The sequence below is a fragment of the Chlorocebus sabaeus genome, chromosome 1 (genome assembly GCF_047675955.1).
Source record: "Chlorocebus sabaeus isolate Y175 chromosome 1, mChlSab1.0.hap1, whole genome shotgun sequence".
NCBI classification, from domain to species: domain Eukaryota; kingdom Metazoa; phylum Chordata; class Mammalia; order Primates; family Cercopithecidae; genus Chlorocebus; species Chlorocebus sabaeus.
Window position 1 is genome coordinate 16,141,757 of NC_132904.1, and position 72,089 is coordinate 16,213,845.

The 72,089-nt window shown below is 38.7% G+C and overlaps 1 protein-coding gene across 1 annotated transcript; it reads right to left on the bottom strand.

Moving 5' to 3' along the window:
* Nucleotides 1-10,805: 10,805 nt before the first annotated feature.
* Nucleotides 10,806-49,334, bottom strand: LOC103235562 (putative fatty acid desaturase 2-like protein FADS2B). The gene is made up of 12 exons (XM_037997358.2): nt 48,694-49,334; nt 37,015-37,125; nt 34,091-34,288; nt 32,654-32,755; nt 25,861-25,986; nt 22,735-22,795; nt 16,900-16,976; nt 16,607-16,704; nt 15,181-15,277; nt 14,360-14,439; nt 12,230-12,355; nt 10,806-10,857 (listed from the first exon to the last, which is right to left on the bottom strand). The coding sequence occupies exons 1-12, from the start codon at nt 49,018-49,020 to the stop codon at nt 10,806-10,808; spliced, it is 1,455 nt and encodes a 484-aa protein (XP_037853286.1). The 5' UTR covers nt 49,021-49,334.
* Between the last annotated feature and the right edge of the window lie 22,755 nt (nt 49,335-72,089).

Consider the following 72,089-nt stretch of genomic DNA (forward strand, 5'->3'; position numbering starts at 1 on the left):
TGACCATATGACTGATCTTTAAGATTCAAGGTACTCTTGGAGGTTCAGAATGATATCTCAGTCTCCAGTGCCTCTGGAGGTTTAAATCCAGAATATCCTAAAGACCCCATCACAAATCACATTGTTAGACTGTCCAGTGGCCAAAGCCTCCAAGCAAATAAAGACATTCTTATTAGGCAGTACATTCCAGTGATTTAGAGATTGTCTTCCAGTAGCTGAGGGCAAAGGTGAGATTTGTCTTTAGGTAAGCTTCATTCTTCGCTACATTTTCTCCCACGGTACGTAACCTTTACTCACAGCCATATCTCAGGAATGCAAACTAAGACAAGCGCCACCATAGCTACAATGGAAGTTTAGAACTAAGGTCTTTATTTATGTGGCTGCATTACCTTCCACACAAAATAATAGTCCTTTCAGGAAGAAATAAAGGTGAATGAGTAGTGGATAGAAAATCAATTATATTTTACTACAACAATGGAATACACATACAGAATAATAAATAAATTCTTTGTCTTTCAGCTTGTGTAGTATTCTCTTCCCCATATTATTTCTGTCCAAAAATGCTCTCTGTATGATGCCATATTTCTTCCATCAGAGTCTAGACTAATATTAAAAAAAAAATAAAGTTAGCTGAGGCTAGGCACTGTGGCTCATGCCTGTAATCCCAGCATTGTGGGAGGCCAAGGTGGGTGGATCTCCTGAGGTCAGGAGTTCGAGACCAGCCTGGTCAACATGGTGAAACCCTGTCTCTACTGAAAATACAAAAATTAGCCAGATGCGGTGGTGCATGCCTGTAATCTCAGCTACCTGGGAGGCTAAGGCTGAAGAATTGCTTGAACCTGTGAGAGAGAGGTTGCAGTGAGCCGAGATCACACCATTGCACTCCAGCCTGGGTGACAGGGCAAGATTCCGTCTCAAAAAATAAAATACAATGAATAAAATAAATAAATAAATAAATAAATAAAGTTAGCAATCTTTGCTAATCACTGACTTCAAGTTTTGGTTGGAGATTTGAGCTTCTGTTGTAATGTTTTGGATACAGTTACTGGACCCAGGAAGTCCTTATAAAACGTGGACTACTAAACAGTTTGCTGTAATGAAATGTAGCTAGTAAGTTTTGTCATTAGTAGATACATTCGAATTTTCTATGTGTAGTCCTCATTCATGAATTAAACAGCTATTTTAATTACCACCGAATACATTCCTGACACTTAACAGATGCTGGAAATATAATAATTAGCAGAAAAGTCATCCTTCTCTTAACAGAGATTTCATTTGAGTGTTTTTCATTTACACAGCTATGGTAGAATGAATTATTTCCTGATCTGGGTGTCAGTTGAAAAACAGTTTACTCTGAGTAGAAATCTACTATGGTGTGGTAGATTATAAAAATGACCACAGATTGTTTTCTTTATTGCATTCACAGCATTAGGATGCGATGTACAACCTGCATACTAAAGCTTTTCTGCAAACAATTTCTCTTCTTGACTCAAAGATTTCATGACCTCCCTTTGAATTCCCATTGAGCTTCTGTAGTTTAAAGTATTCATCTGAACAAAACGAATAATATGTCTTTTGTAAATAAATGATCACTGGCTAGGCTTTTAGGTCCACTTATTGCTAGATTATCTTTATTGAAGACAGAAATAGAAAATAATTGCAAAGTTCCCTTTTTCCTAGGCAAAAAGGAGTTAGATGCAGTATAAAGAGGGTAGCCAATGATAGAAATAAGTGTTTTTTTTTAAGTGCCATAAAATGTAACAAATATGGGAATACAGGGTAGAAAAAATAGCCTGAGTCGTAAGAGGCTTTTTAAGGCAGTGCATTTATTTATTTTACGTTCATATTTTTGCGATAATTTGGATATTCAGATTTTTGCAGTAATTTGGACAGAATGTATAAAGGGCCTCATATGTATTGTTTTTGTCACGATGTTGTGACATATTGTGGCTTTGATTGTTTTTCTTAATTGGGAGGTTTAAAATAGGCCATGTTGAGGTAGTCAAGCTGAACTCATTTGAAGCCTGGAGTTTGAATTTTGTTTTGGACAACATATTTATCTTCTGTGAATAAGCTTTTTTCTTACTTTGTAAATAAGCTATTTCTTTCTTTGTAAATAAGCCTTTCAACTACCACCCACTCCCATTTGGTCGCAGGCTGGGGTGAGGGTCAGGGCCTCTTGGCAAAAGGAGTAGGTTGGCAGGAATTGTAGGATTTAGCATAGTGGCTATTTACTGGCTAACATGATAGTGTCTTATATTTTAATATAAAGATAAATACTATCTTTATATTTTAGTGAATATATTATCTTTATGTATTTAGTAAAATATTAGTATTATTTTAACAACTGATGCAGGTTAACTGGCTGAATATTATCTGTGCCTGTAGAATTAGTAGGAAATTCTGGACATGTGCCCTTTCAGTGGTATAGACCAGAACTTTCCAACCTGCATGCTGGGACATCTTAATTTGCTGAAATATTGATCCCCTCCTCTCTCAGTTTAGTCAGGTGGGGACTGGGCCAGCCATAGTTTCCAGGTGGCCATTAGGGAGAATGAGGATCCTATTCCACTTACTCTTAATGTTGCACATAAACTTTACAATTTTATGTTTGTGGTATTTCAGAAAACTTGTTTTTCGCAGTATGCAAATATAAGATCTCTCTCTTGTGTTTTTAAAAATGATGAGAAGCTTTCAAACATTAGCAAAATAATCCTTTTAGGATACAGTGGCAACATATCCACTATACATTCATCAGCCTGGATGTTTAGTTTCTTTTTGGTATGAACCCAACTCAATTTTTTCAAACTGAACGAAGTTGGTCAAACATGAAATTAAATGGGCTTGCATCTATAATGCCTTCTCTCAGGATATGTCTTTGTTTATTAGCCATACCTCTAAACCTTCTCCTCTCCCACCATCTGCATCATACACTGTCTTATGCTTCCCGCTAGGTCTCAGCTAATCCTTTTTTATCACTCCTGATCCCACTTTCTTATCTCTCTTCTGCAGTGAAAACAGCTTTAAGATTCTCTGTCAAATCAAGTCTCCTTCTCTACTATTTTCCTCAGTGAACTCTCTGGGGAGTATGCTCAAGTTGGTATCTTTTGTCCTTATTTTTCTTTTAAGATCCAGAAGGACATTTTCTCCAATTGTCTGCTATGCGTCTTCATTTAGGTTTTCTTTTCATACCACAGACTCAAGATGCTGAAAAGCACCCCTTCGATTTTGCTTCACCTTCTACTTTTCTTCATCCTCTACTTTGCTGCCACCTACAATCCAAACTTTGGGGTGTCTTTGGGTTCCCCTGAATGTTTAATTCCTTACCGTGTTCTATGGATTCAGTATCCACAATGTGTCTCTATGTATCCCCTTACATTGCATATTTTTACCATCAGCCAAGCTCCTTCTCTCTCACCCAGGTTTCACAATAGCAACTTCGTTGATCTTCCCACCTCCACGCTATTCACTCTTCCAATCTTTCCTTTGTGTGGTTTTAAGTTAGGTTTTCCCAGAGCTCAATTCCAATTAAACTATGCCCTGGCTCACACGCCTTTGCGCTTGCCTCTCATGATCTTGCCCATCAGGATCTCATGGCAGGTTTCTTTGTATTCTTCTCTATGGAACCTTCTGGTCTACCAAGCCAAGCACAAACTTTTCAGCTAGAATTTTAGATATTCCCCCCCCCCCCCCCCCCACTATGAGCTCAATTCAATTCTAGGCTTATCTATCATTGCTTTAATTAACTAACAAACTAATTATTACTAAAATATTCATTGAACACCCACTCTATGTCTCTGTGCCAAACAATGGACCTCAGTTCATTGTTAGGATAAAATACTAAGGATTTGATTGCTAGGGGTACATTGCTAGGGATAAAATGGTGAATAGTCACTGTTCTCTTGGAGTTTTCAGTCTCGTGAGTGGCACAGGCAGAGATCATTTGTATCAGTGAGGTGCACAGGGCATGACAGCTTATAAAGGGAATATTAATTGGTAATTTAAATCTGGGACGAGTGTCCAGAGACAACTATGCTTGTATAAGTAATAGAAAATTATTTCAAATGCTGTCAAAAAGCCAAGGCCAACCATACTTACGGAGGAATGAAATTTAAGTAATAGTGAGGAAACCACCTTGCAAACAGTTCTACAGTCACGCAGGCCTCCCACTCTGCTGTCTGAACACAAATTTGTTCCTGCCTCAGGGCCTTTGCACTCGCCTTTGATGATTCTGCTTCTCAGGATGTCATGACAGTCTCCTTCAATATTCTCAGATTCCCCTCTCCCTGACCTCCAGAACTAATCTAGTCCCCTGCTTATCATTCTCTCTCACATCATCCTATTTATTTTCTTCAAATGTAATCATCTTGGTTTTTCTTCCATTTACTTGTTTATTGACTGCCTTCTGCACTAGACTATAAACTCCTAGAGGTGTGGCTTCTGACTCTTCATTCATATCACCTAGGTCAATGCCTGGTATATGGTAAGTGCTCAATTAATGTTACAAATGAAAGAGAATAATAAAGATATATATGCAGGATCATGAAGATATCTATATGTCTCTCTCGTATATATCTGTTATACCTATATATATTTATATATAGACATCTATTTATCTATTTATCTATCTCTCTAGATAGCTACATAGATATTTCTCTCTAGATATCTCTCTGATATGAGAGATAAGTAGATATATATGAGAATATAGGTATCTACATATATCTGTATATGATATCTATATATGAGAAGGTTTAATCTGTGGGGAGTTAATAATTGATTTTTCAGAAATGATAACTACAGTGTTTTCTTAGAGATGTGACTGCTACACAATTTTTACCAATTTGTTTTTCAACTTTTATTTTAGACTCTGGGGTACATGTACAGGTTTGTTATAAAGGTATATTGCGTGATGCTGTGGTTGTTGGGTGGAGTATTCTGTAGATGTCTATGAGGTCCCGTTGGTCAAGTGTCAAGTCTAAGTCTAGAATTTCCTTGTTAGTTTTCTGAATTTGTACCAATTCTTTATTGAAGAGGAAAAAGATACTTTGTTGTCTTATTTGACGTTTAGTTTTAAAAGCACCCTCAGGAAATTTACTTGAAGTACATACAAAATAAAATGGATTAATGGATATATTGAGAGATGAATAGATGAATAGACATGGGATGGAGGAAATTTAATGAAATAGTAATGTTGAAATCAAGTGATGGCCATATAGATATTCACTATAAAATTATTTCAACATTGCTGTATTTTCAAACTTTCTTTTTTTTTTCTTTTTTTTCTTTTTTTTTTTTTGAGACGGAGTCTTTGCTCTGTCACCCAGGCTGGAGTTCAGTGGCACGATCTTGGCTCACTATAAGCTCCGCCTCCTGGGTTCACACCATTCTTCTGCCTCAGCCTCCCTAGTAGCTGGGACTACAGGCGCCCGCTACCACGCCCGGCTAATTTTTTTGTATTTTTAGTAGAGATGGGGTTTCACCGTGTTAGCCAGGATGGTCTCGATCTCCTGACCTTGTGATCCGCCCATCTCAGCCTCCCAAAGTGCTGGGATTACAAGCGTGAGCCACCGCACCCGGCCTCAAACTTTCATAAACAGTTCTGGGAAAGAAAACATAACTAAGTGTATCTCTGCCTTCAATAGAGCTCGAGTTTAATTTCCTATGCATTGTGCACTTTTAGGATTGTACCAGAAGTGTCTCTGACTAGCAAGAAAGCAGACAAGATCATCCTTTATTTACACCGACTAGGCAACAAATATTATATTATACACCATTGGTAAGATTTCCAACAATAAGAATTGTACACTCACATGGTTAATCAGAAGTTCGGATAACCAGAATCTCGGCTTTCTACTACCTGCCCCACAGCCTCTGAGATGTGCAGGCGGGTACCAGGGGATTAATTACAGTCAAAGGTGCAAGATGACTCATGGATGTTACTTGTTGCAACAGGAGAAATCATTTTTTCATTTGTGACTCATACGCCTCTCATAAGCCTCTGGGGAAAGGTACTCTGTCATTGTTAAAATGATTCAGTGTCTTTCCATCCTGTAGGTCTCGGTGACTCTGTGGCCTTTCATGCTTTTTGTGGATTTAGGATGGGAAGAACTCTCATTATAGAACATCAGTAACTATAATGTGAATGGGTGTTGCTAGCTTATAAAACCATTCCATTTGTCTTACTTCACATAATTGTCACAATCATCCTATGATGCACATATGCCAGGAAATATTGTGCATCACACCTATACAAATGTGGGGATTGAGGTACGGAGCGTGTAAGTGACATGGCCAAGTTCACTGTAGGATACTAAGTTAATAAACTGAAATTAGAGTCTAGACTTCTGACTTCAAATCCGGGCACTCTTACTTGATGTCCAACTAAAAATGCCGGCAAATTCTCACTACCTAATTCTGTCAAGAAGAGTAAAGTTTTAGAGAAAACAGGATCAGGGAAAGCCATATGAAGATAGCTGTAAAGAAGATGAATTTTTCCTGGCTTGAATTTATGCCACTTCCTTGTGATAGCTGTAAAGAAGATGAATTTTCCCTGGCTTGAATATATGCCACTTTCTTATCTTTTACTTTGGATTTCCTGGCATGGGAATTAAAGAGCATTGACTTGGAGTCAGATATTCCTGGGTCTGAAACTCTACCAATTTCTACCTGCAACATCAGGCAAATTGCTTGGCCTCCTTAAGCCTCAGGTTTTATATCTAAAAAAATGAGGTTAATTACAGTACCTATGCCCAATGGGCCTGTTTTGAGGATTAAATGGAATAATGCCCATGAAGATGTATATATCAGTACTTATTGATCATAGATCCTTATAAATATTGGTGAGAATTTTATCTAGCAATCCTACTTCTGGATATTTATCAAAAAAATTGAAATCAGAATCTCAGAGATATATTAGCATTCTTATGTTCATTGCAACATCATTCACGATAGGCACAGTGAGGAAAGAATCTAAATGTCCATCAATGGGTAAATAAATTAAAGATGTGGTGTATACATACAATGGGATATTATTCAGCTTTAAGAAAAAAGGAAATCCTATAATAGCAACAACATAAATTAACCTCAAAGACTGTATATGGCTCTATTTACATGAGGTATCTAAAATAGTCAAACTCACAGAAAGAAAAAATAGAATGGTGGTTGCTAGGGACTGGAGGAAGGGGAAATGGGAAGTGCCAATCAACAGGTATAAAATTTCAGTTATGCAAGAGGAATAATTTCTAGAGATCGACTTTGCAATATTGTGCCTATAGAAAACAATACTGTATTGTACACATAAAAATGTTAATAGGATAGATGTCATAATAAGTGTTTTTACCATGATAAAATTAAAAAAAATTCAAAATTAGAATATGGAATTATTCTCATATATTTAATTCAACTTATCTAATTGGAAGAAATTACATAAACATATTTTTGGAATCAGAAAATTCTTGCAATAAGAAAACGTTAAATAGTTTTCTAGGTAAACAGTATAAGGTTAAGGTACAGACATAAAAACGAAGGAGCAGGAGAAGTTTCTTTTGGTAAGTTGTTAAACAAAAGGATAAATTTCCATGAGAAGGCCAGGGAGGACTTTTTTTTGCTGTAGCCCCTTAGAATTAGCATCCATCCATTCATTTCTTCCTCCATTTAGCATATCTTTACTGAGTGTCTCTAACATGTCAAGAAATCCTTGCTTCATGGATATTGCAGGCTAAAGAGGGAGACAAACAAATTAACACACCACATAAATTAATATAAAATTATACCCATGGTAATTGCTACTGAGTATGTCACAGGAAGCCTTTACTTAGTGAGGAAGCACTCTGGGATAGTGGGTAAAACTATACTGAGATGTGATAATAGTCCTGAGATCTGAAATTGAGTGGCAGATTGACCAGGTGAGATGGAGTGAGGGCAGACAGTTGACAAAATGGTTCAGCCATTGGGATCAGGAGCAAGCCTGTGGCAGAAAAGAACGTGAAGACTTGAAGAGAGCCAGTGGGCTGAAACAGAGATAGCAAGTGCCAGAGTGGTACAAGGTGGGGTAGTGGCCATGGGGCAGTCTTGGGGTTTGGACTTTATTCCAAGAGTCATGTGAATCTATTGAAGAGTTTCAGATAGGGCTATAACATAACTGCCAGGAGTCATTTAGTAAAAAGAGACATGAGCCTGGTTGATGAAGCCACTTTCATTCCTATGCCCATTAAGTGGAGCCCTATAGCCTGAAGGTTAGAAATAAAATGACCTGCAGGATCAGTCATCTGAATTTAACTCAGTGCTCAGTGGTATTCAAAGCTGTGAAAGCAGTAGGCTTTGGTTCTCCTCCTCTGGAAAGTGTATTGAACAAGCAATAAAAATATGGCTAATGCTTCACCAAGTGTAAATGCCAGTCACCACAGGGTGAGAGAGAGACAACAGTTGAGATAATGAATTCAGAAAAATGATGATTTTAATTAACTAACAACCTACTAAGCAAATTAAAATTTACCTTACTGATACATTTTCATTCTTACCTAGCACCTTTCCCTCACTATGATCCTCATTTTTGTGTGTACTATTCTCTTGCTTCTCTTTATCACGTTACTACATATTTATGAATCCTTAAATGACACATGGTTCAGTTTCCATATTTTTGTAAACCATAGAAATACAAAGGATCATAAGAGCCTACTGTGAACAACTATGCACAAACGAATTGAGTAACCTAGAATATATGGATAAATTCCTAGAAACATAAAACCCACCAAGACTGAATCATGAAGAAAGAAAATCTGAACAGGTCAATAATGATTATGGAGAGTAAAGCAGTAATCAAAAACCTCCCAGCAAAGAAGAGCCCAGAATCAGATGGTCTAGCACCTTTCTGGAATTTTGAATTTTATTTATTTATTTATTTACTTAAGAGACAGAATCTCTAAAAAATAAAAATAAATAAAAACAAAACAAAACAAAACTCTAGTTGCTCAAAAATTCTCTGTGTTGCCCAGGCTGGTATTGAACATCTGGACTCAAGAGATCCTCCTGCCTTGGCCTCCCAAATGTTGAGATTACAGATGCGAGCCTGACCCAAGCACCTTTTTTGATTTCATGTTTCCTTGTATAATCTGTTTAAATATCCCAACTTTCTTCAAATTACACAGTAATCAAGTCTGTTTGGAGATTTACAAAGTGGGCTATTTTTAACACTGAGTGGGGAACAAGTTTGAGATAGTAAATTTGCCCAAGGAGAGTCGGGTTGCTATTTCTAAGTAATCAGGAGAACAAGCAGTGCTTGAGAGTCTCTGGTTTGGACCAGGGGAGACGGAAAAAGCCAACCATTGAGCCCACTCCCACTTGTAACCCTGAACTGAGGCAGGAGAAATCATCTGAAATCCACCAGCAGGAGGAATATGGGCACTTGCCTGCCTATTATAAAGAGCCATGAAGTCGAAATAGCTTTTTATTCTTTTCATCTCCTCCCCAACATTCCTATTTGATATTAGCCATTATCATTTCAATAATGCCTCTTCCTCCCAGACAACCAGTTTTTGTTTTCCTGACTTTGACATGTGTGGCTAAGTTCCCAGGAGCTATGAGTGATTTAATGTGTTATTTTCTAGTAGGGGTTTAATTGAGAAACAAACAAAGCTAAAAGAGTATTTTGCAGAGCTTGGAGTAAGGGAATGAATGTATACTGGTAGAATTTCAGGCAACAGCTAATCCAGTAGCACCGACTTGTTTGGAGCTGGGGAAGCAAGCTTGCACTATTGTGCTTTCTGCAGCTAAGGTAACCTTTAATAAAAGTTTAGACACTAGAGATCAGCATGTTACTAAGAGTGTCCACTTATCCTTCTAGCACTAAAACCCTCTCTTGTGAGAGAGAAAGCCCTCTTGTTCTAAGACATGCTTACTTTGGTGTCAAACTTGAAAACTGCCTTGTCAATGCTTGGAGTTTCCATTAGAGAAAACAGAACTCTTTCTTTCATCCGGGTAACTCAATTACAAAGTACAGTAGTTCTGCATGGTGGGTAGGGAGTAGGCAACAAAATCTTATACTTAAAACACAGTCTATTCTTTAGTGAAACACAACACATCTTTAAATACAGAACATTAACCTGCTTGATCTGTTGCTATTAGGACTAGATGTAGGAAGTTCTTTTAAGATATTTCATAGATATTTTGTCTACTTGGAAAGAAAATGTATATATACATTAATGACACATATGCAGTTACAATAATGAAGATGTGAAGTCAATATTGAAATATTTGAAGAAATTTTAATGTTAATTATATTCAGTTTTTAAAGAAAAAGAGTTCACACATATGAAAAGAAATAAGTAAAAAACGTTTGTGCTTCAAGAGGAACTTCTTACACATATGATTCTTTTCTAAGCGCAACTGCACTAATTTCCAAAGTACCCTGTTAGATGGCTCTCTTTTGGCCAACTTCTCCTTTGTCCACTTCATCCATAAAACTTTCGCCTGGTTCTTGTACTTCTGACCCTTGACTGAGATGATCTGACTAAGGTCTATTGGGTGGACTGAGTTTAAGGTTCTAGTGAAAAAACAAAAATTTTGGGCTCTATTTCCCTTTTATAACCCTGGTCAATGCCATCTTGTGTTTCCTAGGTTGTTACTTGCAAAGAAGACTTTTAGGGAAGGGCTTATCACATGTGCTTGGGATTCATATTCCCAGAACAGCACAGTCAGGTATACCAATGGTGATAACTAATTCCCAGTTAAGCAAGGAAGAGCTCCTGCACATGCACCAGCCCTCATCAGAGATGCAATTACATGTGTATCAAGGCTGACATTTGGCATCATGTTTCATAGTAAGCATCCACCCAGAGGGCTGCAGATTTCTTCAAGGCTCTGTGGAAGGAATAAACAAGATCATCAGGAGGTGAGACTGTAATGTTAAGAAAGCTCTTACATGGAATTTGCTCCTCTGCCTGGTTCAGAACAATGTTGTCATTTCCAGCTACATCTGATAAATGTCATCCTCTGTTGACCAATTCTGTTGACTGAATTGTTTTTAGCAGGTGAATTCACCTTTCCTTTATGGAGAACATTGAGATTTTCTTTCATTTTATTCTTTTCTGAGCCTATATACCTGTAAATCCACCCATCCTATATTTATCTATCAACCCTATTTTATAATATGGAGGACATTCTTCTAGGCTCTGGTAGTACAGCAATGAGTAGGGTAGATGTGAGTCCTGTCCACATGAAATTCCTGGTCTAGCTTGGGAGACACATATTAAATAATTTATTACCCAATATGTTATTTGAATACAATTGTGATAAACTTCACAAATGAAGAGAACCAGGTGCTGCAAGAGCAGGCGACTAATTTAGTTTTGGGGTCAGAGGAGATAGACATGAGGAAAAGGCATTTGAATTGAGCCTTGGAGAAAGAATGGCAATTGACAAGATGATGTCAAGGGAGGTAGAGGTTTGGGGGAACATTCCAGGCAGAAGAAAAAGTGGCAAAAGGATAAGACAACTAGGGAAGGGAGTTTCACGGCAACTTAAGGTAGGCCAATTGCACTAATTTCTGGAGGAAATTATCTGGGGGACAGAGAAAGAGGAGTGTGGTGGAGAGTCTGAAGCTGGAGCACTGGTCAGGGATCAGATCAGATCAGGCCTGGCCTTGTTGACCTCATTTGAGATTTTTTTTTTTTTTTTCAATCCTAAACTAAAGAGAAAGTTATTAAACCCAGATTATTGGTTGTTCATTTAACCAGCACAACATTCTTTAGGAAATTGTATGTGAATGCCTAAGGATAAGTATGGATTTTCAGTTTCTGCATGCCTCACTACTCTTAATTAATCACCCCAGCCTGAGCTGCACATTTATACCCCACTGGACCCTGCAGGCTTCTAAATTTGCAACACTGGACCAGATGATCTGACAGTTCCTCCCACTACTTAAATTCTAACACATGTAGGAAGCTCTGTGGGGGATAGAAAGGCAAATAATATACAGCCTTGATTTTAAGAAATTTGAAATTTAGTAGGACAGTAAAGCATTTTTACTAAGCTGTACCTATAGGTAAAAGGTCAGTATTATCATTATTTTGTTGTTGATACGGTTCCCTATGGTGCCGCGTAGCCACGCTGAGCACACAGGTGACCCTTAATAAATGGTTGTTAAATGAATGATTCATAAGCCACTGAATAGTCTGGGGAGTGGCAGTAAAGACAAATGAGAACTGTGAGCCAAGAGAAATTATGTTATTACCTGACAATATCTCCAAACGCCCTCAACATGGGTTTATTCACATACTGCAATCCATGCTTGGCACACAGTGACCTCACCAGAGGCGCCACTTTGTGATAATTATGGCGTGGCATTGTGGGGAACAGACTGGAGAAAGATACAAGAGATATAAAATTTAGACCTAAAGAAAAACTCTGAGTTTTCTTCCTTCTGTTACCAAATAAAACTATATCAGCAATGCAGACCCAACCTTGACCTTGCACAATACGGCTGTTCTGGGAAGTTAAAAACCTCCTGCCAAAATATCCTTATCTCTTAACACCTCTGCAAGCCAAGTGGGTGGTGAATGTTTGGGAAATGCTAACAAAGTAAATGTTATCTTCATTGAATATGTTTATATTTTGCCATGTTAAATGAAGGTATGGATTGTCTATCACTTTGAATTACCTAGGGGAGCTGAAGATATCCCTGTCCCCCATCTCTGTCTCTGTCTTTGTCTCTCTCTTTTTCTCTATCCATCTGATATGGTTTGACTGTACCCCCACCCAAATCTCAACTTGAATTGTATCTCCCATATTCCCACGTGTTGTGGGAGGGACCCAGGGGAAGGTAATTGAGTCATGGGGACCAGTCTTTCCCCTGCTATTCTCATGATAGTGAATAAGTCTCATGAGACATGATGGGTTTATCAGGGGTTCCTGCTTTTCTTCTTCCTCATTTTCTCCTGCTTCTTCCTCATTTTCTCTTGCCACTGCCATGTAAGAAGTGCCTTTTGCCTCCCGCCATGATTCTGAGTCCTCCCCAGCCATTTGGAACTGTAATTCCAATTAAACGTCATTTTCTTCCCAGTCTCGGGTATGACTTTATCAGCAGTGTGAAAACAGACTAATATAGTAAATGGGAACCGGAAGTGGGATGTTGCTGAAAAGATACCTCAAAATGTGGAAATGACTTTGGAACTGGGTAACAGGCAGAGGTTGGAACGGTTTGGATGGCTCAGAATAAGACAGGAAAATGTGGGAAAGTTTGGAACCTCCCAGAGACTTATCGAATGGCTTTGCCCAAAATGCTGACAATGATATGGACAATAAGGTCCAGGCTGAGGTGGTCTCAGATGAAGATGAGGAACTTATTGGGAACTCGAGTAAAGGTGACTCTTGTTAGGTTTTAGCAAAGAGACTAGGCGGAGGTTCCCAAACACCATCTAACTCCTATCCCATGAATAGATGAATATTCAGTAAGTTCTAGTTATGGCATATAGCAAAAAGTCCTGGGATAGGAATAAGGAGTGAGGAGATACGGATTTTTATTTAAGATTTTCCAGTAATCACCTAGGTGACTTTCCTGGGTTTTAACTTAATCTTTGATAAAATGTGAATAATAGTCCTTCCTTGTTTTGCTGAGACTTTTAAGAACTAACATGAAGGAAAGGATGAGAAAATTAAATGAGCAGGTGTAAGAGCTCTTTCCTTCTCTGACTATCCAAAATATGGCTTAGGTAAAGAGGATGTGGACAGTCTCTCCCTTGAATATTCTGGAGATCAACTCTCCAACTGTTACGATTTTCTCTTTATTTTATGGCCACCTAACTGACTCATTGGCAAAGTATTGCCAATACCATTTGAATATTGCGTCAGGGAATGGGTTTTATCATTGATTATTTTATAACTTCAGATCTAAAGAGATAGATATTTAAATTTCAACACAACTTGGTTACCCACTTCTCAAGCCTGCAGGTGTCTGAAAATGGAATCACAGGCACTTTTCCAAGATTTCACTCTATTTACTCACAATCTTTCCTTCCTTCCTTCCTTCCTTTCTTCCTTTCTTTTTCTTTTCTTTCCTTTCTTTCCTTCCTTCCTTTCTTTCTCTCTCTCTTTCTTGTTTTCTCTCTCTCTCTTTCTGTCCTTCCTTCCTTCCTTCCTTCCTTCCTTCCTTCCTTCCTTCCTTCCTTCCTTCCTTCCTTCCTTCCTTCCTTCCATCCTTCCATCCTTCCTTCCCTTTCTTCCCCATCATTGCTAGTAGAAAGATAGCAGCTTGTAGAAAATGCTGGTTCTCTGAGACTTTGAGCCTAGGGCCTGATCTGGATTATATATGGGGATGTTATAAGTGACTGCACTTGCCCTACTAAGGACTATTCTTGTTACTCACTGGTGCTCAATTTGGAAGTTCAGGTGCCCAGTGAACCAGTCATTGAAAAAGGACTGTTCAATATTACAGGTGGCCAAGACCTGCAAAGAAAAAGCTTATATTAGTTATAAATGAGCCCAAGTGTCAAACAAAGAAAATATTTGAGACCACCTTTGCAAAATTATGACAGTAAGATAAATCTGACATAGTTGACTACATCTTGCTTCTGATCTCCAAGCTGTCCTTTGTAATTCCTGGGTGTAGGCTAAGCTGACTTTGGGAGGAACTTATTTTGTAGTTTAACCTTAAAGCAAGGATGATAGTAGCCCTTCCCAAAACTAAACTGCTTTTGTATAACTAATAAAAGGCCATAACGTTAGGATTGTGAGAGGGGCCTGAATTCTGCTAAGATGGAGGCATAGTTTCTATAATTCTTTACTGCTCAGGAGTCATGCGGCCAGAGGTGACAGGATTTGTGACTTTCCCAATTGTGCTTGTAGATAACATCACTATTATAGAACCTAAGATTAATTTTTTGAGATGTTTTTCAGACTGTCCCCACTTGGACCCATGCATGACTCATGACTTGATGGGTTCTGTGGCCCCACCCAAAGGTGGACTGGGAACATTTTCCACACCCCTATAATTTCTTCCCCAACTGTCAACTAGCACCCATTTCCTAGCCCTCTTCCCATCAAATTGTCCATTGATACAGTTTTCCTGTGTCCGCACTCAAATCTCATCTTGAATTGTAATCCCCATAATCCCCGTGTGTCAAGGGAGGGACTGGGTTCTAAATCAGTGTGGTTAGAAAGATTCTCCCCGAGGAACTCCATCATTACCTGAGTGCTGAGCCAGTCTCGGTTCTCCTCTGTGCTCATTCTCATTGGTATGTGGCTCATCTGGGTAACATATGCAATCCAAGGACTTTCAAGAAACCTTTTGGAGGAATAAGAGGAGGAAGTGATGACTGTTTAGGGTGTTTCAGTAGCAAGCACTGGGCTTGCATAACCCCTGGTAGAGCTGGTTGAGCACTGGAGGAAATGAAAGAGACTCAAAGTTTCCAGTAAAATGGTGATCTTTCTTTTTCTTCTCTGAAAGACCTTTATATCAAGAGATGACACACTAAGCATTCAGCCACATGACTGCCAAATGTATGGGAGCAGAACCTCTAAAGTTTTCTTTTTTTTTTTTTTTTTGAGACGGAGTCTTGCTCTGTAGCCCGGGCTGGAGTGCAGTGGCCGGATCTCAGCTCACTGCAAGCTCCGCCTCCTGGGTTCACGCCATTCTCCTGCCTCAGCCTCCGGAGTAGCTGGGACTACAGGCGCCCGCCACCTCGCCCGGCTAGTTTTTTTTTTTTGTATTTTTAGTAGAGACGGGGTTTCACCGTGTTAGCCAGGATGGTCTCGATCTCCTGACCTCGTGATCCGCCCGTCTCGGCCTCCCAAAGTGCTGGGATTACAGGCTTGAGCCACCGCGCCCGGCCAGCAGAACCTCTAAAGTTTTCTGTAGCTCTAGTGCAAAGATCAAAACCACTAGGGAAATTTAAGGGCACATGCAAACTGGTTGACAGCCTGGGCTTTGTCGTCAGATAAGAGGTGGATTCAAGTTCTGTTTCGGCACTGGCCTTGGCTCTTACTTGCTCTTACATGCCCTTGGGCCTATGATTTAATCTCCTTAAACTTCAGTTCCTTTAGCAGAAAAATGAGCATGATACTATCTACACTGCCGAGTTGTGTGAGGATTACATCAAATAAGATAAAGCATGTAAAGCCTTTAACAAAGTGTCTGATGCATAGTAGCTATCATTATTCTTATAATTATTTAGGACTTAGAATAACTTGACAACAGAATGAGGGAGGATTACATTGGAAAATTGGAGAGGACTATTCAAACAAAAATGCATTGGGAAAACCTCTAGTCATAAAATAACTTAAAAAAAAAATTCCTTCCCTGTCATTCTTTGGTAGGGATTACTATGTCTACCTAGATTACAGTTTTAAGGATTTAGGATTCAATTGAAATGCTTCCTTTAAGAATCCAGGATGTGGGTAAAAATGGGGATTGGGCAAATTTTTTTTGCAAAGGGCTTGTCTTATTCAACTATTTGAACTATTTTTTTTCACATTTGCTTAAAAACACCTCAGCTGCAAGAAATGGGGCATGATGTCATAATCTCATCTGTTTTAAAACTGATGACAAATAGCTCTGATGGGGAAGGATCTGACGAGGATCATTTGGATTACCGAAATAAAATAGTATTCTTACTTGACCAAATAGATGAGCAACACGGTCCCAAAGATTCCATAGTATGGGCCAAATGTGATGAAATATCGGATGTAAAAGCTGCTAACCCAGGCAATGTCCTGCAGAGAAAAGCACTTGAAAGTTATACACCCTGAACATGATTTCATTTCTGCTTCATTGGCTTGGGGTCCCTTCACGTTCTGGCTGAATCTTATGCCTTGTTATTCAAGGAAGCTGTATCTGGAGAGGACACAGCATTTTCATCTTCCCTCTTCTACTTGGTCTAGTTTCAGAGAATGAGTCACATTACTCACCACCCAATATCTTCGAAGGTACATCACTTGCATAGATTGCAGGTTGAAATATACTGGCATAAGGAGTGGGAGCCCAACTGAAATAGAACAAAAAATGATGCTGAATAAATAAACAGAATGTGTTCATGTGTATTTAATGTTTAGCTCCCATGTAGAAGTGAGAACATGCAGTGTTGGGTTTTCTGTTCCTGCGTTAGTTCACCTAGGATAATGGCCTCCATCTCCATCCATATTGCTGCAAAGGACATTATCTTATTCTTTTGAATGGATGTGTAGTATTCCATGGTGTATACATACCACATTTTATTTAAGCAGTCTACCATTGATGTGCATTTAGGCTGATTCCGTGTCTTAGCTATTGTGAGTAGTGATGCCTCCCGAGACACACAATTTATGTGTATAACAAACGTGCACATGTACCCTTGAAACTAAAATAAAAGTAAAAAGAGGAAAATCACCTGTAATCTTACTACCCAAATATTACCATAAACATTTTGAATATAGATATATTAATATATGTTCTAAAAATTGCTATTATGCTACCTATAGTACTGTTTGCTACACTACCTTTAAAAATAAAGCATATCCTGACCATCTTCCCATTTCTCTAAATATTTTCCAGCATCCTTTTTTTAAAATTATACTTTAAGTTCTGGAATACATGTGCAGAACGTGCAGGTTTGTTACATAGGTCTACACGTGCCTTGGTGGTTTGCTGCACCCATCAACCCATCATCTATCTACATTAGGTTGTTCTCCTAATGTTATCCCTCCTCTAACCCCCAACCCACCAACAGCCCCTGGTGTGTGATGTTCCCCTTCCTGTGTCCGTGTGTTCTCATTGTTTAACTCCCACTTATGAGTGAGAACATGCGGTGTTTGGTTTTCTGTTCCTGTGTTAGTTTGCTGAGAATGATGGTTTCCTGCTTCATCCATGTCCCTGCAAAGGACATGAACTCATCCATTTTTATGACTGCATAGCTTTCCATGGTATATATGTGCCACATTTTCTTTATTCAGTCTAACATTAATGGGCATTTGGGTTGGTTCCAAGTCTTTGCTATTGTGAATAGTGTTGCAATAAACATATGTGTGCATGTGTCTTTATAGCAGAATGATTTATAATTCTTTAGATATATCCCCAGTAATGGGATTGCTGGGTCAAATGGTATTTCTGGTTTTACATCCTTGAGGAATCACCACACTGTCTTCCACAATGATTGAGCTAATTTACACTCCCACCAACAGTATAAAAGCATTTCTATTTTTCCACATCCTCTCCAGCATCTGTTTTTTCCTGCCTTTTTAATGATCACCATTCTAACTGGCATGAGATGGTATCATATTGTGGTTTTCATTTACATTTCTCTAATGACCAGTGATTATGAGTTTTTTTTTCATATGTTTGTTGGCTGCATAAATGTCTTCTTTTGAGAAGTGTCTGTTCATATCCTTTGCCCACTTTTTGATGGGGTTGCTTGTTTTTTTCTTGTAAATTTGTTTAAGTTCCTTATAGATTCTGGATATTAGCCCCTTGTCAGATGGCTAGATTAAATAAATTTTCTCCCATTCTGTAGGTTGCCTGTTCACTCTGATGATAGTTTCTTTTGCTCTGCAGATGCTCTTTACTTTAATTAGATCCCATTTGTCTATTTTGGCTTTTGTTGCCATAGCTTTTGGTGTTTTAGTCATGAAGTCTTTGCCCATGCCTATGTCCTGAATTGTTTTGCCTAGGTTTTCTTCTAGGGTATTTATGGTTTTAGGTCTTATGTTTAAGTCTTTAATCCATCTTGACTTAATTTTTTATAAGGTATAAGGAAGGGGTCTAGTTTCAGTTTTCTGCATATGGCTAGTCAGTTTTCCCAACACCATTTATCAAATAGGGAATCCTTTCCCCACTGCTTGTTTTTGTCAGGTTTGCCAAAGATCAGAAGGTTGTAGATGTGTGGCATTATTTCTGAGGCCTCTGTTCTGTTCCATTGGTCTATATATCTGTTTTGGTACCAGTACCATGCTGTTTTGGTTACTGTAGTATAGTTTGGTATACTTGTAGTATAGTTTGAAGTCAGGTAGCATGATACCTTCAGTTTTGTTCTTTTTGCTTAGCATTGTCTTGGCTATATGGGCTTTTTTTGGGTTCCGTATGAAATTTAAAGTAGTTTTTTCTAATTCTGTGAAGAAAGTCAATGGTACCTTGATGGGGATAGCATTGAATCTACACATTACTTTGGGCAATATGGCCATTTTCATGATATTGATTCTTCCTATTCTTGAGCATGGTATATTTTTACATTTGTTTGTGTCCTTCTTTATTTCCTTGAGCAGTGCTTTGTAGTTCTACTTGAAATGATCCTTTATGTTCCTTGTAAGTTGTATTCCTAGGTATTTTCTTATCTTTGTAACAGTTGTGAATGAGAGTTCACTCATGATTTGGCTTTCTGTTTGTCTATTATTGGTGTACAGGAATGCCTGTGGTTTTTGTATATTGATTTTGTATCCTGAGACTTTGCTGAAGTTGCTTATCAGTTTAAGGAGATTTTGGGCTGAGATGATGGGGTTTTCTAAATATACAATCATGTCATCTGCAAACAGACAATTTGACTTCCTCTGTTCCTATCTGAATATGCTTTATTTCTTTCTCTTGCTTGAATGCCCTGGCCAGAAACTTCCAATACTATGTTAAATAGGAGTGGTGAGAGAGGTTGTCTTGTGCCAGTTTTCAAAGGGAATGCTTCCAGCTTTTGCCCATTCGGTATGATATTGGCTGTGTGTTTGTCATTAATATCTCTTATTATTTTGAGATACTTTCCATTAATACCTAGATTATTGAGAGGTTTTTTTTAGCATAAAGGGGTGTTGAATTTTATTGAAGACCTTTTCTGCATCAATTGAGACAGTCATGTGGTTTTTGTCATTGGTTCTGCTTATGTGATGGATTACATTTATTTATTTGTGTATGTTGAACCAGCCTTGAATTCCAACTTAATTGTGGTGAATAAACTTTTTGATGTGCTGCTGGATTTGGTTTGCCAGTATTTTAGTAAGGATTTTCACATTGATGTTCATCAGGGGTACTTGCCTAAAATCTCATTTTGTTGTTCTGTCTCTCCCTGTTTTTGGTATTAGGATGATCCAGCATCTGTTTTGTGATTACTGTGTTGTATTTTTATAATGTACTTAATACATTTATTTAATAAATCCAGTAAATGTATTTAATTAAAAAATGTGACCCCAATGCAAGTGAGCAGGAGTCTATCTCCTTAATGCAGCATTCCTGGAATGCTGGCCCCAAGGAAAGATGCAAGTGGAGATCCACAGCCCCATCCTGGACTGCAGTGGGCATTTCAAGTCTAAAAGACGAGGCTAAGAATTAGATCAGTAGCTCCAGGTTCAAGCTGCCTCAAAGAAGCTAGGAAAGCTTGGGAGATTTGAGTCATTTTTGATGAAGGCATCCCTGAACAGCTTCTGCTACCAGCTTTCAAGTGTTTTCAAGGTCCTTGGAGTCCTTCAGTCTCCCTGGATCTTTGGGATTTAGCCCCATTATAGTGTGTTGAGGTATCAGAGATGAAGAAGGTATACTCGTTTCCTGGTCAGAGTTATTTACCTGCCTTTCCCCCAGCATCACTGAGGCTTCCCAGGCACAGAGGATCCTTAAGGAGATCCTCTGGCTTTTGACAAAGGCTGTCTCCCTGGTCAAACTTTAGTTAGGATCCTTTGAGCCCTCTTCTCAACTAGGCCTCATCCTTGGCCTACGAGAATTGCAGACTCTCAGCACAAATGATTTCATCCACTCTCCACACTAAGAAACTTGAACAAACACTAGCATAGTTCCTCAAAGCTCAAGGCTATCTCTCTGGGATAATCCCAGCATCCTTGAAGTTTTTACCTGAGAAAGCTCAGGGCTGCCAAAATAATTTACTGTTTATTCTGGCCAGTGTCTGACTATAGGCACCTGACACCCCTTTTTAGAGAGCATTTACTTTAGGACACTGACAATTATAAATCCTTTGTGTCTTCTTTTGAGATGTAGCTTCTACACTCCAGAAATGTATTTCTCAAGGGCCTGGTAACAATCCCTTTGAAATGTAGTCATCAAGAAGGATGGGGCTCTTATCTGTCAGTCTGTTTGGGAGGATAGGAGCCTAACTTTGCTGAGTACCAGTTAGCAGACACAGACAGCCTGGACAAATCTCACCAACCAGCTCCTCCACCCCCACCCCATCTCCCAGTGTCTTTCAGTACTTTTCCTTTAGCATGCTCCAGCATTTAAAAAGCCTCTCTCTCACTTTTGCGTCAGGAGAATTAAGCTTGGTTTATGGTGAAGTCTCTCTCCCCTAGTGCGATAGCCTGAACATGATTGGTCTTGCTACCTTTAACAACTGTCTGGTTTTGTTTCTTTTTGACAGTTTGAGTACGACTCATTTGTACCCGAGATGTGAAGCTAGCATTTGCCGGGAAGGGCCACAATAAAGCAGCTCTTGGTGGTGGTAGTGTGGTTTGTGAAGTGGGCATTTTGCAGTGAATTCACACCATTCCCTCATTTCTCATAAGGTAAGGGCATATTGTCCCACTTCAGACAGGGGAGGTAAACACATGTTTCTCAGGAGAGTTCAGAGAAGAAACTCCAACAGGGTTTTCTTTTGCAGACACACCTAGTCAGACTGGGAATCAGCTACCTTTTAAAAATGGGGCACCAATGTCCTCATTCCTCTTTTAGGTTTTGCAAGAGCAGTGGGGCAGGTGACGAGTGCAGGATGGGGAAGGCTGAATTCCCACTGTAGAGGATCCAGCAGTGATGGTCGACCTCACACTTCAAAAAATTTGCCCCCTGCTATCTTCCTCTGGCATGATAGGGGTGGCCATTTGTGGCCTACACGTGGGCAAATCAGATCATCTGCAACTATGTTTCTCAAGCCCAGCACTGCTGACAATTTGGGTGAGATGATTATTTTTATGAGGGGCTTCCTTTGCATCGCAGAATGTTTAGCAGCATCCCTGGCTTCTATCCACTGACTGCCAATACCTTCCCTCCTCCTCTGTTGCGATAACCAAAAAAATATCTTTTGACATTGCCCCTGGGAGGCAAAATTGCTCTGGTTGAGAACAACTGGACTACAGGAAATGTTTGGTTCTTTCCCTGATTTTGGTTTATGCCCCAGATATATGTTTTAGTTGGGCAGATTTGGGGGTTTCTTGAAAGCTTATTTTGTGAGCTGCTATGAGTTTGATATTGGTTAAGAGCAGTCTTTGCTTATGATGTTCTTTTACTGGTATCAAATTTACGCAGCTACCTGTATTTTCCTTCAAACTTGACCCACATGCCCACACTCAGGTATGTATGTCTCATGCCTTCCCACAGCTATATGCAGGTCATGGGAGCAGACAGCTTTCTTCCACACAAAAGCGCTGCAGGTGCCCTTTGTTCCCCGGCCTCTCCATTTCTGGTGTCACACTGTCAATGCTTCAGATTTATCTCCGCATCTCTACTTCCTCCCTACCCAAACACCATTATTCTTTTCTCTTGATAGATGTTTGGTCTTTCCAGAATGACAGTCCTAGATGCAGGTCCCTTGACTGGCAGCCTGCCTTCCCTCCCTCGTTGGGTATCTCCCACCTCATCAGAGTGATGAGGTGCTGTTTAAAAAGGCTGTTTACTTTTCCATCTCCCTTTGCAGATTTCCACTCTGGGGAGTCTGAAATAAGACATGCTGCTTTGCTCAATAGCAATAGGACGTGGGCTGGTCTCTGTGAGAGCATTCCAATTATGACTTCTGCCTTGACAAGTACTTGCTTCAAGGAAATGGGATATAAGGAATGTGGCTCTGGGAGACTCACCCATGTAGAAGTACAGGTGCTGCTTTTCATAGTTGATGTATTTGATTTTCTTCTTGCCGTACTGAATGAAGAGAGAATAAAACAAAAATAAGAGACCATACTTCTGGTCATCACACTCAAGGATGCCTGTGTGTGTGTGTGTGTGTATGTGTGTGTGTGTGCACATGATTGTGTGTGTGTGTCTAAAATCTTTATGGAAAGAGCCATCTGATCAGTGTTCATTAGCTTTCAAGTCTGAGGCACTAGAAGAACCAGAACCAGGATGGGAGGAAGAAATACTGTGTCGTCGTCTTGCTTTAATTATATGTGGATAATTCTATCACAAATGGAATATTCCATTGGACTGTAGGAATTGTATCATTTTTTTGTTCCTGTGGGAATCATTTTGAATTTTTTTTTCTCTTTATGTGAGGTGGAATGGTCACTGAAATGGGACATTTCTGAGTTTTTCTTGTGCTTCTTCAACTATGGCATTTAGGATTCTGCTCCATATTCATTCATTCATCCAACAGATGTGTGATTCATTCATCACAGTCAAGAATTTTCTTTTAAATTCATTCATCCAAAAGATACTAAATGGTAATATGATAAAATATATAGTCATGGGCCCTCCTGTCTGTCTCATCTTTCTTCTTTTATGTTCTCATCATGGAAATCACACTATCATTTATTTTAGCCCATGATGATAGTACATATAATATTTATTATACATTATATAATTACTATATAATAATATAATTATAATATTACATTCACTACTGAGAATTTGATTCATTTTCTAGGATTTTCCTTAGTTAATCTGGCATATATTCAGGGCACAAAGGCAGCAAATGCTTTGAAAGGAGGAGAGAAGTAATGGTTATATCTCTAGTATCTAGCAGACACTCAGTAAATGTTTATTGAAGGAATTACTGAATAAATGATAATTCACACTCACTCTGTATTTTTGCCTATGTTCATTCAGTTAAAACTCTGGGCAGTGTTTGACTCTTGCTTTCTCCTTTCCTTTGATATCTTTCCTCCTATGTATAGATTTCTTGTATTTGGATTGTGTAGTTGGTCCTTCCTTCTCTTATTGTCAAAAATTACAAGAAATATCATAGTGATAAGGTAATAATAGCTATTTGCAGTTATTCCTAAACCTTTAAACATTTTAGTAGCAGGAAACATGGTAAAGGGACTAGTTGGAAGTGTGTGGGAGTGAACAAACCATAATGGACAGATTTTGAGTATCACCTCAAAGGAGGATTCTGTCTTCCAGGATATAAGCACAGGACATAGAAGTATTAATAAATGCTTGCTGAAGAAACTTAACATTTGAATAAAGTATTAGAAAGGCAGACAGTAAAGAAGGAAGAAAGGAAAAGCCCAGGGCTGATTAGAAATGTTTTTGATGTGAAACTACTGAATTTTAGAGTTTAAATAAATAATTTTAAATAACGTCTTGTGCAGTAGCTTTGAAATTATATTACATAGAACTCTAAGGTTTTAGGGATATCCCAGGAGCAGCTTGAGAACTTGGAGAGGTAACCTCTATTGTTTGTGAAGAGGTAGCATGTGTACTGAAAATACCTCTACAGAGGGCATGTCTGAACTCAAGCTGCTTCACGAACTTCCCTGAGACAAACTCCCTTGCTCTCTAGGAGGAAGGGGAGATACGAGGGGACAATTGGAGAAATCAATACTTTACAATTCCAATGATGATCATAGAAACCCACAAACATCAGGGTAGTCCAATGTGTTTGCGGAATCATTGTCAAAAGCGACTGATTTGTGATCACATCACCAAGAATTTTTTCAAAGCAAGAGACCTTATTTTCTCTTTCAGCTAGGGAAAAGGGTGAGTCTCCCAAAGATGAAAAAAACTACTTTCAAAAAGTTGCACAATATTTGGTTAATGGACCAGACAGGCAACAACTGAGGAGGCTACACCGTTTTATTTTTATAAAACTTCTAGTTTTTCTAGGAGATAGCAACCTCTTCCCAAGTATCTGACTCTCAGGTACTTCACTTGAACGGAGGCACTTTTCTTTGGTTATCCTTATACCTCCTTTGCTTAAGAAAGACTCCCTCCTCACTTTGGGAGGCTGAGGCGGGCGGATCACAAGGTCAGGAGATCAAGACCATCCTGGCTAACACGGTGAAATCTCGCCTCTACTAAAAAAGAATATAAAAAATTAGCTGGGAGTGGTGGCGGGCGCCTGTAGTCCCAGTTACTCGGGAGGCTGAGGTAGGAGAATGGCATGAACTCAGGAGGTGGAGCTTGCAGTGAGCTGAGATTATGCCACTGTACTCCAGCCTGGGTGACAGAGCGAAACTCTGTCTCAAAAAAAAAAAAAAAAAAAAAGAAAAAAAAAAGAAAAAGAAAGACTCCCTCCTAAAAATCTTGGTAATTGATGTTGTGCTTTACATGATGGTTTCAAGTTGAAGTTTTAAAAAGTAATCATTAACTGAGAAATTCTGAAGATGACTTTCCCCCTCCTTTTTCTGTTGTTTAATAAGCTCAAATTAGAGGTGAGACCTCTAGCTCTCTTCTATGGCATTTGGGCTGTAGTTCATGTATAAATGCACTAAAATGAACATGAACGAAATATAACAGCATAGAGTCTTCTAACTGGGCTAGAATTAGTTGAGATAACTAGGTATGTGAATGTACGTGACCTAGTGCTTGTTGAATATATTGACCTATATTCTCTCAGTGAATGTTTCTCCACGCCCTGTTTAAACCTCAGACAGTCATTGCAACCCCAGTCATCTGGTTCCACGATCTAACACTGGCTTGTATTGCCTCAGAGAAAATGACAGGCACTGGGCAGGGACCCATCTGTCACTGAGATTGCTCAAACAGAGTAATGTGGATTCCCATATTTCCTGCTGTGGGAGGTTGGACTGGATGATCTTTAAGGTCATAGACTTAAAGGTTATGACTCTAAATGCCCTTGTATTCTTACAGCCCCAGATTCAGTTATTTCAAATCTATATTTTGAGCCTAAAAGAAGGAGAAATGTTCTCAGATTGTGTGTGAAGCCAGAATTTCTGGCTTGATTTTTCCAAGGCAAGGCTGTAAGCCTTTCCAGGAACCACTTCCAGGAACATGTCCCCAGTGCTCAAGATTTCTAAGTGTACCTTGACAGGTTGTGAATCTCCGAGCAGAAAAAGTGGGCCCATGTCAATATCCGGGTCTTTGGGGTAGATGTTCGGCTTTACGTGATGTTGAAAGTGCCGGTAATTCCACCAGTTTGCTGACAGGCCCTGAGGAGAAGAGAGGGCTCGTTACTTGAAATAATTCTTTCCTGAAATACCCTTCACTCTCAGAGCTTTCTGCGTGCATCCCCAAAGTCAAAATAAGATATCCGAGTTTCTCTAGCTTGCCTCCACTGCTGAGCCACAGCAAGACTCATCGGACAGAGGCACTCTTAGCTTACAAAGAAAGAAATCTCTGATCCAGAAACACAACTTTAGGCTGAAAGTCTTGGTAATGAAAATCATAAAAGCTGGTTGAAAAGAAATGTTCTCCCATCCTTCTCTTATTTGATCTTCATTAAAAAAAATCTGAAGTTAGGTGGGGCAGAGAGAATTGTTTCTATTTTATATATAAAGAAGACTTAGCTCCGAGACTTTAATTAGTTCTGGGGAAAAAGAAGCAGCCCCAGGTATCTTACTTCAATGAGTGTTTCAAAGAATCATGGATCTGAAGTGATCTCCTTGGGGGGCTTGGCTCAGATCCTTGCATGTCTCGGTTTCAATGCTCTCATACAAAAATAAATGAGAATAAAAAGATTTTAGCTGATGCCAAGCTTGAATCACCTCTGATTAGGTCGTTGGTGAATTTTTTTTTTTTTTTTTTTTACCATAGAAAGTCTGAAATTTTAATAGAGCAAATAATTTGGAGGCACATCAACCTAGTTACATAAACTGGATGTATAAATACTGCTGCATGTTTTGGGCAAGTCACCCAACCTCTTTGAGGCTCACTTCTGTCTCCAGTAAATAACATAAGCACATTTACCTCCGTGGGTGGTCTGGGGAGTTATGAGATGACGTATGTAAAATGTTGGCATGCTGGGATATTCAGTTTCCCTCCTTTATGTTAATCATTTACAGAAGAATGAGCAACAGTAGTAGTTTTTTATTGCTTATTTGACATAGCTTAGCAAGCAGTCTATGCATGTTCTAGTCCGCTCTGTCCAATGCAATAGCCATTAGCACATGTGGCTATTGAGCAACTGAGCACTTGAAAAGCGACCGAATAAAGACAAGCCGTAAGTATAAAACACCTACTGGATTTTGAAGATTCAGTATGAAAAAAGGAATGTAAAATAGTTCATCAATAATTTTTACATTGATTACATGTTGAAATAATACTATTTTGAATATATGTGGAGTAATAAAGTTACTCCATTTTAAATATGACTATTGGAAAATTTGAAATGCAAGTGTCATTTTAATGTGGTGCATTGTATTTCTGTAGGAGCATGCAGGTCTGGACACCAAACATCTGTAGTAGAAGGGGATGGCTCTTTATTTGAAAATCTGTGAGCATTAGCATTGTGTTTCCATAGTCTTCTTTGCAGTTGTTTCTTAGCAACCCCCATCTCATTCCCCATTAACATTCCCTAACCTTCTTGCAACCCTCCAGCCTGAGTCTCTATCCTGAATCTTATGCCTGAATGGGGACTCTCCAGATATATATATATATGTGTGTGTGTGTGTGTGTGTGTGTGTATATGTGTGTGCGTGTGTGTGTGTATATATATATGGATCTCTCTCTCTCCTCCCCACCCAGAAGGGGAGGAGGGGACAGAAATTGTTAAGTATAGTTTGTGACACGTTGAGCTTGAGTATCATGAAATATCATATATACATGATATATATGTGATATATATATATATTTTATATATATATATATGGATAGTTCATGATGCTTAAGCCTCAACATGTCACAAACTATACTTAACAATTTCTGTCCCCCCTTCTAGGGCCCCATCAGTGCTCTGTGTTTCTTCCATCAAATTGCATATGATGGGTACAAAGTTACAGCTAGACAGGAAAAATGAGTTTGGCATTCTATTACACATTAGGGCCAGGGTCCTCAACCCCCGGGCCACGGACCGGTACCAGTCTGTGGCCTGTTAGAAACTGGGCTGCATAGCAGAAGGTGAGTGGCAGGCAAGCAAGGGAAGCTTCATCTGTATTTACAGCTGCTCCCCGTCGTTCTCATTACAGCCTGAGCTCTGCCTTCTGTGGGATCAGCTGCAGCATTAGATTCTCACAGGAGCACGAATCCTGTTGTAAACTGCACATGTGAGGGATCTAGGTTACATGCTCCTTATGAGAATCTAATTCCTGATGATCTGTCCTTGTCTCCCATCACCCCAGATGGCACCCAGTAGTTGCAGAAAAACAAGCTCAGGGCTCCCGCTGATTCTACATTAGGGTAAATTGTATAATTATTTCATTATTACAATCTAATAATAATAGAAATAAAGTGCACAATAAATGTAATGTGCTTGAATCGTCCTGAAACCACCCCTCACCCACTGGTCCATGGGAAAATTGTCTTCCATGAAACCGGTCCCTGGTGCCAGAAAGATTGAGGCCCACTGCAGTAGGGTGACTGTAGCTAACAATTAGGTATTATATATTTCAAGATAGCTAGAAGAGAGGATATTGAATGTTACAACAAAGAAATGATAAATGTTTAAAGTGATGAATATGCTAACAACCTTGACTTGATCATTATACAACGTACATATGCATTGAAACATCACACTGTACCTCATAAATACATACAATTACTATGTGTCGATTATAAATAAAAATAAAATGATAAAAGATTTTTTAAATTGCATATGAGCCACTTACTCTTATAATTATGTATTTATTCACACATTCATTATTTATTTTGAATTATGTCCTAGGTGTCAGTTACTGAGCTAGGCATTTGGAACATAAAGATAAACATGATAAAATGAGGTTTCCACACTTAGGAAACATATAATCCAATGGAAGTAGTAGATAACTGAACAAGGACAATGTGATGAGATATTCTCCTTTTCAACTAAGTCCCCTGAGAGCCAATGTTTGGTCTCTTCCACCCGCTGACTGTACTCTTTTAGCCAATGACTATCTGTGGTGGTGAGCAGTAATGTGGGAGACTGGCTTTGATTCATAATACTACGGGGAGCAGATCTTAACAGGTAAAGCTTAGAATAATGGTCAAGTAATTATAGGTGTGATCCAAATAAGCGCCTTCTCTTGGCCCCTCTTTCTGGAAGCCACTATTGCCAGAGACAAGGGAAACAAAGTACTCCACAGGCAAGAGAGGATTATCAGCTGCCCACCAAATAGGCTGCCCCTTCGCCAAATTCTAGGCAGGAACAACCCTGTCATTCCACATTTCCACGTTAGGTCTATTCTCAGTGCAGTAGAAAAAGGGCAGGGAACATCGCACACCAGGGCCTGTCTGGGGCGGGCGGCTCGGGGAGGGATAGCATTCGGAGAAATACCTACTGTAAATGATGAGTTGATGGTGCAGTAAACCAACATGGCACATGTACACCTGTGTAACAAACCTGCAGGTTGTGCACATGTACCCTAGAGCTTAAAGTATAATACTACTACTAATAATAAAAAGAACAAACCCAGGCTTTGGAATGAGACGAACCTGAATTTAATCCCTACTTGGCTATCTATTTAGGTGTGTGACTTTGGGCAATTTCCTCATCTATAAAATGGATGAGGCCTCTGAGGGGATTGCAGAAAATAACATGCTTGACACTTTCCTTTTCCTTACCAAAATAAAATGTTTTAGGATGTCATCATGGAATCAGTATAGGCCAGCTTTTCTAGGAAGATCTTAATTTCAAATGTTCTGTCCCACTATCCCTGTAATGAGACTTGATTCTTAGTTTTTTTATATGTGCATACTGATGAATATGAAAAATATGCTACAAGGAGTCCATTTTGATTTTAGTATTTCACAGTAGTCCAAAATGTATGCAAACATTTCATGGTTTATTTTGGGAAGTGCTCTTTTATTGTGCAAACACTGGAAAGACCAGAGCATATATATTTTTTCTCAGTTGGTGAATGAAAATTCTAAAGAATCTCCATATTGGTGCCTTTTGCAGGAGGTGGTGGGGGGAGGTAATTGACATGAAGTTAAGTTTTAAACTTTAAAATTGTGATGCATGTCTAAGGCGGGGATGTTGCTATTTACATTATAATTTTCTTTGTTACATCCTCCCTGCCCACCTTCCTCTCCACAGGTAGTTTTCTCTCCTGCACATAGTTGAAGCCAATGTTCATTTTGCTCATGAGTCACTGTTTTTGCCTGCAAAAAAGGCAGAGTACACTTGATTTGCTTTTAGAGCCATTTCCCATTTTCTTACTCAGTTCACAAGTCAGCAAGGTTATATTCATTTCGACTAGTGCAAAATTGTGTCTGGAGACACAGCTTAGGTAGAAATAGCTGTGTACAAATCTGGATCAATGGGAAAGCAGTGATTTATTTTTTAAAGTGCCAGCATGGGTGGGGCTGATCCGAAATATTTCACATACTGGCACTGAATCCACTGCCAGCTACCTCTAGGGCAGATGAGTCTTACCTTTCCTCTGACTCCTCAGAACAGAGGAGGAAAAATGGGCTGGCCTATTACCTGAAACTCACAATAGCGTAAGAAACCGCCTCTGCTTTTATTCTGTGGTAAATATCTCTGAGTGAATCCAGAAACAGCCTCATCTATCTTACGATAGTGAAGAGAGGGTGGAATAGAATGCCCCTAGGAATTTTCTGGTCAAATGTGACCTGTCACATGAAATAACAACCTATTATTCATTCTAACTATTTTGGAGGACATGTCTCAAAATCCAACTCTGTGTTACCCGATTGACTTAAGGCTCAAACTGATCAGTGGGAGAGAGGGTAGGTAAAAGTAGGTGATTCCAGGTACCTTGCAACTCAGTGATGATATGATTTATCTCCATCTTCTTAATACTTCAATGATTAAACATTTTTCTTATTGATACTGAGTCTTCATTTTGATTATGGAAAGGCTATTCCTAGGTTAGTAACAACTAACCATTATTAAGCATTTCCTGTATGCCAGACACTTGGTTGAGCATGCCATATGAGCATTGAGTATAATCCTAACAACATCCTAATCAGGTTGAAGCCATCATCCATCCTCATTTTTCGGTTGAAGAAACTGAGGTTCAAAATCAGTAAGTAATTTGTTCAAAGTGACGCAGCTCATGAGTGCATGAATTCCCACAGAAGGCGGGTTCGTTTTTGCAGGTTCGAATCACCTGGGGAACTTTCAAAAAATACTGATGTCTAGACTCTACCGGAGATGAATTTAGAATATCTAGAGATGGTGCTTAGGCATCAGGGCTTTAAAAAATAAGTTCTTGAGGTGGCTCCACATGATAGCCAGCATTGAGCAGCTCTGCTCCAGTGCCTGCAATATTTAGTGCTGTGCTATGAATTCTCCAGTGACCAGTTTATGGCCATTGGCTTGAATACTTAACCCCTCTGAACATGAATTTCAACTGAAAACTAGGAGTGCTATGTCCTCACGTCGTTAGAATTGCTTGAGAAAATAGCCTAACGGGACTAGTTCTGAACCCGGCACTTGTCAGGCTCACACAATGTGAGTCCCCATCTGTGTTTCCTTATCATTTGCTGTGAGTAGTTACTGCTCACTACTCTCTGTGGGCCTGACTCCAGCATTGTCTTCACTCTTTCATTAGTTGGCTACTTCCAAGCCACTACGGGCTGGGGAAGCAGATAACCAGAATGAGATATATGTATAAAATCACTGTGTTAGGGAAGAACTAACAGGCTCTGAGTCAGTGCCCGTGGGTTTTTCCTAAGGGGTCCTGGTTTGAACACAAGGATTTGGTTTAGTGGAAGGCTCAGAGACATTTGCTTCCCTTCTAGGCCAGAGTACATAGTGACCAAAACCTAAAAAGTTCTAGAAAAGCAGAGATCTAGTTTAACTCCTGATGGGAACTGATGGGAACACTGAGGGCCAGAGATAGAATGTGATTTCCTAAAGATCACACAATGAGTACAGTCAGAGCCAGGGCTGGAAGCCATGCTTGGAAGTCCTGCACTGTTAACTGGTTCATTCATTCATTCATTCATTCATTCATTCACTCATTCTTTCTTTCTTTTTTTCATTCCTTCATTCAACAAATGCTTACTGAGGCGCTCCGTGCGTCAGGCACTCTCCTAGGTGCTGCATTGCAGTGGTGCATAGGACAGTGTACCTGCTCCCTGGAGCCCAAGTAAGGGGGGATAAGACCAGCTGTCATATCACTACCTGCTTTTTCCAGCAGTCTGGATTTTGCAATCCTCCGCTCTTGAACAGAGCCACCTGGCTTTTCCTGACTAGTCTTTCTGTTCACTAGTATCTGTTTTGCATCTTTTCCTTTATTTCTTCATAGCTGCCCCCTCCTTGCCCCCACCCCTAGGACTAATCAGGCTTGCTGGTTTCCCCTAGCTTCCCTACAATAAATCTTCATATCCCTTCTAAGAATATTCCCACTTATGATTCCACAATGCACATCGTCATTTTTCGAGGCACACACTTTCTTCTATGAGGTGATTCCGTAGGGCAGGGGGATGCCAGGGATTCAGCCAAAGAGTCTACCAGGGCAATACAAAACGCAACAGTTTCTTAAACAGAACTAAATGAATCCTCACAAAAAATTTAAAATTCTCATTTCAACACATATTTTATAATGTTGTATTATATATATGAGTATATATTATCTACCTTGTCAGTACACTTACATTTATTTGTGGGGTATCATAAACATTTTTTACTGATATCCATGCACAAACATGGGAACCACTCCTTAGGGACTCATGTTCAGGAATCCCCCTCATGCTCCCTGATGTGTCCCATACCTTGAGATGGCACATCACAAATTTATGCATCACGTGATTCCACTTGGACTTCTTAAATATGGAAAGGTGCCCCACGTCATGCTGCAAAAATGAGCTCTGGGCCTAGGAGAGATGAAGTTACTGTTAGAGAAATTGGGACCCTAACAAGAAATCAATCAATGAGTCCCATATTAGATTCACAACCTTATTTGAGAACAGTGGGTGATCTTGTTTGACCTCCAGCCAAAATTAGTTTCTATCTCCCATACATATCCTGCCTGATCTTTCCAACTTTTATGCCTTTGTTGTCTCAGCCTGCAATGCTCTCCTTGTCACTTTCAAAGGTTTCCAGGATGGAGTGCAAAGACCATGGTCTTTGGTGTCAGACAGATTTGAATTCTAAACTGTTCTTCACCACTAACGAACTTCACGACTCTGGGCAAGTTACTCGGTAGCTCTCACCTTCAGTTCTTCATCTGATAAAAGGGGCCACTAATACCTGACTCAGGGGTTGTTGTACTACTTACGTGTATGTAAAGTGTCCAGCTTATGCTACGCACTAAACAAATATTTGTTTCCTTTCTTATTCCCAAAAGTCACTTTTCAAGAAATAAAACAAGATGATTTAAGAAAAAGAATTAACATCCAGAATTCTGGAACCTGGAAACACATTGCAGTTAATTCTCTACGAAACCTTTTCCAATGATTCTAATGAGAATTAAATGATGCTCTTTTCTGCTCCAACAGTACATGCTTGTTCCTTTCCTTGGGATTAATAACATTGAATTGTGCCAGGCAGTGTGTTTAGCTGTTTATGAAGGACTATTTCCTCCACTAGATGAGTTCTCTCAGGAGCAGGGAGCATGTTGACTTTTCCTTTGTATCGACAACATGGTATCATGCTCATAGAAGGCTATGTTCAGAGATTCATACTTTATTCAACAAAGATTTATCAAATGCCCTGCTAAGTGTCAGTTGCTATTTGTCATTTATGGAGAAACTCACACGTTCTTATTCTCTATAGGATATAACCTCTGCCCTTGAAGAATTCGTGGTCTGATGCATTGATAAATGTTGATTGGTTAAAGAATGAAAGATAAATATGCATGTTGCATGGCTAAGGACAGAACTTAAATCACTGAGATGGTGGGGATAAAACAGGGCAAAAAGCAGCAATTGTCATTAATTAAACATTTACCATAGGCCAGACACTGTGCTTTATATTTTACACATTTGCCTGATCAGTCCTTCTTAGAATAATTCCACATTCATTATTATCCTCACTTTAGAGAGGAGAGAACCAAAGCCCAGTGAAGCTTGGTCACTTGCTGGTAAGTGCCTGACATTGATGAGTACCTTGCCAAGAAGTGTCAGGTAGCAGCTGGCACCAATCTAAAGAGAGAAGAAATTCTGAGCCTTTTTATGACGACGCTGCCTGGGCTTAGTATACCTGCTTACCTGAGAAATTGTGAGAAGAAAGGAAATGAATATAGTAACAGGCCAGCCACTGCCAAAATGATACAGTATTAGCCACGCCAGCACTTCCAAAATTAAGATCTGGGCAAAGTGAAGAAAGAAGAACCCCAGGTTGGCGTGGAACATGTTCAAAGACTCTATGATCCTCCGCAATTCTTGGAAATCTTTCACCAACTGTGACTATGAAACAAATATTTAAAGAGTAAATTAGCTCCTTCAGGGGAAAGGGAATACAGATGAACATAATTAATAATTTATTTTATTAATTTTGTATACATCTCTTTTATTAATAGAATTTTATTAATACATTTAATTGTCCAGAATTAAAACCCCAAAACAATGAACCAGCAAATAGAATCTTCAAAAAGATTTATGAAAAATTTTTGTTGCTTTCTGCAGAAGTGAAAGATGAATAATGACTTGTAAACTGTCCTAAACCCTGTTGTGGAATTCAGAATTAGATTTTTTCAGGGGAGGGGGAAGGAGAGGAGAGTGCGGTAAAGAGATACGTACGCCTAACAGTCACCTTTTAAACCACCAGGATTATTTCAGGTGTTGAGTGAGCTCTGGTTCTGTTTGGGGGAACCTGGTCATCTATATGGATCTGTGTTACCATAGTTACTGGTATAGTTTACAAAGTACTTTCCAAGCCATCAGTTGCTTAATGTGTAGAAAGGGTTATTTCATGGAAGATGGAGATCGTAGAACAATGTAGTTCACTTAGGTTAGCTCTCAGGATGAATTTTCTGAGAGCTGCTTAGAGGATCCCCCAAAACAAGGCAGGGCTTATTAGTGTGTGTGTACTCAGTTGGAGAGGTCTCGTTTAAGGGCCCTGTGTGTATGTGCATGTGTGAGTGTGCATGCACAACATCAGCATTGGTTTACAAACTTGCACAACATATTGGGGGGCACACAAGGTTGGAAAGAAATATCTCTTGGCTTATTGACTATTATGGACTCGAAACTAGGACAGCTGGGAAAGTGACCAGGTTATGAGAAAGATAACAGCGTTGTACAGATGTAAGAAAGGAGAAACATTAGAAACAAAATAGAAAGAGCTATGAAAAGAATTCTAGAAGCCAAAAGTTTCAAAATTCACAGACACAACTTTTAAAAGATGCATTGCCTGGCAAAAGTTCTGGATAGGCTCATCTCCCAAGTCCCATCAATCTTACAATTCTTGTGGCCACAGATTATTTTAATAATTAATATTAACTTGTTATCTCTAGGGTGCCTCCAGCCTTGTCATCTTTTGCAAAACATTTATTGCAGAGTTGAGGGAGATCAGCAAACCCCAGAAGAGTGACTGACTTGAAGTTATCACAAGTCAGTGACAGGTGGTAAACTTAAACCTACGCCTGACACCGAATTTTATGCTCAAATACTAATTTTCTATATACAGCAACTAAAATATTCCCACAAATGTATTAAAGAAAATTTATGGTAGACCTTTATCTCTGGAGACCAACACTCTTTCAGATAATGATTATCTGATAGGTCTCAGTCCTTAGTGGGATTTTATTTTTCTTAACAGAAAAAATTTAGGAAAAACAATAAAGATTTGCATCACCTTCAATTTTTAACCTAGAACTACCTGACCCAAATGATGGGGACATATCTGAAAGTTTTAAAATTACTAGTACCATCATCAGTTCATGATTATGATAATAAGTAAAATTTATTGAGCATTTACTGTGTTCCAGGTGCTGTTCTAAGCACTTTCAATGATGACTTTAATTCTTTCAATTGTTTTCCCAATAACTCTCATAAGGTTGGTGCCATTGTTTTTGGTATCTTATAGGGGGAGAAACTGAGCCAAAAGAGGTTTGAGAACTTGCCTAGACTCACACAATTTGAGAATGGCAGGGTTGGGGCGTGAGTGCAGGCTGTCCATCCTACCAACCCACTCTTCGGAACAGAGCTGTGCTGTGGGATGAACATAGGCCTAAAGAGTGAGCTTAAGTATTAGTCTCAGATTTGCCCGTAACCAGGTCTGTGTCCTCAGATTAGTCCTGCTCCCTTTGTGAGTCTGTTTCTTCATTTTTCAAAGAGGGAAAAATCCTTGCTCCCTCTGCTTCACAGTGGTTTATGGATTCACACATTGTACAAATTATTTCAAAGGGCTTAAGAGTCAGGCAAATGTAAGCTATTACAAAAAATAAATTTCAGAAAATGGAATTAATCAATATTAAGTAAAATTCCTCTCAGCGTTATGTAAAACCATCCCAATGAATTTTTAGTCCTATGGAGACTCTGTCCTTTAGAAGACAGTATTCGTGTAGTCAAAATATTAAAGAAAGAATGGCATTTATCCTTGGGAATACCTAAGGGATTGGAGCCAGAGAGAAGTGATTTGGAGTCTCAGCTCTTTGATACACCAGCTGTCAGACTTTTAGAAAGTAATTTATTTTCCCTGAATGATAATCTCCCCAGATTTACAAAGGCTGTGGTTAGGATACAGCGACATCTTTCAATCAGTAGTTGTTTTTGGAGTTTCTACTACATGTTGATCCTGTGAAAGGAGGTCTTCAGGACACAGGGATAAGAAAAGTGGACATAGTTTCAGCTCTCATGCAACTTAGTTGGGCTGGGAATATAGACATAGACATAAAGCATAATTGCAAGCAGTCAATGAAAAGGAAATTATATCCATAAGTTCCCTGGCATGAAGTAGGTGCTTAGAGACATGAAATTACTCTTTGATGAAGGGCCAACAATTTCCTTCTTTTGCTTCACAAAGGTTTAAGAGTTCTGATGATCTAAAGAAAAAGGCATTGTTTGGAAATACGTGGACTGCACCCATTGACTCTACTGTGGTCCCAGGCTTCACAGAAAACTGTTAACTGGCTTTAAAATATGCCTTGTCTCCATCCTTCTACACCCCTGGATCCTGACATCTCACTCACATTTTTGTGTCTTTCCTGGCTATGCTCTCCTGGAGCAAGTTCTCCAATGAGCAGTGGCTTCAGGTACAACTGCACAATGTCAGGCTCTGGATGCATGGCCCTGAAGACATCCTGTAAATCAGAGATACCTGTTAGAGGCTTCGAAGAGACATGCTTATCCACAGATTAGTTCCTTTACTTATCTTGTCCTGTGCTCAATCTGGGAATCAGCACAGATCTCATTGCAGAGGATTTGCTTGTAACTCCAAGGTGATGTTTCAAGTTGATTGATCAAAATTATCCCTGAAAACCACCTCTGCGAAAGCTTCCTGCTGGAGACCCACCTACTACATGTACTGCTTCTCTAGGTATGACCCACACAGTCAGGGGATCCTGGAACATTGATGAGATCACTATTTTATTTATCACCAGAAGAAATAATCGAGTTTATGGGTTGGGATAAATCTTTACAAAAGTCCAGCATCAGTCTAAATGTGAAATCTGCTCACACTATCTGAGACACTGCAGCAACTAAGATTGGCTATGCAAATTATATCTTCCATTGAGGGCTCTCTCTGGGTTCTTGGCCATAGCCCAGGGGAATAAGGCCCCTTGAATTAGTTAATTCTAGAGGACAGGTTAAAGTTGATGATGGCTTAAGGCAAAGGCATAAGAGATTATAAGAGCACAGCCCTAGAGCCCTGGGTGGTCTAAAATAGTACATCTTTGGCTATGCTTGTCACTGAAGGAGTCTCCTCACTGTCTATTAAAAAGATGCTGTGTTGGCCTGTGCAGAGACTCGGTGACAGCCAGAAACAGAATAGAAGTGACAAACTGTATTTTTCTATCTCAGGTGCGTGTTAAGTAGCAATTCCATATGGCTATGAGAAGCAGTGATGATGCCTATATCCTACTTATGTTTGGAAGAAAGAGAGTCTTCTCTTCCAGGGATTTAAATTGTTTTCGGAAAGAAGAAAGATTTTCCAAGAGGGAGATGCTAGACTTGTTGCTATTATGGTTTGGAGATGGCAGCAATTAAAAATGAAGAAATATAACCAAAGTTGTAAATTGTATACATGGAAGCCATACAAATTACTCTGCAGTGGTGGTGTTGCAGCATACTGATTACGAAAGTGGACCCTGGAGCCAGCTTTCCTACATGCAAATTCTGGCATTGCTACTTACTAGTTAAGTAATTGTAGGCAAGTCTCTTGAATTGCCTGTGATGCTTCTATATTCTCTTCCCTAAATGGGGGCGATGATAATAGCCGGCCAATTCATAAAGTTATTATGAGGATTAAGTAAATTAATAATAATGCCAATGGCATTTACTATGTGTTAAATACACATCAGATATATTTCTTATGTGTATACCTCCACTGATAAGAACCCACTACCGACCTTCTCTTCAATATTCAGAGGTTTCCTCCCTTTACCTCAATGCCTAATGTGGAGTGAGCTTTGAATTATATTAGTGAATATAATGAGTGCTACATTTTCAAATACTGAATCAACTTTAGATATATCCAAGAATTACATAGGAGCCTACTTATTATTGTAGTATTATAATAATGCTGTACTATAATTACTTATGGAAGTAAGAAGTTATTTTCATAATTAATAAGGTTAATTAGAAGGATACAATATCAACTCTTTAGACTCATTTCACCTATGGGTCTCCAGATGCAATGATGTAAAATGGGCTTTTATCTGTTAGAATCAGTCCAGGCCGTGAGGTTCCATTGCTTCTTTTGTACAGATAATGCCGCCAGTGCCCGTTTTGCTTCTGTACACTCCTCCTGAGTGCCTTGGGAAATGCTGGACTAAATAATTTCAAAGGTGTTTAAATTTTTCACATTTATGATACTAAAGCTTAGGTTCCCTAACCAGGAAGAGTGATTCAGTGATTAAGAGGGTGATTAAAATATCTCATTGTGACCCATACTGAAAAATCAAGTGCTGCTTGCTGTTTCAGAGCAGGTTAGAATGGAAGACATCCTGATGGATCAAGATCAAAGTGTAGAATGTCATCTATCGCAATTTCATTGGACTCTGAGCAGCTATCTAGAGTCCCGGAACAGTGTGCTGACAACAGTATTCTTCTGGGTTCACTGTTTCTTCAAAGGTTTGTAGGGGACAAACCATATGGGACAAACTGTGACAAAACATATGGGAACGCCGCAGAGATTTTCAGAATAATAGATACTGGCCTGCTCTGTGGAACTCTTTCCTGCATCAGGGGGGCAGTACAACAAAGGAGTTTAGGTAGCCTTAGACTATTCTATTTGAAAGAATTTTCAAACAGAATCTAGATACTAAGTTGTGAAATTCCCTTCGTGAAAAGTCTGCAATAATGCAAGTCCTGTTACCAACATTCTTGGGCCAAATGTGTTCCAGGTGAAAGAAGGAGAGGGGATAAAATTAAGAGGAGAAGTCAGTGTTTATGAAGTGTGTCCTGTGTACAAGGTATTCTATGGCCCAACTCATAGTCACCATTTTATTTCTGTGAGGTTTTATCACTTTCATTGTACAGATCAAGACACTAAGTTTCAGAGGGGAGACATATCTTGCCCCAAATGCCACACTCAATAGCAGAGCCAGGATTTGAATTCAGGGTTATGCAATTCTAAAGCCTTAAAGCCCTAAAGGTCCATTCCAGCCTTAACACATACAGTTTGTTTTCTTAAAGTCCTCCCAAGAAAGGAGTGATGCCAGATTGCGGATGATGCTAAAATCAGTATGTATCTGCTTGGCAGATGGTAATGTCATGTCCCCACCATAGGTTTGAGTCATATAAAACACTTTGCCTCTGGCTCCAACCTGCCTCCCTAGACTCACCTTCTCTATACCCTTCATGCATCATCTTCTCTACTGGAGCCTCCCCATTCAGTATGCATTCCATGGCTTTCTGTAGTTCTGAGGCTTTACACTTACTGCTCTCTTGGCCTTGACTACCTCCTTCGTTTTCTCTAAAAGCTCCTCTCACTCTTCAAGGCCCAGATTAAACATTGCTTCCCCTAGTCACTCAGGAAAATGATTCACGATTGCTCCTGGGTTCACAGGACACTTTGTTCCTAGAACTTTTCAAATTTATACTATACTATACTATACTATACTATACTATACTATACTATACTATACTACACTACACTACATTGTACTGTACTATACTATACTATACTATGCTATACTGTACTGTACTATACTATACTCCACTACACTGTACCGTACTATACTATACTATACTCTACTATACTATACTGTACTTTTATACTATAATGAATCTTTGTATTCACCCCTTTTTTTTAGTGGTTTGTGAGTTTTTTAAAGACTGGGACCATGTACTATTATTGGTCAATGTATACCTAAAGTTGATCACTGTGCCTGAAGCATATCATGTGATCAATAGACACCTGACAAATAAGGGAAAGAGTGAATGAATGAATGGATATAGCATTTCTATGACAAGGTATTAGGATAATCAAAATGTGGCACTCAAAGTATGCAGGTGTTAAGCACAATCAAAGTGTGGCACTCAAAGTATACAGATGTTAAGCACTGTTGTCTCTTTCTATCCATGGTATCTCTATTTTCTGACATTTTTGTGACTTCAGCATCTCACATTTTCATCTGTTAGCCTTTTGACTTCCTTCTCAATCACCATCTTTACTATTTAAATTATTCATAAATTTATACCATAGCTCATCTCATAACTGATTATTTTCAAAATAGTAACAGCATGGAGACGTGATTACTACTTTGCTTTCACAAATACCTTGGATAAACTGCTAATATTTTTGCTGTTATTTGGTGGGAGATGGAGTCTGTGCTTTCCTGTAAAAACAGCCTGATCCCTAGAGGAAGAGAAAAGTATATAAAGTCAGAGGGTGTGAGATAAAATTCTGTTTTTACAGCTTAAATACTGTATACAGGCTGTGCCCTGTACAAAGGCACTTGGCCTAGATGGCAAGTGTGGCCTGACTTCCAGTGGACACTCCATTTGCTGAACCTTCTGCTTACAGGGCTGCAATCACCCAAAGAGTGTGCCTTTCCTAATTCACACTAAGGCATGGTATAGGGTAGCAGAAGTGTAGGCTGTTTCACACACAGAAATTACTTAATTTCTCCTAAATGTAGGTAATACTACCTAATCTTCTCTATGAGCTCATTAATTCCTTCATTCATTTATTCAGTCATTCTAAAACCCATGGAGGAGCCAGCCTAGAGGTTAAGAGCTTAGATTTTGGAGTCAGACATCAAGAAGTGGCCATGATTCTATATGATTATGACTTAGTTCATGGGAGGTGGGTTGAAATTTCCCAAAAGAAATTCACTAAGGAACAAGCATAAGTTTAGAAACCATCCATGGAGAATGTTGTATGTGTAGTCATAAAACCAGATAACTAGAATATAGACCTTGGTGTACTCACTGCAAAAAAAGCTCATGAGACTGTTCTATATCCAGCCACAGATGAAGACCCCTGTTCCTGCACCTTTGGGTAATTCCTCTTCTGCTTCCTTCTCAGATTTCACCTGCCCTAAGGCAATGGCTAGAATAAGTCTCTACAAATTTCAGATGGACAGTGAGTTCTGAACAGGCCAGTTTTGTATGGAGAAAGCATCTTTGCCCTTGTCCTGGGAGACAGCTGCTTTGGAGTGGGAATGATCACAGAAAGTCACCAGATTCCTCTTCACCCTTAGGGATAAGCAGAGGGTTATTTTCCCACTGCAACTCATACTATCGTTTGAACACTTTCGTTTCTTGAAAACCCTTCCTTATATTGATATTTTTTTTTCTGTAATGCTTTCAACTGAGCTCCAGCCCAAAGGAACTCAACTCTCCCCTCCCCTTCCTCTTCCTTTCAAACCTGTGCATTCTCCTGGGTTTCCTTGTAATAGATATCACCACTTAGTTGCCTAAGCCAGATATCTTAAGTCAGCTTAGACTCCTCCATCCTGTTAGTTTATCAAGTCACTCATCAAATACTATAAATTACGTCTTTTAAATATCCTTCCCACCCATCTCCTTTTCTCCATTCCTGCAGCCAACACCTTGGTTGGGCCTTCAACATGTTCCCTCGACTCCACCCTGGTCTTCCTTCATTTTAGGAGGCTTTTCTGGATTTCATCCTTCACTTAACTGCCAGACTCACCTTCCAGAAAGGCAGTGTCTCCTCATGGCCTATTTTCATCTCTTAGCACTTGAACTTCTTTCTCTCTCCTCTCCTCCATCTATTTTACAACTAGAACTATCATTTCCATGAGAATCAGATAATTTTAATAATTGCAGGAAAGATGCAATTATCACTGATTATTACTTTTCTTTTACCAACAGCTTCGAAATGCCAGGGAGTTGTGAGAATGAAGGTGGGAGGGATGCTGTGCTAGGGATACATTCTCACATATAGTAGGAGGAGAGGCAGGTGTGCAGTAAGGGTAAAATGCAAACTCCTTAGCTTGGCACACAAGATCCTTTCCCTCCCTCTTCTTTCTCTTTTCTCTTCCCCTATCTCTTCTCTCTCTTCATCTTCTCTCTGTCTTCTCCTCTTCTCATAGCCAGTGAATTCCTCTGTGATAACCACTAACATTAGTTAGCATGTAGTTTCGGCCAATATTATGCTAAGTAAAGGAAGTGTCCAGGCTGGGATGCCCATTCTGGTGGGGTGCTTACTCACGCCATGAATCATGTTTGTACTCCATTTCTGTATATACGTTCCCTTTCCCCTGCCCCAGACTTGCCTCTGCTGGCTCTACTCATCTGAAACCATTCAGAATGCCCTCTTTTGGTGCCACACACAACTCTTCCTTCTTCCACATACCAGTCCTCCAAATAGTTGAAATGGACCCTGCCATATTTCCTGTAAGCTTTTGTTATTCTTTCCCATCCTGTTGGACTCTGACTCTCATGAGAAAGAACTTTAGTTTCTTAGTCTCTCTGCTAGAGTGTTGTGTCCAGAAATAAGGAGTGTGCTAATCAGCACACAAGATAATAAAACTGCTTTCTTCATTCTGATTATGCTGTCTTTCTGAATGCATCATAAGATTGCAATTATGTTTTTCGTGGAGCTCAGAACACACTGTTGTTTTATACAAAATTTGTGGCCAGATATTTATTCATGTATATTTACCATCACCAAAGTGTTTTATAGGCCAGGTGCAGTGGTTCACACTTATAATCCCAGCACTTTGGGAGGCCGAGGCAGGAGGATGTTTTGAGGCTAGGCATTTGAAACCAGCCTGGGCAACACAGTGATATCCTATCTCTACAAAAAAATTTAAAAACCTGGCTGTGATGGCATACACTTCTGGTCTCAGCTATTTGGAAAGCTGAGGCTGAAGGATCGCTTGAACCCAAGCGTTGGAGGCTGTAGTGGGCTATGATCATGCCACTGCACTCCATCCTAGGCAACAGAGTGAGACCCTTCTCTAAGAAGAAAAATATGTTAACTGCTTTAAAGTTCATATGGAACCAAAAAAGACCCCGCATCTCCAAGACAATCCTAAGCCAAAAGAACAAAGCTGGAGGCATCACGCTACTTGACTTCAAACTATACTACAAGGCTACAGTAACCAAAACAGCATGGTACTGGTACCAAAACAGAGATATAGACCAATGGAACAGAACAGAGCCCTCAGAAATAATACCACACATCTACAGCCATCTGATCTTTGACACACCTGACAAAAACAAGAAATGCAGAAAGGATTCCCTATTTAATAAATGGTGCTGGGAAAATTGGCTAGCCATAAGTAGAAAGCTGAAACTGGATCCTTTCCTTACTCCTTATATGAAAATTAATTCAAGATGGATTAGAGCCTTAAATGTTAGATTTAAAACCATAAAAACCCTAGAAGAAAACTTAAGTAATACCATTCAGGACATAGGCATGGGCAAAGACTTCATGTCTAAAACACCAAAAGCAACAGCAACAAAAACCAAAATTGACAAATGGGATCTAATTGAACTAAAGAGCTTCTGCACAGCAAAAGAAACTACTATCAGAGTGAACAGGCGACCTACAGAATGGGAGAACATTCTTGCAATCTACTCATCTGACAAAGGGCTAATACCCAGAACCTATAAAGAACTCAAACAAATTTACAAGAAAAAAACAAACAACCCCATCAAAAAGTAGGCAAAGGATATGAACAGACACTTCTCAAAAGACGACATTCATACAGCCAATAGACACATGAAAAAATGCTCATCATCACTTGCCATCAGAGAAATGCAAATCAAAACCACAATGAGATACCATCTCACACCTGTTAGAATGGCAATCATTAAAAAATCAGGAAACAACAGGTGCTGGAGAGGATGTGGAGAAATAGGAACACTTTTACACTGTTGGTGGGACCGTAAACTAGTTCAACCATTGTGGAAAACAGTATGGCAATTCCGCAAGGATCTAGAACTAGAAATACCATTTGATCCAGCCATCCCATTACTGGGGATATACCCAAAGGATTATAAGTCATGCTGCTATAAAGACACATGTACACATATGTTTATTGCGGCACTATTCACAATAACAAAGACTTGGAATCAACCCAAATGTCCATCAGTGACAGACTGTATTAAGAAAATGTGGCACATATACACCATGGAATACTATGCAGTCATAAAAACGGATGCGTTCATGTCCTTTGTAGGGACATGGATGCAGCTGGAAACCATCATTCTCAGCAAACTATTGCAAGAACAGAAAACCAAATACTGCATGTTCTCACTCACAGGTGGGAACTGAACAATGAGATCACTTGGACACAGGAAGGGGAGCATCACACACCAGGTCCTATTGTAGGGAGGGGGTGGGAGGAGGGATAGCATTAGGAGATAATACATAACATAAATGTTAATGGGTGCAGCACACCAACATGGCACATGTATACATAAGTAACAAACCTGCACGTTGTGCACATGTACCCTAGACCTTAAAGTATAATAAAAAACAACAACAAAAAAGAAAAATGTTTTATAATCCTCATGTTATTGCAAAATAGCTTATTGTATTATAATTATAATCTACAGAATCAATCCTCCTTGTTGTACTTACAGGTTGTTTCTGGATTTTCCTAGGTGAGCTCTTACAGATAAAAAGACTGTGGCCATAACTCTAGTTATTAGCATAGTGACATTAGTTTTAAATCATATCATTTGAAAATACCAGATACCTCATATGTGCAATAACAGGAGCTTATGTACCAATTTTGTTTTATAGATTTATTTTTCTTAGTAAAGTTCCTTGGAGAAAATGGAAACCCATCTCAGAAGAGTGAAGTAATAACAAAATGCAAGAGCTGCTATTTTTTGAGTGTCTAATCTGTACCAAGCACCACGGTAAGCACTTCATTTTGATCTCTGCTGACTTTTATGACAATGCTAAGGTGAAGGTATTATTATCCTCATTTTCCTAGATAAGGGAGCTGAGACTTCAATAGCCTCAGGACATTCCTAGTCAATGTAGAGCCCAGATGCAAAGCAGACATGTTTCATTCCCATGAGGGTGGAACCCTAACAAGAGTTTTGGAACAACTGACTGCATGAATGAATGAATGAATGACGCTGTGGGATAGATTACGTAGATACCATCATTCACCTTTTATGAGGGCGATGGAGACCTAGAGAAGAGTTACTATGTATATAAGAAAAGGGTGCTTTCTCTGGGCAGGTGCAGCCATGGGCCCGGGGTTGGCACACAGTGAGAGTACTTTGGCTCACCCTTGCCACTCAAGAGGTTTGACCTGCAAACGACTCTTAAGTTATGGGGTAAGCATTTGATATCAGGCCTTCTGACTTTATGATCTTCCCTCCTTCACTGGGAGGCCGAATCACCAGGTCAGGAGATCGAGACCATCCTGGCTAACACAGTGAAATCCCTTCTCTTCTGAAAATACAAAGACATTCAAAAAATTAGCCAGACGTGGTGGCGGGAGCTTGTAGTTCCAACTACTCGGGAGGCTGAGTCAGGAGAATGGCGTAAACCCGGAAGGCGGAGCTTGCAGTGAGCTGACACTGTGCAGCTGCACTCCAGCCTGGGGGACAGAACAAGACTCCGTCTCAAAAAAAAAAAAAAAAAAAAAAAAAAAAAAGAAAGCATGATGCTTCATTACATAGCCCTCTGTTCCCAATCAGATGACACAAAATATAAACAGGATTTCTAAGCTGGTGGTGAACAAACAGGAAATAATAATTATATTTCTGAGGATAAAGATGCTGGTGATAAGACTGATAATGGCTATGATTGAATGAACTTTTACTAAGTATCTGGCACTAATGCCAAACACTTTACGTGTGTTGGTTCTATTTGCCATAAATCACTCAGATGGGTAATGTCAGCCTCATTTTGCAGATGAGGAAGCTGAGACTCAGAACATCCTAATAACATTCCTAGGTTCACATAACCTATTCCAAAGCTCAGGCTCCCTGTACTCTGAGTCATGGAGTACTGTGGATTGTTCTGGCACTCCGCGTTTCTTCTTAAGCCATTTTCTCTAGGAGAATCTTTTCTCTGGACATTTTTTATTTATTTTCCTGAAGTCTAAGGTACATGACTGACCAACTTATGATTTTCTTCTTTGACATACGTAAATCCTAAGGTGGCATGGGTATTTTCCCCCAAGATTCTGATGGTTTCTGTTATATTAATTAATTCCTCCTTGTTGGCTATAATTGGACACGAACTCAGGGTCTTTTCCTGACTTCCAGGAGATAAAAATCATTAGCCAATTAAAACTTTATCATCTATCTTGGCTGCCTCCAGCTGAGTGAGGCTATCAGTTATTTTTAAGGTGGTTGAACGCTCATGTCTTTGCGAACACATCCTCTGAGCCAATTCTGTGACTTGTGTTAGCAAAGCCTCATCTGTATTTTCTATGAGTTGTGGAAATGAGGGGATGGGATAGATAGGCATCTGTAGTATGTTTTACATTTTCTTCTTCTTTTTTTTTTTTTTTCCTCCTGTTGTTCTTACACAAATGCTCTTCTTCTTGCTGCTTCTACCCTCTGCTCTCTGATTTCTGGGCACTGTGTATAAGCTCATGCTTATTTTCCAAGGAAAGTGTGAAATTTGTTTAAAAAAATATATCTGAGAGAAGCGGTGGGGCTGTAGCAGGGCATACTCAGAAAGGTATTATTCTAACTGTAGAAATAAGATAGGAAGGTGGTAGAAGAACAAGAGCCTACACAGAGAACAGGGATGAGAAATTGGGGGAAGAATAAGAATTGAGGAAGAGATGTTGACGGCATCAAAAGATGAAATCTTGCAGGTATTTGTGAATTTTGTTATGATTAGTACGGTACCATTTATAGACTGGTACTTAGCAAAATAATGTTTTCAATCCAATCTTTAAAACCAGTTAAGTACGGCCGGGCGCGGTGGCTCAAGCCTGTAATCCCAGCACTTTGGGAGGGGGAGACGGGTGGATCACGAGGTCAGGAGATCGAGACCATCCTGGCTAACACGGTGAAACCCCGTCTCTACTAAATATTACAAAAAACTAGCCGGGCGAGGTGGCGGGCGCCTGTAGTCCCAGCTACTCGGGAGGCTGAGGCAGGAGAATGGCGTGAACCCGGGAGGCGGAGCTTGCAGTGAGCCGAGATCTGGCCACTGCACTCCAGCCTGGGCGACAGAGCAAGACTCCGTCTCAAAAAAAAAAAAAAAAATACCAGTTAAGTTATATGCTAAACTGTAAAACCAACAGGAGCCACACAATTTTTAAAAGCATTTACATTTCTATTCTGTCATATATTAGTTTCTGACCTTGAGTTAGTTGTTTAGTTTCTCTAATTCTGCTTCTTCGTCTGTACAGTGTGGGAAATGAAAGTCCCAATTGAGAGAAAACTGACTTCTTTATGGAATATTTTAAAAGAGATTCCTTAAGGCATTTAAGATTTTGAGACACCATTTTATCAAATAAGTAGAAATTTTATTTTATTATTTTACAATCCAGATATTTAGGGCTTTAGGATCAAACCGACCTGATTTCAAAATTTGGCACCATTACTTGCTGGCTGTGTGACATGTTTTTTACATCTTTGAATGTCAACTTTCTCATCTGTAATACGGAAATAATAGTCACCTTCCTTGTAGGTTTAAATGAGGTGATGCATTTCAATGTGTCAATAAAAGTGGGGTTGCATTACCTGTATGATACTGAATGAACTACAGGAAGCCAAAGAGCTCTTCAAGCTCTTAAAGCCTAGGTAATTAATTGTAGGCTTTCATCATTATTCACAACGTTTTCATGCCCGCTGCGTGACTTTCTTTCTTTCTTTTATGCACTCCAATTATTATAGAAATTTATAAGAGTCTTATAAATTTCTATTTGGGTTCAGATGTTCTTTTTTTTTTTTTTTCCCCAGATTTTACTCACATATTTGTCATTTTCTTCTTGTAAGACAGTGACTCAGCTTCAAAACAAAGCAAAACAAACCACCATGAACAAAAGAAAACTCAGAATATGCAAACATAGTATTCAATGGCAGTATCTGAACTCATCCCAAACTAGGTACAGCTCATAGTTAGACCTTGAGGCTTAATTTATTACTAAAATTTTGCTAGAGAGGAATCCTGAAAAGTTGGTTTGGGAAGAGATGAATGATTGTGCAATGCTTTTGGGAAGACAGCCAAGATCTCAGTCACCCGACAGCTGGGGGAAAGACGGAGAGGGTTGTGGGGAAAGCTTGGGGTTTCTTACCGTGGCATCTTCCCCAGCATAGTGGTTGAGGACCCGGCGCCCACCTGGATGCCTGTCTGCCCAGCTGGAGACATTGTAAACCTTGCGATTGATGACCAGCCATTGGTCGGCCTCCTGATTATGCCTCTGGATCTCCTGCCAGGTGTACATGTTGAGGCTTTTCCTGGGCACGCTGCATTTCCTATTTGCCTCCTGCTTTGCATAAAACTCAGCTTCCCCATTTGTTATGGGTTTTCCTTTTGGCTGATGCTTCTCACCTGGGTATGACTGATTCCTTCCTACAAGGCTCCCATTGTCCCCACACTTTTCTTCAAGTTTCATTGTCATTGAATCCCTAGGATTTCTGGGTTAATGCTTGAAATTTCTAATCCTCACCTCTGATTGAACCATAAAATGACTGCCTTTCTCCCTTTTCATTCCACTGCAGTATGACACCTACACTGAAAACTTCTGAGCCTAGTTGTCTTTTCACAAACCTGATAGTGAGCACCTTCCCAGCTTCTCACTTCTTTGCCTGTCCTGAATCTTTTCTGCCTTGATGAAGGCTAGGCCACCTTCCTTCCTTCTTTCTCTCTTCGCTTCTCCTCTCTCTGCTGTCTAGCCTCTTGGAAGCATCCTCCTTCATCATTAAATGCTCTTTAGTAAAGAGCCTAGGCCAATCACACTCTGGCTTCATGTTGTGGCCCTCCCTTAGGGAGGAGGGACTAAGCTGTGGTCCTGGTGATTCTCCTGCACAGCATCAAGGCGTGTTGGGTTCATTAACTCTCGGACGTGCCTGTGATCAGAGACTTTTAGATGTGCTAATCCAACATATGAGCAAAAGCTTTCAAAATCTCCAGGATGACACGAATTGGACTTGGGAAATGTTCTTTTGACAGCTGTTATTTATCCTGAGGGCCTTTCAATTCTTTCAAACTTTTGTAAAAGAAAGGTTTGAATTACAATACATTAAATAAGCCAGGAACAGAAAGGGAAACATCGCATGTTCTCCCTTATTTGTGGGATCTAAAAACCAAAACAATTGAACTCATGGACATAGATTGTAGAAGGTTGGTTACCAGAGGGTGGGAGGCGGAGTGGGGGTTTGGGGGAGTGAAGTGGAATGGTTAATAGGTACAAAAAAAAAATAGAAAGAATGATTAAGACCTACTATTTGATAGCACAACAGGGTAACTATAGTCAATAATAACTTAATTGTACATTTTAAAATAACTTAAAGAGGATAACTAGATGGTTTGTAACTCAAAGGATAAATGCTTGCAGGGATGGATACCCCATTCTCCGTGATGTGCTTATTTCATATTGCATGCCTGTATGAAAATATCTCATGTACCCATAAATATACACACCTACTATGTACCCAAAAGCATTACAAATACAAAAATAAAATAAAGAAAAGTTTGAGTTTCATTCTACCAAAAAGCACATCAACATAAACTGGTTTTCTCTCTTGTGATTTCCCTTTGAAAGCTGTTTAAATCTGTCAGCACACATAAAGGTAATCACAACTGATGTTTGCAAGACCACATGATGGTTTACAAAGCCGTTGTCACATGTTTGATCTGATTTAAGCCTCAGTTCAATCTTTTGAGGGAGGTGCTATTACTGCCCCATTTTCCAGGTGAGAAAACATGGACGGAAGGCCTCTCAGGTAACATTCCAGGATCACCTTGTGAGTGAGAAGTGAACTGGTGCATTGATCTAGATTTTCTGATTCCAAATCTCCAGCTCTTTCACTCTGTTTCCCACACCTTAATCTAGACATTTGTAATAATAACTCTGTGGTTTATAAACAAAGTAGAAGAAATAATTTCAGGGTGGTGGTGGGAGGAAGGGTCTTAATTTTAAGGAAAGAGGCTACATAAAATAGAAAAAATATATTCTCACATTTGGGAATCTGTGCTAACTTAATTATCAGTCTTTCAGTTCAAGATTTATGTAGAAGGAGATTTATTTCAATATTATTTATAATTGTTAAAATCAGAAATGATCTAAATAGTTAGCAATAAAGACTGTGTTACTATATAATAAAGTGTATATATACTCAATATTACGTAGATATTAAAATAAAGTATAAAGTACGTACACTGAATATTATATAGATATTAAATAGGAAGTTTTTAATGGCATGGACTCCTGCTTGCCATATAAAAAAATTGTCAATAAATTGTATTTACTAGATGCTATATGATTGGAAGGAAATATGCCAAAATATTGGCATTATTTCTCTTTGCATTGAAATATTATTCAATATTATTTTCTTTATTTTTTGTGATACTTTCTAAGTTTTCTACAAATTAGTATGCTACTTTTATAATGTAAAAGGCAGTTTCTTTAATAAAAATAGGGAATCAAAGAAAGAGACTGATTTTGAAGCTCGGATCATATTTTGGCTTCCCCATCATTAGCTGTGGAAGATCAGGCAAATGACTTATGTAGGCTTTAGTTTCCCATCTGCAAAATGAAAGAATGAGCACAGATTTCAGCATTGCATTAAATTAACTTAGGTGCTGTGGTATTGACAGAAATCCCCTGTACTATCTCTGATTTCTGAATGGGAATTTTATAAATCCGACATATACACACTGAATATTTGTAGTTCCCAGGCGTAAATTCAAGACAGCTCCAGAGTTCCAGTATAAGTGAGGTTTTAGGGCAAGAATCTGGTTGGAAGTTTGGTGAGGGTACGTCAGGGACTTGTCCAGAGGAGTTGCCTGGCACTTTAAGTACATTTAAGAGAATGTCATTTTGCCGTATCGTGATGATACGGTTTGAATGTTTGTCCCCTCCAAGAGTGATGTTGAAATTTAATTGCCATGGTAACAGTATTTAGAGGTGGGGTCTTTAAGAGGTGATTAGGCTATGAGGGCTCCATCTCATGGGTGGGATTGGTGCTTTTATAAAAGGGCAAGTTCAGTCCCCTCAAACCCTCTCTGTCATCCTATTGCCTTCTGCCTGGTAATGACATAGCAAGAAGGCCCTCACCAGACGCTGGCACTTTGATATTGGATTTTTCAGCCTCCAGAACTGTGAGCCAATGAGTTTCTATTCATTGTAAATTACCCAGTCTCAGGTATTTGCAAGCAAAGTGTTTGGAAGACTCAGAAAATACTGGTAATGAGAACTTTCCTAGCAAAAGCCCTCTGTATGCTTGGCAACCTTAAAATATTCCTTTTCATGTTGGATGCAGTCAGTTAGAATATGGGGATATGTTAGCTATGTTCAATTTTTCCCCAAAGTCAAAAACAAATGTCCTAGCATCACAGAGAACTGACCCCTTCTCGATAACCACTCCCCACCCCCTTCCCCTGACTTCTTTCATGATATTTTAATGCTTCCTGGTGGAAAATTTGGTCAATTCCTTGCCTCACATATAATGCTGAAGATTATAACGATTACAAAAAGAAGTGTTTAAACCAAAGTTCTTTTAAGGATAAGGTTCTGAGATGTGAATCCCACACTGAGCTTTTTGAAAAGCAGGCATCTTTTGCTGATTGAAGGTGAATCATTCATTCATTCATTTATGAATCCATCCACCAAACCCATTTGGAGTGGCTTCCATGGGCTAGCATTGTGCCTCCAGGACTTCTCACCATCTTAAAACTATTGGGCCATTTTCATATCATCTCATACAGGACAGCAGAGTAGGGGTTACTGTGACTCAAATCTGTGTATTCAATTACTTAAGATACTCAAGGCAGTATCCCTTGGCCAAAGCAGTTTGACCCTCAAAATCCCAGTGCCCCTACTTCTCAGCCTGAAACTGGTCAGAGGTATTATAGAAGTTTTTCCTGCTGCCAAGAGCCATCTTGTCTTCATATAATTTATTGAAGTTTTCACAAGAACTCATTATTTTCTGATGGCTATACTAGATAACTTGGAGATGAGAGATGAACAAAACTTTCTTTTCTCTGTACAAGGAGCTGCTGAAATGAAACAAAACAAAGAAAGAAAACACACTGCCCAACTCCCTCCATTCCTAAGCACGTGGTTTCTTTGTAGAGAGCTAGATTTCCAGGATTCAAAATCCAGGACTGCTGCTTCTAGTGCGGTGAACTGGGACAAGGGCCTTAACCTTCCTGTGCCTCAGTTTTACATTTCTAAGATAGAGATGAAGCCAATAATACTAATGCCTAAGAGACTTTCCTTTGTAGAGATTAAATATGTTAATTCATGTATGGTGCTTAGGAGAATACTTAGATGTCCTAGAGGTAAATGTTAGCTACTGATACCATTTATTTATCTCCAAGTCAGCATATTACTCAACCTCAGCAATGTTCAGTGGGCACATGCAATTGCCGGGCAGTGAACTCTGAATTTAATAATTCAGTGCTCCTAAAGGGAGTGGGAATACAGTCAGTCAATGGGCAAGAAAAAGAGACAAACATGTATTAGTCCAATAAAAGAAGTGGGAGAAAAAATATCAAAGCGTTCAACACAGACTGAAGAAGCACACTGGTCTTTCCTTCTCCCACAGACAAGGGCTTGATTTTTGGAATCACAGTTGTCCCACTTTGAATCTTTCTCCTTGAGGCTCCTTGACTCCTTTTAAATTAATAAATGAACATTCTCCAGCTCTGCAACGTCATGAATCAACCAAAAGATCAAGTTAAGTTTATGGACAATTCTAGAGTAACGCCCTCAAAATCAAAGCATTGTTCTTTCTGGTAAAAAATGGAAATCATTAAAAAGAATTCCACAACAAGCTCAGATGCCAGCCTATGCCATTTGAGGTTCTGAGGATTCAAACTCTGTAATCAACAGAGAAAGATCTTTTTTGAAGATAGCAAAGAGAGCAAAAAAGCACCAGTGTTAGCATAAGAACTGTTCATGTCTCTTTTATGCTACTTCCTTCTAAACAGCTGTGCCTCTTTATGTGAGGCACTAACCCTCTCTGAACTTCAGTTTCTTTCTCTGTTCAACAAGGTATGATACCTATTCTGCTTATCTTAAAGGGCCGTTGTGAGGCTCAAAAGAGACAACGAATGTAGAAGTATGGTTTTAATGCAGAATTCTGTTATTAGGTTAAGAATAGTGTTAATGCCATTAAAAGCAAAGGCAAAAACAGCAGTTACTTTTGCACCAAGCTAATATTATTATGATAATTGTGATTTTACAATGAGTACAAGATTTTCTACGTTCTCCATAGGAACTATTCCAGCTGGATCCATTGTGTCACACAGAGAAAAACATAGGCTTTCTTCTTAGCTACAGAACCAGATAGAATGTTGGACTGAACAGAAAAGGATTCTTCTGTTGGCTCACTACTTACCTATCTGTTTATAATGTGCTTTGAGCTCCTTGAGATCTACTTTGGATAAAATAGCTGCATGTGAGTGCAGCTATTTTTATCAGGGGTTGATTTGCTCATTATGATCAGGGCCGATCTGCTCCCCAGATGGATTCATTTAACTTGGGGCACACCCTGGCTCTGTGTGTATGAACACTGTGTAAACTGCACTCCCATTTTTGCCCAGGGCAGCTGTTTCGAAGTGCTGCTTTATAATTTCAACAAAGTTTGTTTGAAAAACACTCCAATTAGCTACTGGTGCCTTGGCTTAAAAGAGTCTCATTGTCTCAAAGCAGACATTCAGGAAGGACTGCTTTAGCTGTGCTGACAGCCTGCTATTGGCTGACCCTGGTCCTGCCATGGGCAGGATTCAAGTGGGGCAGTGTGGCCTTGTTTTCATATAAACTTAAAGCAATCATTTACTTCCGTGGTCTCAGCTGCTGCCTTATCTCATGGGGGAAAAGGAGAAACAGAGGCCTATTCTCAGAAACACCCAAAACAGTGCTCAACTAGTCGAGTAAGAGACAGGGAGGGGTAGAGGAAAGAGAAGGGGATTAAATTCCAACATCCAGGAGGGCAGGGACTTTGCCTATTTTGTTCATCACTGTTTGCAGAGTCTGGCATAAAATTAGGTCCTCACTAAATATTTGCTAAGTAAATGATTAATGCATGAATGAATATCATAGTTTTAGGTTTGCCAATGACCTTTAGCTGGTCTCTTAGGTACACAATTGGTAGAAAGAAAGTGAAGAGACGAGACGTTTGTCATGCATTTGCCATGCATCCCTCGTGTTTACTTACCTCTTAATTTTACTTAATTCTCACAATAGTGGTATGTGATAAGTGGTATGTGACATTTTACTTAATTCTCACAATAGTAGTGGGTGATAAGTGTGAATGCCATTTCTCTCAAAGGACAAATCAGGTTCAAAGAGATGAAATCTCCTGCAAGGAGCTAGTTAGCTTAAAAGGTGTGGAGAGGAAGACGGCGTCTTAAAATTTTTCCCTGAATACTCTCTAATATTTAAGGAAAATAAATGTGTACTCTAGGGTTCAAGCTTCAAGTGGCTTCAAGTGATTGGTTGATGCAGTTTTACTTTAAAACTTCATGGCTATTTTGCTTCCTGCTCAATAATATCCAGTTTAGCCTCACTTCAATTTTGGGAAATGCTGTAGGCTTATCCTATAGTTTCATGAGGTCTTTGGCCCATGGTCCCTCAGTCATTTAAGAACAAAGTAATTTGGTTTAATTTTCCCCAACATTTTATTTTTTAAAATTTCAAACCTAAAGCTGCAAGAATAGGGAAGTGAATACTTATCTTTCCATCATCTAGATTTACGAGTTGTCAGAATTTTACCATATTTGCTTTATTTATTTCACATTGCATGTGCTATCAGTCAGTCAATCAATCATTTATCTCTGTCATTATTCATTTCTGTCCATTCATCCTATGCTGTCTACCCATCCATCTATATTCATTCAGTTCAACTATCCACCCATTTATTTTTCTGATTCATCTGAGAGTTAGTTACTGACATTGTGATACCTCATCCCTAAGTACTGTACAGTGTATTATTTTTCACAGATAATTCATATCCATGATATTCACTGCTTGGATATCTAGGACATGTATCTTCAGGGTAAATTTCTAATGTAAAATTGCTGAGTCAAAAGGTGAAAATATAGGCAGTTTCGTTATATGGCCTTCCATAGGGGTTGTATCATCTTATACTGTCAGTAGCAATGTATGAGTTTCCGGTGATGAGGCTTTGAGCTTCCTCTGAGGCAGAGCCCAGTGTTGTCGGATTGAAGCTGGGTATATATTGTGTTGCATGGTATCTTTAGGGCGCAGGGATGCTTGCCACTTGGCACTGTGGCCTTGGATGCTTTGGGGAAGTTTGCCATGCTGAATCAGCAGTCCTGGAATAGACTGCTGGAAGTAGCAGCACATATGGTTGAAGATTGCCACTTAAAAATAATTTTGTTAAAGCCAGTGATAAAAATAATCCTTTCTACCAGGGTAGACTGCTCCTATCACCCTGTCCTTGGAATGCCACTGCCCGTGTTACACCATGTCCTGGCTCTATCCCTGCCAGATCCCAGAAAAAACCTGCCTAGCCTCAGACTTCTTTTATGTGCTCAGAAATCAAGCTCTTGAATTCTTCCAGGGACCAGATGGTCTCCAAGAACTTTAAATGTGTCTGTGTATTCAGGGATTTATTGTAGTCTCAATCTGTTCTGAGTATACTGAACAAGAAATAAAGTTACTCGCCAGGCGCGGTGGCTTGCGCCTGTAATCCCAGCACTCTGGAAGGCTGAGGCGGACCGATCACGAGGTCAGGAGATAGCCCATCCTGGCCACCATGGTAAAATCCCCTCTCTACTGAAAATACAAAAATTAGCTGGGCGTGGTGGCGTGCACCTGCAGTCCCAGCTACTCGGGAGGCTGAGGCAGGAGAATGGCGTAAACCCGGGAGGTGGAGCTTGCAGCGAGCCGAGATCGCGCCACTGCACTCCAGTCTGGGCGACAGAGCGAGACTCCGTCTCAAAAAAAAAAAAAAGGAAAGAAAGTTACTTTAGGCTGGTAAATATCCATATAGGTCCAGTCTATAAAAACGAGCCTAATTTCAGTGTGTAATCTACCTTTCTTCTTTCGTATGGCACCTTATTTGGCATTGGTATATATAGTAAATAAAGAAAAAAACTAATGTCAGAGTTTGAAGAGCCACCTAGTTTTACAGCTCACTTTACAAGAGACTACTGGTGATTACAGAAGGTAAGTGACTAGCCCTAATTAAGACGGCAAGTGAGTGGGAAAAGGTGGTGCTGTGTGTCTTTCTTATGGGGTTGTTATGAGGAGTAAGAAAATGCATAGCTTAATGCTTGGCACAATGAAAGAACTACTGAATGCTAAGTGGTAAAAAAAAAAATAGCCTTGTGCAGCAGAACGATCAACAGTGATAAGGATGACCACCACAGAATGAAGATAAGGCATCTTCTTTTATTTCTTTTCTTCTGGTACCCTGAAATCCTTGAACAATGAAAGGGCAGTGGTTAATACCAAAAATACCTGATTCGAGAACTTCTTGCTAACATTTGGAGTCTGGAATTGGATTTAATGTTTTAGAAAAAATAGAGAATCTATTTGCTTATGGCTGTTGGTAGAAGGTAAAATTTTCAAGGAATTTAGAATAAAGGGATGTAGCAACAGGGAAGGAATTTGGAAGAAGTGGGATCAAGAAAGAATAAGGGTGCTTTAGAGAGTTGATGCTGTCGAGTTCTGAAAATACATGAAAAAAGCCTGAACTACTTTAAAAACTGGTTTTTAGTTGTACTGTTTTGCTGTCTGCTTTGAGACTGGACCACGTCGTCACTTTATTTTTAAACTAGCTTTATTGAGGTGTAATTTATATTGAGGTATAACTGTATAACAATTCCACAAATGCTAAATTGCATGTATGTAAGGTGCAAAATTTGACATATGTATACATCCGTGAAGCCATTAGCACCCAAGGCAGTGATTATCTCATTGCCTTCTAAAGTCCTCTCATTCCCCTGTAATTACACTGTCACCCTTCCTCCTCACCTTCTCCCCATTGCTAGGCAACCACTGATCTGCTTTCTGTCATTTTTTTTTCTAGAATGTTATATACATGGAATCATATACTATGCATTTTTCCTTTTGGGTCTGGTTTCTTTCCCTCAACATAATTATTTTGAGATTTATCCATGTTGCAGCATGGGCATTAAGAAACATCCTGACATTTTAAGTGCCACAATTAGACATATTTTTAAAAAGTCCACCAGACAATGTATGGAGGATAAATCAGTGTGGAAAACTGAAGACCAGGAGATTAGTGAGTGAGTTTCCCTGGGAAGAGATTACAGGAGGAAAAGGATGAAGAGGGTGCCAATTTTATACTTGTATAAGATATAACTCTCACACTAATTATTTTTCTGGAAGGATGATTTTTCAACAGGTCACACCCTTACTAAAATTCTCTAATGGATATTTCATTGCTTATAGAATAATTTCCAAACCCATTAGCCTGATAATTACAATGTTGGCCCCAGTCCATCAGTTCCTGCTTCCCAACACAAAGTCTCTCCTTCAGTAAAAGCATCTTACCAAACACCTTACATTTTTACCTCTATAAATTCCAGCTTTTCTTCTGGTCCTACTCTCTCTTTTGTTCCAAGGTCCAGCTCAGATTGCTTCTTTTCTGAGAAGCCTTTCCCAGTTATCAGACTGGAAGTGACCTCTTTCTTCCCTGATTCAGTAACTCGTACTATGTCTTTGAAAGATGTGTTTATGTCAATAATGACCCTGTGAGTTGAAAGACAAGTAACATAGATCAAATTGATTTAAGGGAAAATGGAATTTACTGTCTGACAAAATGAAAATAAAAAAGGTATTTATTGGCTCACAAAACAGAAAAGTTCAGGATTACATATGACTTCAAGCATGGCTGGTTCTATTGGGCAAAAATTACTTTTTTTCAGGATATTGTCCTAATGTCTCTTTTTCTCAATGTTCAACTCGGTTCTTCTCCAGGTTGGCTTCATTCTCAGATATATTACTTTCTTGGTCAATGCTAGAAGTTTGGGCTTCAAATTCATACAAAGAGCTTCTCTTTTCTAAAGTGTAAAAATTGCACCCAGATGGACTCTCATTCTGTGGCCCAACGAAGAGTGGTACCAGGTGAGCTAGCCTGGATCATGGACCCCACTTGTGACTGAACCCAAGATGTTGCAAGTCAGGGTGATGAGGTTGCCTTACTAGAGACACAATCACATTGAAGGAGAGGTAATTCCCCAAAGGAGGACCAGAAGATGAGACAGCAGAAGTCTAGTTCCCATATTCTGTTGTATATTATGCCACGTGTAAATTATATCTTTTCTGCTGGGATGTCAACTCTTTTTGAGGATGGAAACCTATTAGTCATCTTTCTGTATTTTTCTGATTCTATAGGACATATAAAGATTTTTTTAATGACCTGTAATTCTACCACATACTGATGGCCTTGTCCCTTTTAGGGAGATCATTAGACACACACACACACACCCCTATAGAAATATACACACATTTATTCATATCCTTGAAATAAAACTGCACACATTTAATAGTATTGCTGTTTTGTATCCTGCTTTTATCCACTTAACATCTTTTTTCTTAATATTTTCCCTATGTAAAATATTCTTTTAAAAAACACAATTTTAAATGGCTACATAATTTTCCAAATTGAGAATGTACCATCCTTTACTTAGAAATGCCATTATTATTGGTTAGGTGAATCTCCAATTGTTTCCATTATTAATAATGCTGTAATGAAACACTTTTTGATAGTATTTATTTGCATTATTTCTGTAGGATAAATGCCTTGAGTAGGCAATGCTGCGTTAAAGGGTTTGACTGTTTTTAAAGTTATTGACACCTTTTATCAAATTACCTTTCAGAATTAATGCTGAAGTTATTGACACCTCTTATCAAATTACCTCTCAGCATTTATGCTGCCATTAAAAGTTTCACTAAAGGCTTAATAACTGCAAAGCCAAAGGAGTGCATCTCTCTAAGTTTCTTGATTTATATTGCCATAAATATATATTGCCATCTACTCTGAGGTTACTTTCCAGAATGCACTATCTTACTAGCAGATTCATTGACTGATGACTATACTCCTTCCCAGAGTTTGGGTTGGTGCTGAGCTTCTCATAGGTGCTTATGAGATGCTTGTGGATTTATTTCTGTTGATACTGTGTAAATTGCTTGGACCAGAGCAGAACTTAAAGAAATAAACAAAGAGAGCTTACATGTTTGGTATGTAGGAAACAACACACCTACTAGACAACACTTCTACACATTCAGGAGGAGAAATGTTAAATGTTGAATGAACACATCCAGCAGAAATGCTGTATCTCCTGAACAACATTTCCAATAGTATACAAATCAATATTATTCAAATCAATATGATTCAATATTTATATATAAAAATATATATAATATAAATATACATAATTATATAACATATAAAAATTATATATAAATATATTATATATAAGTATATATATACACACACAAATATATACATATGGTGACTATGGAGAAAAATAATAAAAGTGCTTTTAATGGTGAAATGGTTCAGGCCTATCCTCTCCAAAAAGCCTTCTCCACCTACCAAAGCCCTGGGAAATCTCTTCCCTTCAACTCCCTCTAAAATCTGTAGTGTGCTTCTCTTCATTTGGCAGATAGCCAAAGTGACTTGGACTGTTAATTACCTAATAAACAATTACCTAATAAACTATTATACCAGCAAGAACGAAGACCATATGTTAGATGAACCCAAAGAGAACGAACTTGAGAGATCCTAGATATATGAATGTAAATATAAGAAACTGTGAGTGAGTCTTGAGTATTTATGGGGAACAGTGTCATTTTAATCACAATAATTAAATTAAATTACAACCAAAAAACTCAGAAAGCATGATCATCAGCCCATCTGAAATCTTTATGGTCTTCAAAGGACAAATAATTCAAAGGCATTGAGGAAAGAACCAGGCAAATTTTAAACTGGCCCCTTTCCACCACTCCCTTTTAATTGGATACTGTGTGTACCTCCTGGAGTAAACACTCAAGGTGGCAAATATATTCAGCTCACATTTATCGTGTTTCTACTGCTGGTTACATGCTTCACATTTGCTATTTTATTCTTCATCATAATAGACAGATAGGTATTTTCATTCTATATCATAGATTGAACTAAGTATTCACTATGCCTCAGGTATGTGTTAAATGTTTTGCATACCTTATCAAAATTTAAAAAGTATATGAGATAAGAACTGTTGTTTGCTATAATTTATGACGGATTGGGAAGGTTAAGTCCCTTACTGGATATTTTAGCCATATCATTAACTGATCCAGTTGCTTCCAGGTTTATTAAAAGTACTAATTTCTCATATTAGGTCAACTAGTCTCACTAGGAAGTTTGGTTCTTTGCACTTGGCTGGAATTAGTTTATCTCAGGGTAATGCTATGTGTTATCACATGGTAATCAGCAGCTCCAAATAACCGTGACTTATATCCTTTAGAAATAAAAGCTGAAAAGAGAAATTTACCTTTCAAAGAAAATGATATTTAATGATAGAATATGTTTGACTGAGGAGACTCTGCTTGATGTACAATAATTGTTATTTTCCTTAATAACTACCTCTTGTGCACTTTGAAACCTCCCTTTCCAGGTTAGCAGTGGATTCCTTTATTATTCCTAATATTATTGTAGTCAGATGTCTTAGCTGTGAAGTCATTTTAGTTATTAAAACAATCTCATTTGGGTTATTTTCACAAAGTGCTTCTATTTTAAAACATCAGCCTTGTAAGTGGATCTCTCATGAATTGTTAATGGGAAGGTAAAATTGTACAGTCTCATTATAAAACAGTTTGGTGGGTTTTTTTATAAAGGCAAATATGCACTTACCATATGAATGATCCAGCAATCACATTCCTGGGTATTTCTCTGAAAGAAATGAAAACTTATGTTCACACAAAAAGATGAACACAAAGGCTCAGAGCAGCTTTATTTATAACAGCCAAGAAATGGAAACAATCCAGACATCCTTCAACACGTAAATCATTAAATAAACTTTGGTACATCCATACAATGGGCTATTATTCATCAGTTATAGGGAATAAACTATTGATACATACAACAACTTAGATGACTGAAGTGCATTATGCTGAATGAAAAATAAAATAAACAAAACCTCAAAGGGCAATATACTATATAATTATATTTATATACAATTATTGGAATGACTAAATTACAGGAATAAAGAATAGATCAGTGTTTATTAGAGACTGGGGTTGAAGGAAAGGTGTGCTTATTAAGGCGTAACACATGAGAGAGTTTCTTTGTGGATTTGGAGCAGTTCTGTATCTTGATTATGGTGATGGGTGCTTGAGTCTACCCATGTGGTAAAATGTCACAGAACTATATATCAAAGCAAATAAACAGACGAAAAGAGTGCACGTATATCCTGGTGAAATCCAAACAATATCTGCACCTGAGTTAACAGTATTATTGCATCACAGTCACTTTTCCAGTTTTGGCCATATACTATGGTTATATAACATTATTATTGGAAGAAGTTAGCTGAAGAGTGTATGGGGACTTTATACTATAATTTTTGCAACTCTTGTGAGTCTTAAACTATTTCAAAATAAAAAGTTATTTTAAAAATCAATCTCATGTTCAGTTTAAAGTTCCACCCACACTACCCCAAAACCTTCCACAAGCTGGCCTGGGGATTCCAAGTGCTTTCCTTTCTATTCCCTTTATTGCTAGGGAGGAGAGGAGAGAGTAAAAATAAGATGTTTCTATTTCCAGCCGCTCTTGGTGAGTTGGCTTTCTTTTTCTTTGTTGTAACTGCTGTTCCCTTGTATCAGAGTTTCTCAGCCTCAGCACTATGGAAATTTTGGACCAGATAATTCTCTGTTGCTGGGAATGGAGGGTGGGGAGCCTGTCCTAAGTACTCCTGGCCTCTTACCACTAGATATCAGTAGCAAGCCTCCCACTTCCTCCCCAGCCAAGTCATGGCATTTAGTCTGTCTTCAGATATCGCCTATGGTTCATAAGGGACAAAGTCACTTCTGGTTGAGAATCACTGCCTTATATGCCATTCCCATAACGGCAAGGATGTGGAGGCAAGGAAAGCACGGATGAATGAGGCTCCCATATGCTTCATCAAAGAAAAGACTCAACTCCTAACAACGCTTGAACATTTGGCTTCAACTTTTAGCTGACTCACAGCTGATGACAAAATACTGTTCTTATACCGTGCTGGTCGGCAGTAAGCATGCAGCCACTAATTTTGTCTTCCTGCCTGACTCTTTCTAGGGCTTACAGGATTTCTCTTCTTTCCTCGGGGGGCTGCAGATGCTGTCTTTTGCCAGACCATGCCACAACGTTAAGTAAAAATAAAATCTTTGTAAATATAGTGACTATGGAGAAAAATAATAAAAGTGCTTTTAATGGTGAAATGGTTCAGGCCTATCCTCTCCAAAAAGCCTTCTCCACCTGCCAAAGCCCTTGGAAATCTCTTCCCTTCAATTGCCTCTAATATCTGTAGTGTGCTTCTCTTCTATTCATTTGGCAGATAGCCAAGGTGACTTGGACTGTTAATTACCTAATAAATAATTACCAGTAAACGATTGTACCAACAAGAATGAAGACCATATAATGTTAGATGAACCCAAAGCGAATGAACTTGAGAGATCCTAGAGTTCATTTGACAGATGAGGGACAGAGAAGTTAAGACTTACCCAGCATTATACATTGAGTAAGTTACAGACCCAGACTGTACCCAGGATCTGCAACTCAGTGTCAGTGACCTGTAAATAAAAGTATTTCCCAAAGATAAGGGAGTTACATTGGCCATATAATATGGTAGTTAAGAGTTTTAACTATGGAGCCAGATAGATTTAGGTTAAAATTTCAGTTCCACCATTAAACTGACTGTGTAATATTGGGCAAAATTTGTCACCTCTCTGAACCTCATCTGTAAAATTAAGATTATGATAGAATCTAATTTGCAGACTTATTGGTGAGGATTAATTAACATAATGTATTTAAAAGTGTTAGGACAGTGGTTTGCCCATAGCAGACACTCCTTCCTCCTCATTATCACCTTCACCATCATCACAGCAAGCGTTTAGGAGTTTGGAGAACTCTTTCACATACACTGAATCCTCCTAACCTACATGTGGCTTTTCGAAGTGGGTGTTAGTGACATTTTATAGATGAGGAAATAGGTTCAGAAGATGAAGATACTTGACGAAATCCACACATCCTGTCAGCATGAAAACACAAGCGTAGGTCTCCTGACACCAAGACAAGTGCTTTTCCTTCAGAGCTTCCCACCTCCCAGTGAAGATTTTTGTCCTTGATGGCTATCTCAGGGTTTTGCATGTGCTAGATTTAGAATAAATATATGCTGGGGTCAATTCTTATACTGTTTCTTCCTTCTCCCTTGCTAACATATTAGCTAAGAAATCTTAGGTGACAAGTCCTTGTTTCATATACCTTAATAGGCCACACATATGTGGTTGCAGCTGAATCCACAACTTGTTTTCCGTAAATACTTATTGTTGTACATGAAGTTGTGGTAGCCATGGGAGATGTATTGTGAGCTCTGATGTTGTGGAACTTGTTATCTAGAGAACATATTATCTAGGGAGCTTATTAGCTTGGGAGCTTATTATCTAGAGAGCTTTGCAAAGGTCAGAAGCAGAAGCCCAAATTAGAGCAAATGTCAGGCCGTGGTGTGGGGCAGGAAAAGATCACCAGGCCAGGGCTCATTAAATGCTCTTTGTCACATCAATTATGGACACACAAAACAACACAACCAAAAACAAAGGAGGAAAGAGAAGAATACATGGGGGAGAGAGTGGAAGTATCTTCAATAATTCAAAATGCCTGAAGGAAAATGGTCTCTTACCATAGGATTAATAAAAAGGCCACGTTTCTTTGCTTTTTATTTGTGCAATATAAATAATGAAAGTTGTGTTTAATAAGGTTTTAACACGGAGTTGAGAGTTATATGACTTTCTCACTATTCTCTAAATGAAGAAACCTTCCTCTGAGGCTTGAGCCACAGATATAAAAATTCTTATTGGAGAAGTTGAAAATAAAGGCCTGTAAACCTGGAGCTTTTGAATGAGAGAGAGAGCGCAGTGGTGTGGAAAGAGTAAGAGAGGTAACGAATACAGGATCATGTTTGTACCTTGGTACCTTGATAGGATTTGGATTTTACTTGAAGTACAACTGGTCATCATTGAGAGGTTTTAAGCAGCTGAACGACATGATCCGATTTAAGATTTTCAAGGATCATTCATTCTGGATACTGTGTAGAAAGAGGATGGAGAAGAATGTAAGTGACAAGTTAGGAAACCCTTGCACTAGTCCAGGCAAGAGATGATGGTAGATTGTGTAAGAAGAGTGGCAATGGAAATGGAGAGCTGTCCAACTGAATTCATCCTTCAAGATTCTTCCATAATTTATTGCTTTTCTAACCAGGAAGAAAACCCTAAAGTTGAATTTTAAAAAGGCAGTTCCTGGGTCCATATAACTATTCCACTATATTTCTATAATACCTAATGCTTAATCCTATCAGAACCTGTATTACATTGAATCATATATAATTGCCATTTTTTGCATGTCAAACTGCTCAAATATTGTTAGTTTCATATGGTTCAGTGTATCAGTGGAAGATATTCTTGTGGCATGTCTATTTTATGCTAGCCTTAGCTGGTTTCTACTACACCATAAGTGTCTCTTTAATTGTCTAGCTTTGCTACTACACAGGTAACCCCCTTCCCAGTGTTACTGGTGGGTCTATGTTCTGAGAGCTCCCAAGATGGCGGCAAGCCTTTTGTTCTCTGACCTGAGGTTCTTGGCTTCATGGATTTCAAGGAATGGAACCTTGGGCCATGTGGTGAGTGTTATAGCTCTATTAGAAGCCATGGGTCATGGAAGAGAACCGTGGAACCCAGCGACTAGTGTTCAGCTCGATTAGAATGAACGTGGACACTTAGCCATGCAGGAACAACGGTGAGCCTCTAGTCCTATCCTATTGGGAGCAGCAATGGGTGCCTCACTGGATCAGAAGTATAGTGGTTGCCCTGCTTGATCTGGAGGGGTGGAAGTCAGCTGTGGGTCTGCGACGGTGATGATCAACAGTGGTAGATGGTGAGCAAAAGCTCAGCTCGAGCCGGAACAAACACAGACCAGAAGAGTGTGCAGTTGCAAGATTTAATAGAGTGAAAACAGAGCTCGCCTACAACGGGAGGGGACCTGAAGGGGTGGCCACTGCTGGCTCTAATGCCTGGGCTTACAGCCTGATCATGGTCCCTCCCCCTGTGCTCTCAGGTGATGGATGATTGACTATTTCTTTACCTCCTGCTTTTAGCCTAGTTGGTACTTTAGTGAGCTCTCTTTACTACCTGATTGGTTGGGTGTGAGCTGAGTTACAAGCCCCGTGTTTAAAGGTGGGTGCAGTCACCTTCCCCAGCTAGACTTAGGAATTCTTAGTCAGCCTAGGAAATCCAGCTAGTCCTGTCTCTCACCAGTACCCTGCCCCCACTCCTGCCACACATACACAATTAAGGGCAGAGACCATGACTTTCCTATTTCCATTTTCAACCACCTGTACAGTGACTGGAAGATTTTAGCAGGAAGAACATTATTATATAGCATTATATATAGCAAGAAGAAGTTGGCCCAAAAAGGTTGGTGTCTGGTTAAATCATGGGGAAGATGAATAGAATCAGAAGAGTTTCAGAATCAAATACTCTGGTTCAAATGTTACTGTCCTCATTTTTGTTAATTGGTTGAAAAGATAGAGAAAGAAGAAGAAGGGGTAAGAAGAATTCTGTGATTTGCACCAAAACCTAAAAGGGCACTGATACCATCACTTGAGCCAAACTCCCAAGAATATATATAGGAAATCATTCTAAAGCTGAAATCTAGCTCCTTGTGGAGCATGGTGTGTTTTACAAAATTAATTTGCTCTTTGGAACATTCCCCCAGTGGTTCAAATAGAAATGGTTGGATTTGAAAGAAAATGGTTGGCTTTTGGTTTACAGTCTCCACTGGGGGAATGCGCTGAATGGTGCACCCAGTAACAGTCTTTTACCAGACAAAGTGGAATTGGCAACTTGAGATCACGATATGCAACTATGCAAAAGCAGTATGTGTTCTCAGCTGGGCCTGCTGCTGTGTGGGATTGCATTTCATGAGGAGGGAGGTTACACTGCAATGGAATTTCCTCTGCTAATCCTGTGAGATCCACCAAGACCTTGTCAGCACCTAGTGCATGTGATCTCTGAACTTACTGCTGTGAAACCTGAATATCTGAGACGCTCTCAGTCAATTAGGAAGTTTATTTTGCCAAAGTTAAGGACACACCTATGACACAGCCTCAGGAGGTCCTGAAGACGTGTATCTAAGGTTGTGGAGTTACAGCTTGCTTTTATACATATTAGGGAGACATCAATTAATATGTGTAAGATGTACATTAATTTGGTCCAATAAGGCAGGACAACTCAAAGTAGGGGTTTCCATGTTAGAAGTAGATAAAGACAGAAGGTTACATTCGTTTGAGTCCTTGATCAGCCTTCCACTATATACACAATTTAGTCTAGCTAGGCGAATCTGCATTTTTACATAAGCAGTAGGGAAGAGGAAACAATCAGATATGAATTTGCCTCAGGTGAGTGTCAGAATGATGACTTTTGAGTTCTGTGTGTCCTTTGTCCACAAGGGATTTCTCTGTGGGCAAATTGTGAGGGAGGAATGTAGCTTCTTATCTTTGTAGCTATCTTATTTAGGAATAAAATGGGGGGCAGGTTTTTGCCCTAAGCAGTTTCTAGCTTGACTTTTCCCTTTGACTTAGTGATTTGGGGCATCCAGTTCTGCCCCCCCACCCACCCTGATTTTCTTTTTAAAATCTTTTGGAGAAAGAATTTGAGAAGAAAATGAGTCTCTGGTCTCAGGTTTTGCCTAATCTCTCATAGCTAGGATGATTTTATCCCCAGATGAGTAAGTCCCACTGTATTAGGAAAGCTCATTTTTAGCAGGTTTTGAAGTCTCACGTTCTATGAAGAGAACATAAGAGAAGAAGGGAGAAAAACAACAGCAAACAAAAAAGAAACAATCCTGGAAAATTGTAATAGGTCATATTACTCTGAAGTCCATGCATCAGTAGGCAGGTATGAAAGTGGCTATGTATATAAATAGGTTGTCGCTATTTTCTTCTGAAGTTTAAGTTGTCCAGCTTCAGTTTGCAGGACTTTAAGAAATCACAGCTTAGTTTTCAGTGATTCTAAATTAGGAAAAATGGGGGTGGGGAGTGAGAGAAACAGAAATAAGGAAAAAGATTGAAAACATTATTTTGGAGACCTGTAGCCACGAAACATTAGAATTCAGTCCAAACTGTGGAAAATAATAAAAATTGAAAACCATTAGGCAAGACTAGAATCTAGTAATAGGTATACTATACTTTTTAAAACATAATTTCTCTCTCTCTCTCTCTCTCGAGAGAAAAAGTTTTACTAAAGACAAATCATGGTAGGACCAATTTGGTTTATCTTATGTGGCCTGATTATTTGTATAAAGTGCAGCAAGAATAATTATTTTTTCATATAGGCCTTTTTAATTGGCTTTCATGGAACTTTGTTCCATAGAAGGAATCTCAGATAAGACTTCTTTAAAGCCAAACCCAGCCATGGCTTTGTACCATCAAATAACTATGAGTTGGGTAAATTCCTCTCCTTTTGAGGTCCCAAGATAACTTGGGACTCCTAAGTCTGTCAAAAAGTGATGTTCTTTACTTACCACAGGTCAGGAGCTCTGTCCAGAGACTGTGTAGACAAGGTAAGAGGCCAATTTTCCTAAGGGGCTTTTATTAGCTCCAAAAGTCAAGTTTGATTCCTTAAAGGAAAGCACACCATTCCAGTCAAAGCCTTGGTAAAATACCCAGTTTCTGCAATGGTGTCCGGTTGCAAAAGAAAACAGGCATATTGCACTTGTGCAAATAAATCTACTGTCATAAGTTAAGAATACTCACAAATAGTTTCCGAATTCTGGAAAATTCAGGCAGAGAGAAATAAATATGCTCCAAATTTTGTTCACAGGAGTATACTTTACTCAATTCCTACAAGCTGTAAATAGCTCAAAAAGTTTTCTTTCTTTCTTTTTTTTTTTGAGACAGAGTCTCGCTCTGCCCCTTAGGTTTGAGTACTGATCAGTGGTGCAATCTTGGCTCACTGCAAACTTTGCCTCCTGGATTCAAGTGATTCTTTCATTTCATTTCAGCCTCTCCAGTAGCTGAAACTATAGGTGTGCACCACCATGCCTGGCTAATTTTTGTATCTGCTGGTAGAGATGGGTTACACCATGTTGGCCAGGCTGGTCTCAAACTTCTGACCTCAGATGATCCACCCACCTCAGCCTCCAAAAGTGCTGAGATTACAAGTGTGAGCCACCACATCCTGCCCAAATGTTTTCTTGACTCTGAAAAACAAAACAAAGGATCAGCAATGTCTCAAGCAAAAAAGTTAAAACAGATTATTTCAGTCTTCTATTAGTTCAGTCCATGCAGTAAACTCCTGTTCTACATGATATTCGTGAACATTCCATCTCTCCATGAGAGTACTGAAAGTGTTTTCCCCTATTCTTATGTTACAAGCTCAAAGGTATCAGAACCCTGCATTCAAGAACACCTGTTAGAGTTTTATAGCTGGTTATAAAACTACCGTCTAAAGAAGACCAAAACAACAATTGTCTGCGGATGACAAAATGTTTTAAAGGTGCCAGAGTCAAAGACACAATTGACATGGAAATTTGTTACCTCTGTGGCCACAATGTTTTAACATAACAATTATAATTATTACTGATAAAGTACACTAAATCATATCAGAATTATAGGAGTTTCCCATAATTTTGAAAGACATACTAATAATGTATTTATACAAATACAGTCCAAAGGAAGCCAAACACCATTTCATATTTGACAATGCTTCCTGTATGATTTTTATACTAAATAAGTCAAATATGTCACTTTTGGACTTTAGGTAACCTAGTATCTTAAAGGATTAATTAGATCAGAAAAAAAATTTATAATTTGGTTTTGAAAAGTTTGTCAAATATCAAAGATTTAAAATGCTTGATATCACAAAATAACATCACAGATCATTGTAAAATAAGTTATTCATTTAACCAAAGTGGTAACTCAAGGATTTCAAAAAAAGGTGTAAAACCTTTTGTTCTTTAAGAGAGGAGATTTAATACTTCAAACAATAAGCCCAAATAAAAACAGCATGAGGCAAATTAAATTTTTCAAAATTTTATAAACTATAAAATTGTAATAATCTTGATCAAAAGATAAAATTTCCATAAACCTTTCATAACCTTAATTAAGGAGTGTGTTAATGCTTCAAGAAAACTCTGTTACTCTGACACAGGGGCCCATATGCTGGTCTTGCATCAGTGTGCCTTTGATATTAATAGTTGATTTATGGAGAAACTGAAATTATTTTCTCTTTCAAAATTGGTCCTTACAATTTTACATGCCCACCTCTTCTGTGATAGTTCCCAGGCCATGAGAAGTGGAATAGCTTTAATTTCTGGCCTGGTGTCTTGTGAACACAATTTACTGTGATTTGCATCTTTTACTGGGTCTGAAGATGAAGGTTTAAGTGCCGTCAGTGTTAAGATTTAGCAAGACTTGGTGTCCTTTTTAGACCCAGGCATCATAGCCCTGTAACTTAATGGCACAAAGACTTAAGAGCACATACAGAAAATTGCATGTATGTAATAACCTGAATTAATTTTTTTTTAAAAATCTCAGTTTTTCATAAGCAAACAAAACTTAGGAATAATGACATAGGAGTTATTTCAATAAAGCGTAAGATCTGTTTATTAGGCCAGTTACCTAAAGACAAAAGAAAAGACCTTTTGTAGTGTGATTGCTCTTCCCTATGAGGACTATTACATTGGAAGGAAACATTTCCTTTAGATCTTTAAGATGTAACTTTTTTTTTTTTTTTAAAGCATCAAACCACAACAGTTAGAACTTGAAGTGGGGAGAAAAAACTTACAGGAACTGAAAATGAGTTGAAGGATAGAGTTATTATTTCAGGACTTTTAAAGGGGGAGAGAAAGCTGAAAACAGCAAGATGCAATAAAAGTTGAACTTTGCAGAAAAAATTATAATGTCTTGTAACTTATTAATCATGTAAAGCAATATCTTAAGAAAATTTTGTAGTTTGAACCAAAATTTAAATATAAATTTGTAGTGTATAATTTTTTTAATCAAAAGCAAATCTTCAGAAAAATGATTGTAACTTCCCTTTAATTATAGAAAACTTGATCATATAAAAGATTTTAAAAATAAGTCCTCTTATTATTATTTATACAGAGCATTCATGGCATACTTGAACCTTCCGGCTTGTCTTAGACATCCCTTTTTCTTAAACAACCACTCATTTTATTCTAGGATAAAATTTACTCTACAAGATTCTGTCTCATATAAAATTATTTTTGTGTAAGCATTCTTACCAAAAATACCTCTTTATTTCTGTAACTTTCTTTATCTCTCTCTTATTTTCTGGTTCCTTTTACTTTGTTTTATATATAACCTTTAAATAAGCTATGAATTAGAACAAGACATTTACCTTTTAATAAGAACATCTTTTTAAAGTTTTTAAAATAATTTTTACATTTGAAAATTTCTCAAACACTTAATATCTATTAATAATTTTAGATCCTAAATTATATGCCTGTTACATTTGCCTAATTAACTTATTTAATAGTTTACTGAGATTAACTGTGATAGTCATTATTTAAAGTTATTTCCCTGTTAACCATTTTTATAGCTGTGAATTTCAAGTGTTACTTAAGTAAGAACCTTAAGGTTAAATATAAGGGTATATTTTTAAACAATAATTTAGGATTTAGCTGTTTTCATTACACCAACAATATTCCATGTCTTATTTATCAAAAATTTACACAAGCAAAGATCATTCTGTCTTGGGCTGTGTTTTATAGTTTTGTAACCCTTAAGGTCAATCTCATAGTATTCTGCAGGAATAAGCAAAAAACTACTTGATCAATAAATGCAAATAAAATTGTGACATCAATTATGCAAATAAATGCAAATAAAAATGCTAACAGTTCTTAAGACATTTCTAATGTTACTTTACCAATAATTTTAAAGCCAGCTTATTTATTAAAAGCTTACTTAAGTCATGTGATCTTGGAAAACCATTTGACTTTTCTTTAAGAAAGTATTTAAGTGCTTTTATTTTTCTTTAAGCCAATTAATTAGAGGTATTTTACATATTTTCAATAGTGAAACATTGTGTGCACAACAAATGAATACATAAATGTATTAGGCATGCCAATAGAAGTACATCTGACAGGTTCATAAGACCTCTTCTTTTTCTTATCTTAAACTTAAAATACAAATTATTGATAACCTATTTCATTACCCTAGGCAATTGTCAGCTGAAAAGCTCTGAATTTTCAGGTTAAAGGAAACCACTCTTAGGTG

Coding starts and splice junctions, on each gene's coding strand:
- LOC103235562 (XM_037997358.2), bottom strand. CDS start 49,020: ATGACAATGAAACTTGAAGAAAAGTGTGGGGACAATGGGAGCCTTGTA. Junction 25,987..32,653: donor TTGTGATGTGCCATCTCAAG/GTATGGGACACA, acceptor TCTTCTCCTCAG/GGCCTGTCAGCAAACTGGTG. Junction 12,356..14,359: donor AACTTCCAAATTGAGCACCA/GTGAGTAACAAG, acceptor ATCTTTCTCCAG/TCTGTTCCCCACAATGCCAC.